The 63,704-nt window shown below is 41.0% G+C and overlaps 1 pseudogene across 1 annotated transcript; it reads left to right on the top strand.

Annotated features, from left to right (window-relative positions):
- The first annotated feature begins 16,577 nt into the window (after positions 1-16,577).
- On the top strand, positions 16,578-18,501 carry LOC143529747 (pyruvate kinase, cytosolic isozyme-like; annotated as a pseudogene). The gene is made up of 3 exons (XR_013134717.1): positions 16,578-16,829; positions 17,152-17,606; positions 17,689-18,501. The product of XR_013134717.1 is annotated as a pyruvate kinase, cytosolic isozyme-like (transcript).
- The last annotated feature ends 45,203 nt before the right edge of the window (positions 18,502-63,704 follow it).

Below are 63,704 nucleotides of genomic sequence, written 5' to 3'. Positions count from 1 at the left end.
TTTATTTGCCTTTTACTTTACTTTAAGTTTTCTCAATACATCCTACTAACTTAAGGATATTTTTAACCTAGGACTCGTACGTTAACTATTTGAGCTCATTTTTCCTCAAAGCTTTCGCTTGAACAAATTCGTCACCAAAGTCTTATATCCCAAGTGAGTAATCACACTTCTCCTTTTTACGCTTTTATACTTTTGGGGGTCGCATGCATACCATATTCAAACTTACTTGTTTTATGACCTCATTATTAAATCTAGAATTCAACATTATGTGTTTATACGAATATTTGCTCGATCTTTGTTTATGCCTCAAATTGATTATGTGCACGAGTGTTTATTTTAGTGTTGTTGTTGAGCCTCAATAAGTATGATCATACGCACCCCTAACTACTTTAGCCTTGTGCTAGTAGAATAGGGCCTCATTCTCCGGGTATATTGGTTGTTACCAAATCGAAAGGAGTCACAGTTATTTACTTTACATTTACAATGGTTGTTGCATTATTCTATTTACACCTGTGAATTATGATTTTTGCCTCATTATATACATAAATAAAAAACTAGTGTATTGCTCACCAACATTCGTGTTGATCAAATATATTTTATGTATGCTACATGTTTACTTTTAGGTTGCTTGTGAAGATTGAAGACTCGTCACTTATATTATTCCTTTAGGATATTTATAATGAATTTAGTGTTGATGCAATAGTTTGTATTTTATCTTGAACAAGTTGTATTTGTGATTATTGAATGAAATAAACGAGTTGAGTAAATATTGTCACTTTAATAGTGTCATAGTGTTCTTGAACAATCCATTATACCCCGACATGTTCCGCCGCCTTTGGTTGGGGTGTGACATATGGTTCCCTGTTTCATTTGTTCGTAATCTAAACTGGGTTATGAACCAGCACCCATTGGAGGAATAGGTGGCCAATATGGATTATCACGAACAACTTCTCACGTCTCCATGTGTGAGAACTGTCTTTTGCATGAATTATTTGTAGTCTGCACCTTGCTACTAACCCAGTTTATTTCAGATCATTGAAGGTAAATACCATTCCATTTCTTCATATTAAAATTAAGATCCTGCCACTTCGAATAGTATAGATTGAGAGTTCGCTCGTTGCTCCTGGGCTCCTCTTCAACATGAGCGGTAACCTTAAAATATAAAATATGCAAAAATAATTAAATAAATATAAACATTCTAACTAAAAAAATTTAAATTGTAAAACATATACATTTAAAACCGATAAGATGTTTGTTCGTTGTATAAGTCAGGTCTAATGAGTGGTGAATCTACGCTTCACTAGAGCCACCTCTAAGACATCAATAAACCTCCTCATCCTCCGACGGATTTTCTTGAGTTCCATATAACATGTCATCACTTGAATAGGGCACCTCATGAGTTTTAAATAAGGTAAAATCATTTAGTTCGATTCATTCTCAATTTTCGATTATTCTCTTTTGTAATATTATGTTCATCGATAACATTGAAATCATTTGGTTGTTTGTTCTTTATTGTTTCTTTCTATGATGTTTAATAACATAGACCAATATAAAACATCCATGATAGTAAACTTTTTACATGTAGTAAGTTGATTAATCTAAATGTCACTAATTGAAACAAACTGAAAAAAAAATAAAAATAAACGTGGGTGGGAAAAGAAAATAAGGAAATGCTAATCGCTAGTGTGATAGGGTAGAAAACGAGTCTCTATAACCCGCGCGTTGCTTCAGGTTTGAGCCTATAAAGGTGATCAAGTGATTAGTTGTTAAAGGCATTGTTCTTACGGATATATAATCAAAAAACAAACCCATCAACATCTGAAATGCTAATCGCTAGCTAAAATACAAATGAAAAGAGAAAATACGTGACCAAACTACAACAACATAAAACCCAAAGTCAGTAACCAAAAAGTCATAATTTAAATAATGCTTTTCAAGTAATACGAATCAGATTACTCTAGGCTCAAATCTATATCATAGCCACAACATAGGCTTTCAGGTCAAATAACGGAGTGTCATCATAGCATAGACTGAAGATTAAAGCGAGAAACCAACACAAGGCACCATGTTAATATCTCACAATTTGCAAAATCTCATGAGAACTCAATATCGGATGTTATCATGTTAGTGGTAACCAACCTTAGAAGCTTTGAGTACAACTCCAATATAAACATACAAAGAAAGAAATAGCGATTCTGCGTTACAAAAAAAGTTTATAAAATTAACATATTGATAACATGACAAGTTTTGTGGAAAGTACGACATGCAAAATGAGAAGTGGGTGACAAGTTGAAGTAGAAGGTGTAACACGTAAAATAAAGTGGGGGACATAAGTGGACAATGTAACAAGTAAATATTAAAGCGAGTCGGTTTATACAATTCTTATATTTTATTAAAAAAACAAAAAGAATATAAATATTTTATTAGAAAAAAGTAGAGGTGTCAATTCCTGACATAACCCGAAATCTGACACGAACTTGACAGAAAAAATATAGGATTTTGGTCGGCTGACACAACCCGTTTTCTTAAATAGGTCAACCTAAACCGTACATGTTTAAAAAACAGGTCAATCCGAACCCGACCCGTTAAAAAGTGGGTTGACCTGTTAACCCATTTAACAATTTAGACTAGTTACTATTTTTATTATAAAGTTTAAGTTGTTTTAAATTTTAAAGTTAAATACTTAGTTTATTAATTTTTCAAATATCAATTAACTTTTAAAAGTAAAACTAATTTCTTTTTACAATACTTTTATCTACTTTATACTTTTAATAATTTCATTATATTAGTTCTAACTGTATATTCTCTGTTATTTTATTCGTTTGTTCTTATCTTAAGTTAAATATATGAAACTAAGGTAGCGTTTATGCATGAATAACAGGGGGGATGAAATTATTCTCTAAGTGGGAATGAAATAAGTGGTGTATGGTTGCTCAATATAATAGAATCATCCATTATATATGGAATCTCATTCCATCAAAACCATTCATTCCCACCCCCCTTCTTTTTTTTTCATTTCGTTCCTCATTCAACTTACTTTCTGAACACCACCATCACCTAAGAACAGCAACCACCACCACCATAGCCACCACCACCACCACCATCACCGTCACCACCACCACCACCACCACCTTGCCGCCATCGTCGTCGTTGCCACCACCACCTCCGCCACCATCACCAGCGCTACCACCACGACCATCATTGCTATAACCACCGCAACCATTGTCATCGTCGCCACCTGACCATCAACGCCACCACCACTGTCGTTGCCTGACAACCACCACCATTGTCGCCACCCTACCATCGCCATCAATACTAATGCTACCATCGCTTGAGCACCACAACCACCGCCCCTGCCGCCTGGCCGCCACCACCACCACCGTCGCCACCATTTTCGTCTTCGGAGCTACCACCACCGTCGCCATTGTAGTTTTTTATTTATTTTGGTAAAAAAAATAAATTTTGAGATATAAGTGTTTTTATTATTTCTATTTTGTTGCTATAATTTTTTGGATACCAAACAACATAAGGTAATATTTCATTTTATTTCCATAGGTTAACCAAACAAGACAAAGGAATTGTAATGGTCCATTCCATTCCATTCCTTCTCCCATTCAATTCCTCCTTTAGGCCATTACTTTTAACTACTCATATTCGTATATGAACGTAAAATGGGTTGACCCGAAACACAACCCAAACTCGACACGAATTTAAATGGGTTGATACGAATAAAAATATGAGTTCGGTTAGGATTGAAGAATCTCAACATGCTAACCCATCAACCTGAAACCCATTAACCCGACACGATTGACGCTCCTAAGGAGAAAAAAAAAAAAGAAATGCTGTAGCTTATTGTTTGGTTTCCAAAATTATAAAGGCAAACGGCTTCAAACTTGAATAACACGTTTCAAGACAATCAATTCTAGTCTATGATTTTCTTACAAAAAAAAATTCCTTCTAGAACATTCTAAAAAAATGAAAAGGCAACTTGGAGAAAAAGAAAAACAATTTATGGCATAAATTCGCATATCCCATGCAACCAAAATTATTACCATTACTTTAGCTATAAATACACCATCAATCAACCCACCCTCATTCTCTCTCATACAACCTGAAGAGGTATGTACCCGCCTTAACATCGAGCGGAGCGGGTCAACCCACAAGATATAGACAAGAGGCTTGAAATCAAGATATCATGAAGGCACAAAGCCAAAACCTATGCGCACGGCGCATATCACATATGCTCACGCGTATCACATGTTCGCGCACCATATATGCTCATGCATATCACATCTGCGCGTGGCGCATCTGCGCGTGGCGCATATCGCATGCTCACGCATCATATATGCTCACGCATATCACATCTGCGCGTGGCGCATATTACATATGCTTGCGCATATCACATCTGCGCATGAAACATCTGCGCGTGAGAATAAAGAGAAGACTTCGCGCATCCTCAGGATAGGCGCATATCACACGTGCACATAATCAACCTCGTCCTTATCCAAATCAGGATAAGGACAACCTTGATTGTGCTCGTCAGACAACCTTCCAGAAGGTATCCTTTAAGGAATAAGAATATGCTGATGTTGACAGCTGCCAATGAAAGGTGGACAACTCAGCAAAACCCATGTGCTACCACGTGATTGCACATGGGTCAGGTAAAATGCCTGGGTCAGAGAATAATCAATGAAAAAGCACCAGGTGTCCTAAGGACACGTGGCGCAAAGCAATAGGAGGAGGCCAAAAAGGCCTTAATGGGATCTGAGCCCAATCATTGGAAACCCTAACACTATAAATACCACACCACCTCCACAAGGGGAGGTAAGCAAGAAAATACATTCCAATTCCTTACTCACTCTCAGATTATTATTATCTTCTCCTACAATCTCTTATTCTCACACCGGAGGGTTACCCCAAAAGAGGACCCCTCTGTCCCTTTCTGAGGGGTAAGTTCACGGTGCTGCTCGTTTTGTAGGTGGAAGAACTCATACTCCGGAGAACCATCGGTGAAATAGCATACTCATACCAGATGAAAGTTGATCGTCTACCAGTGAGCCGATCCACGTTTCTTCATTGGCGCCATCACCTGTTACAACGGCAACAAAATCTCATCAGTTCTCTCTGAAAAACTTCACCATGGTTTCTGGTGTTCGAAACAGCGATCAAGTTCTGGAGGATATTGAGCGTGAGGATGTTAATGAGGGACAGCAGTTTCTGAGGGTGCCGCGTGATTCTGCGCGCACCACCAGTAACCATCCCTTCATCACAACTCCTCATAGCCAGACTGAAACTCCTCCAGACGATCTCACGTTCCAAAATTTGACCGGCGCGAAACAAAAAGGACCAATGGGTCCAGAAGATGAAACAAATGACCCTAAAGAATGGCTCATAAACGAACAATGGCGTTTAATGGACAAATACAATGAGCTGGTCAAACATAAAAAGTTAGCCGACCTAACACAAAGGCTCGCGTTTGATAAGCAAATCATTCAAGAAACAACAAAAAGGGCGCGCGCGCCGGAAGATGGTCACTCTGTTCACACTGAACACGCTGATTTTAGTGATGAAGAAGTGCACAGCATGAGGAAGACGCGAGATACTCATGCAGGAGGCTCACAGCTCCGCGCGCACATGAACATGGCGCCTGGAGCCAAAGACGATCTGGATCTGTACACACCGTACAACCCACCAGCGAGAGGGCAAGTGGACGTAACCACACCGTACAGACCAGCCATCTTGGTGAAGCATTCAAAATTCACTGAGCGCATCGCGAAGGCTCCCATTCAACACAAAACCAAGATGCCAAGTGGGTTGGGCAAGTACGATGGCACAACAGATCCAGACGATTTCTTACAAGGTTTTTATAACACTGGAAACCTAGAAAGCTGGACGATGCCAACATGGTGTCACATGTTTGCTCGCTGCCTCACGGGCGCGGCGCGTGTCTGGTTCGAAAGCTTGCCGACTGGGCAAATCGATGGGTTCGAAGAGCTATTGGAGAAGTTCCAAGCTCACTTCGTACAGCAGCGCAGACACACGCGCGACCCTGATGACATCATGCACTGCGTGCGCAGGAATGATGAAACGATTGAAGACTACATAACTCGTTTCAATCAGGAATCTCTTGCAATTGGAGGTATCACTGAGCAACTCTTGCGCGTGGCCTTTATACAAGGTGCGCGCAGTGATCAACTCCGCAGAGCTCTCGTGAGCAGAGATGGCATGCCAACCACTTGGGCCAAGCTAATGGAAGCATCGCGAGTCTTCGCGCGAAATGAAAAACAAATTGCCCAAGATAGAGCAAGAGAAAGAGGGCACCAAGCAGAAGCACCGCGCAACAACGAAAGGAGGGGCAAACAAAACTCTGTATGGTCCAGGTTGCAACAAACCAGTTTTTCTCCCGCAGAAAAGCAGGCGCAACCAAGCTCACCCCAGCCCCAAAAAGACAGTCGTAATCGCGGAGAGGGTGACAAGAGGGAGGGGGGCAGAGAGCCTAACAGACCTCTACCAAGAATATGGACTCCCCTCACTAAAACGCCTTCACAAGTGTTAAGCACAGAGAATGTCCAGTTTAAAAGCCCCAAGCCACTACACTATAAGGGACCACCAAACAGTGGCAAGTATTGTGAGTTTCACAAGTCCACAGGGCACAACACCGATGCATGCCACCATTTGAAGGATGCAATTGAAAGAGATGTGAAATCAGGCAAGTTGGCTCACCTGGTGAAAAACCCAAGACCAGAGAATGAACAACCAGATGGAGCCTCAGCCAGCAAAAAGTTCAAAAGAATCTGTGTAGCCGAGGGAGGAAGGCAAGGGCAAAGATCGAGAAAGAGAAACGCGCAAGTCCAAGGAGATTGGCGCGAGCAACAAGTAATCTTCCCAAGAATCAGGGGAGGCCCTTCTATCATCAGTCCTCTAGTCATCACTACACACATTGCTCATTATGAAGTGTCAAAAGTCCTGGTGGACACTGGCAGTGAATCAGACATCATGTATGAGCAATGTTTCAGGAAGTTGGATCCAGCAGACCAAGCAAGGCTCGAAATTGTGAATGCACCAATCTCGGGTGTTTCAAATGAAATCATTCACCCCTTAGGTCAGATACAATTTGAACTAACTATGGGGGATGAGAAACACAAGCGAGCTGAAATTGTCAACTTCTTGGTCTTGCCCACCACTTCATGCCACAATATGATCTTGGGTAGAGGAACGATTGCCCAATTCAACGCCATACCGTCGCCAGCGCACGGCGCGTTGGGGTTCCCAACACCAACAGGCGTAACATTTGTATACCGAGATCATTTGTGCGCAGTGACAAGTATTCCGCGGGAAGGGAGAATGAAACTTCCAATGGCAAACAACGCGCCAGAGGAATGGATTCTTAACCCAAAATTCCCAGAGTAAACAATCACAATTGGAGCTACGATATCAGACGACACAAGGTTGAGAATGAAAAGATTGCTCACAACGTATATGTCGGTCTTCGCGTGGCAACATTCTGATATGACTGGGGTTCCGCGAGACCTGGCGCAACATTCTCTCAACACGTTCAAGTCCGTAGAGCCAATTGCTCAAAAGAAGAGAATCATGGGGGATGAGAAGGCAAAGGCCATGAATGAGCAAGTAGAGGATCTACTGCGCGCAAACATCATCCGCCCAATACGATACCAGACATGGGTAGCCAATCCTGTGATGGTAAAGAAGAGCAACGGGTCATGGAGGATGTGCATTGACTTCAAAGACCTCAACAAAGCATGTCTAAAAGATTGTTACCCCCTCCCAAACATTGACGCGAAGGTGGACTCCGTGGCGCCATTTAAGCTCAAATGTTTTCTGGATGCCTATAAGGGCTATCACCAAATTCAAATGGCACCACAAGACGAGGACAAGACTGCCTTCAGAACCGACAAGGGTGTTTTTTGTTACACAAAAATGCCCTTTGGTTTGAAGAATGCGGGAGCCACCTACCAAAGACTCATGGACGCGGTTTTCAACGAGCAAATTGGAAGAAACCTAGAAGTCTACGTGGATGATTTGGTGATCAAAAGCAGGGAGGAAAAACAAATGCTCAAAGACATCGAAGAAACCCTTTGGCGCCTAAAGGAAGTAAACATGAAGCTCAACCCGAGCAAATGCACATTTGGCGTAGAAGAAGGGAAATTTCTCGGTGTAATGGTCACCAAGGATGGTTTCAAGGTGAACCCAGAGAAGGTGGAGGCTATCCTTGACATGCCCTCACCATCCACCATGAAAGAGGTTCAAAAGTTGAATGGTAGATTGGTATCAATCAACAGGTTCCTAGCGAACCATGCAAGCAAATCTACCCCATTCGTTAACACATTGAGAAATTGCCTAAAGAAAAGCCAATTCAAGTGGACGCCTGAGGCCGAGCAAGCTTTCAGTGAGATAAAAGAATGTCTGATAAATCTGCCTGCGCTCACAGCTCCATTTCCTGGCGAAACTCTAACATTGTACCTGTCAGCAGGAGAGCGCGCCATCGGCGCAGTGTTGTTGGTGGATCGCAAGGGAATCCAAACACCAATCTATTATGTGAGTCGGGTGCTGACAGATCCTGAGACGCGCTACTCCATCATGGAAAAGTTAGTTTTGTCACTAACACACGCGTCGCGCAAGCTTCATAGATATTTCAATGGTCATCCTATTGAAGTTCTGACTGGTTACAACATCCAGCAAGTCTTGCGGCGTCCCGCGCTCTCAGGAAGGCTGACAAAATGAGCGATGGAATTAGGAGAGCACACGATCGCCTATAAGCCCCGTCCAGCAATAAAGGGACAAGTCTTAGCTGATTTCATCGCAGAAATCCCTGAAGGAAAAATTGAAGAGGCTCAGCGCGAGGTAGACCCTCCGCGAGCCAATAATGAAGAAAATGTTTGGAGATTATTCACTGATGGAGCTTCAAACAATGAAGGGTCCGGCGCAGGCCTCAAGCTGGTGGATCCAGAAAGTCATGAGTATACTTACGCAATCAGGTTGGATTTCAAGAGCACCAACAATGAAGCTGAGTATGAAGCCCTGCTGGCTGGTCTGCGCATCGCGCACAAGTTCGGAGTTAAAAAGCTAGAGGCCCATGTTGATTCATACTTGGTAGCAGCACAGGTCAATGGCCTTTATGATGCCAAGGAGAACACCATGCCTCTGTATCTAGGGCAGGCAAAAAAGCTCATCGAGCAATTTGACTTCTTCAGAATCATACATATTCCGCGCAGTGAAAACAAGTCTGCTGACGCGCTGAGTAAGATGGCATCAACCAGCTTCGATCACTTTGGCAAAGATGTCAGGGTAGAAGTAATGAGCAACCCGTCGGTGGTAGCGAAGTCTGTCCTTGTAATTCGTACAACCCCTTCATCATGGATAACTCCAATAATGGAATTCTTGAAGGAGGGAAAGGTACCGGACGATCGCGCACAGGCGAGGAAGATAAGACACAAGTCGCAGAACTATGAACTGCTTGATGGTACATTATATCGACGCTCTTATCTTGGACCGCTCATGAAATGCCTAGATGCTGAGGAAGCAAGCTATGTGATCAGAGAGATACACGAAGGAATCTGTGGAATACATGCTGGCCCGCGCATGGTGGTTGCCAAGGCAATGAGCGCAGGTTACTATTGGCCAGGCATGTACTTGGACGCGTTAAAAGAGATCCAAAAATGCAAAGCGTGTCAGAGCTATGCGCCAAACACCATGCGGCCAAAGAACAACTTGATTCCGGTGACCTCCGCATGGCCTTTCCACAAATGGGCAATCGATATTGTGGGTCCCCTACCGCAAGCGCAAGGGCGAGTAAAATTTTTGGTAGTGGCAGTAGACTATTTCACAAAATGGGTTGAAGCCAAGCCACTAGCAAAAATCACAGCCGAGGCGATGAAGCAATTTATCTGGAGCCACATCATATGCCATTTTGGCCTGCCCATGGAAATTGTGAGCGACAATGGCAAACAATTCACCGACAGGAAGATATCCAGCTGGCTCAAGGAATTGCGCATCAACCAAATCTTCACTTCAGTATACCACCCTCAGGGGAATGGCCAAGTGGAGCGCGCGAACCAAAGCTTGCTAAATGGGCTGAAGAAAAGGTTGGAGGGAGAATCCCATTCATGGGTCGAGGAGCTACCTAATGTCCTGTGGGCGCACAGGACATTAAGCAAAACCAGCAATGGCGAATCCCCGTTCAGCCTAACCTATGGAACGGAGGCTATGATTCCAGCATAAATTGGATGCTCATCCCATAGAGTGCTCATGATGAGTAAGATTGATAACGAGCGCGAAAGAAGGTTGGATCTCAACTTACTTGAAGGGCGCAGAGAAGCGGCTATCATCAGTGAAGCCAAATACAAGAAAAAACTTGAAAAGTATTACAATCAGCGCGTGGAAGAATGTCACTTCAAGAAGAATGATTTTGTCCTTCGAAACAATGAAGCTAGCCGCGCGATACCCCCGGGAAAGATGTCCCCCAATTGGGAGGGACCTTATCAAGTCTCAGAAGAATTGGGAAAAGGCGCATACGCTTTAAAAGATTTGAATGGAAAGAAGATCCCGCGCGCATGGAACGCAGCACAGCTTAGAAAATGTTTCATGTAAAAATTGTCAAATTTGTAATCAAGGCTTTTTAAGCCATTATGAATAATGATACGCGCTATCTTCTCTTAATGTGTGTTCTATTACCTTTTGCATACATGTTTCACACTTCCCTTTATTAATTTTGAGCAATATGACAACATTGTATTGACATCAAAACAAAAATAAAACGAAGTAAAACATACATGCGCGAGCTTCAAGCTCAAACGCGTTAACGAGTTTTAACTCTAAAACGTCAGGGCCTTAGCCCAATAATATGAGCCTTAGCTCAGGGCCTTAGCCCAATAATACGAGCCTTAGCTCAAATCACTCACAAGATCCATCCTACATGCTGCGCAGCTAGACTATAAAAATACCTAAGCACAACTAAGGCAAAGCACATGCCAAAACATAGTTGTTAAGGTCTCAGGTCGAGGTCGCGCATGGAATTGTAATGGATATCAGAGTAACACATACTGACACGTAAAGGCTAAAAAACTCATAATTCCCAATAATAAATGCGCGATAACGTCGCGCAAAAGAGGAATAATGAAACGCCAAGGCACGTGTCAACATAGTCAGGATATTGCAAAATCACTTAAATATGACAAGGATTAAGTAAAATAATTTCCTTACAACCTTGTTCTTATTTCAACGTGCAAGCATATCTTATATTCAACAAGCAAACATGCAATATAAAGAGATGAATGGGGAATGCGCAAGATGCGAATAAGGAAAAAACAAAATTTCATTCCAAAACATAGAAGGTTACAAATTTACAAAATGATGAGATACAAACTGCAAATAAAAAAAAAAAAACATGAAGGGCTTCTCAAGTCTCTATGTTGACGTCAGCCTCTTCATCGCCCTCATCATTACCTCCCTCAGCATCTGGCGCAGCCCGCTCCTCGTCATCTCCAAACTTGCCATAGTCAAGCTGTTCGTCTTGAATGGAGTCGTCTTCTATCACAATAGTGTCAGGAGCGGTCCTTTGGCCACGCCAGAGCCGCTAGCAGAGGCAGCATTGCCCGCGCCATCATCGCCGCCACCAGCCCCTTCACACTCGTCAAGTAATTTCTTTAGAGCGCCGAGATCGGGCTGATCAGCAAGCAAGGCTATCTGCAAAGCATAAGGAAAAGTGTGAGTACAAAAAGACTAGGAAAATAAGTCAAGGTAAACTCATTAAGGTTAAAATACCTGCTCAAGGATGGGAATGGGAGTATTCAAATACTTCTCCCCCACCTCGGCCATGTCCGCGCAGACAACGTCGAGCTGATAAGGGTAGTCGGATGGGTTCTTCTTCAGCATGCTATATTCACAGCCATCCTTAAACCCTTCAGCTCGACCCACCAAGCGTGAGGCAGCGTTGCAATCCATCACAAGGGTCTGAAACTCGTCTGAGTATTTCATCGCATAAGCGCAACGAGTCACCCTGTGAGACTAGCCATTGGCGATCCTGCGCAAGGGAAGAAACAGACGTCTCAAGAGCAGGAATCTGAGAGTTTAACAACTCAACAGTTTCCTTGGTCTTCTTCAGCTCCTCTCTGTCGGACGCTGCTGCCGCCAAGGCCTCTTTCCTTTCCGCTCGCGCAGCATCGAGCGCTTCTTGGCTAGACGCTGCCGTCGCCAGGGCTTCATCATTCTCTGCCCGCGCGGCCTCAAGCTCCTTCTTCAGGCGCGCAACCTCACTCTCTAATGAAGATTTGTCAGTGATAGACTGCACAAGCGCTTGGTCACGCGCCTCTGCATCCAGCTCCAAGTCGCGCACTCGCCGCGCATACTTGGCCGCGTCCGCCTCTGCTGCCTGCAGCTTCTCCCGCGCAGCCTGCAGCTCATGCCCGCGCTTCACGAAGGCAGCGTTGGCACTTGCTCGGTTCTCGCTGAGTTTTGCTTGGAGTTTCTCAGCTCTCTCTCGAGCGTCAGAAAGATTCCAAGCAGATACCTTAGCCTCTTGCTTGGCCTCCGCAAGAGCATCACGCACCTTTACATAATCATAGCGAAGCTCTTGGGAGGCAGCAAAGAACGCTGACCCAGCGAAAAGATGGTCGTTGAGCAAGTCCACGCGGGCGCGCTCCTCCTGAAACCTCCTTTCAGCTGGAGGCACGGAGTGAGCCCAGAAGTCTTCACACACCCCCATGGACTGAAATGAGCTATCCTCAGTAATATTCCATCTCGGGCGGTATATGTGATCGGCTTCCTGCAAACACAAAGCAACGTTCTAGTCATCTAAACACTAATATGGAAGTCCGCGCAGCGGAGCAAAACGAACTTATACCTGCGGGGAGCAAGCAGAAAAGTCAGCGCCAGCCCCATGAGAAGACTGCGCCACGAAATCTCGTGGCGCTACAGGGCTTGCGCGGCCGCCATCGGAGTCTTCAAAATGGGCCTCCTCATCTTCCTCTGTAACAGGCCTTTTCTCCTGCGACCTGGAAAAATCAAAACCAGTCTCGCGAGGAGGGCTGCGCGCAGGAGGAGGTGAGGGAGGTCTCGACGCCGCGAGATCAGCGCGTAAAATAGCCTCCTGCTCCTTAGTAATCCCAATGAGGGGAGATTCAGTGCTTGCAGGAGCAGGAGCAGAACCAACGGCGCTGGCGCCAGCGCCAGCAGTGCCGCCTGCAGCTTGTGTGCCAGCTATAATGCCTACGAAAAAACCAACAAAGAGAAATGATTCAAGACTTGATCTAAAAAGAAAAAAGTCAGAAAATAAAAGCGCAATATATACCTTGGCGCACCGCCGTTCGCGAGTTAAACATCGCCATGAAGTCCATTTTCCCCCTTTTTGAGGGCAAAACAGGGGACTTCAAAGCAACCTTCGCCGCAGCCTCGGTACCTTGTTGCGCCTGAGGTTGATCCTCCAAGGTCGCCGGCTCTACAAACATTTGAGTGAGCAAAGATTCATTAATAACTCTATCGGAATCACGCTCATAAAACCATAAAGTATAAACAAAGTATACCTGTTGAAGAGGAAACAGCAGGCGCAGCGCCGCTTCCCTTTTCCGCCGCGCGAAGAGAGGAGGTGGCGGCACCATACCTCGTGTGGACAGGAGGACTGCCCACACCTTGAGGCAAAGAAGACAAGGAAACCTTTGAGGTAAACCCCTTGGTTTTCTTAAGTCCCTTCGCCTGAGTAGGAGGATCCTGAGCAACAGGGGCATCATTTTTCTTCTGTTTTTTACTGGCCCCTGCGCCAGTTTTCCCTTTAGCTTTACGCTTGAGTTGTGGCACCTCAGCTTCCTCCTCCACCTCTTCTTCCGCGAGCTCCAGCTCATAGTTCTCAAGCGCATCTACAATACGTGCAACAGAAATGTTAACCAAATTTGGTATTCTAAAGGCATAAGCATAAGTACAAAGGCCTACCAGGCGCATCGCTGTCAAAGCAAAATCCCAAATCAACAGGGATGAACATATCAGCGAAGTGATCGGGGAAGCCAACTTCCCCAGCGCCCAGCGCGACAGAGCCACCCTCCATATGCTCATCATAGGCGGCGTGGACGTACTCCTTGCTTACTGCATAAAACAAGACAAATGATATCAGCAAAACGAATTATATTCACGCAGAAATAATGCAATGAGCTAATAACACACATAATCCATCAACTTGGATAACAGGCTCAGTCGCGCTGTCGGCCCACCTCCCGCTCATGCCAACCCCCACCAGCGCTTCCTCGCAAATATTCTTGGCGGGGGATGGTTCAGCAGTCAACTTATTAACCCATGCGCCAGTTGGGTTCTTAAGAACATTCACATCCGCGGGCGCAGAAGTGATCGCGCGCATGGTCATGCGGATGGGAATCACACCAGCCTTAATATAGAAAAATTTCTCAGACCAGTCATGAAGGCTCTTGAAGGAAACACTGCAGCACTTGACCTTCTGACTGCGAGGAACGAATGAGAACCAAGAATCTTGGATTTTTGGCTTATAAAAAAATTGAAAGCGCCGAGGGGTTGGCTCCTTGCGCTGAGCTTTGCACATGAACTCAAAATGAGTCATGCGCACAAGTCCAAAAGGATGGACTTGGGATATGTGAATCCCATGAAATTTAAGCAGCGCACCCATAAACCTTGTCATCGGGAGACGAAGGTTGCAGTGAGTGAAAAAATGTCAATATAAGGAGATATAGCCGGTGGGCGGATCTGCCGCCGTTTGCCCGGCCGCCGGAAGCATACAACCATATTCAGGGAGAAAACCCTGAGAGGCGATGAGACTGTCAAAATCAGACTGTCTCAATTTACAGGGAATCTCATCCCACCTCTTTACTGTCTTGCCCTTCCCCACCTCCTCCGACGAGGCCTCAGCAGCCCGTTTCCCCTTGCCGGTCTTCTTCAAAGTGGACATGACTAATGATTTTACACGGCGTTTGCTTGGGGAGATTGTGGTGTCTGGGTTATCAGACATACAACTGTGAAATCAAACAGAGGTTACTTCAAGAGCGGAAATCTGGAAGCAAAAGACAAGCTCTTAATCGGAATAAAAATGGAAGGAAAGAAAAAGCTCTGAAATAACAATGAAGATGAAGAATAACAACTCAAAAGGCTTGCTTTTATAGGCCCAGGAGAGAGAGAAACAGGTACTGATCAGAGCTCACGCGCCCCCACTCGCAGGTGCAGGCCAACGCGAGCGCGACACGTGTTTCTGACACTGTGTGAGGGGACATAAAAGGGAATGAAACAGGTACTGATCAGAGTTCACGCGCCCCCACTCGCAGGTGCAGGCCAACGCGAGCGCGACACGTGTTCCTGACACTGTGTGAGGGGACATGAAAGGCAACTGTAGCACCTCGAGCACACGAAAAGTCTGACACATGTCTCCATCTCTGACGCATGTCAGCACCAACCAACCACGTACATGGACGATTCATTTCAACCACAAGGATAAAATTTCGCGCAACGATGAGAAATAAAAAAGGAAAAGACAAAACCCTATTAAAAGAGAACTATTAAGTCTAATATCTATCTTACTTCGCTCGCGCGAGACAAGACACACATTAGACTGGGGGGGCTTGAAGAGGTATGTACCCGCCTTAACATCGAGCGGGGCGGGTCAACCCACAAGATATAGACAAGAGGCTTGAAATCAAGATATCATGAAGGCACAAAGCCAAAACCTATGCGCACGGCGCATATCACATATGCTCACGCGTATCACATGCTCGCGCACCATATATGCTCATGCATATCACATCTGCGCGTGGCGCATCTGCGCGTGGCGCATATCGCATGCTCACGCATCATATATGCTCACGCATATCACATCTGCGCGTGGCGCATATTACATATGCTTGCGCATATCACATCTGCGCATGAAACATCTGCGCGTGAGAATAAAGAGAAGACTTCGCGCATCCTCAGGATAGGCGCATATCACACGTGCACATAATCAACCTCGTCCTTATCCAAATCAGGATAAGTACAACCTTGATTGTGCTCGTCAGACAACCTTCCAAAAGGTATCCTTTAAGGAATAAGAATATGCTGATGTTGACAGCTGCCAATGAAAGGTGGACAACTCAGCAAAACCCATGTGCTACCACGTGATTGCACATGGGTCAGGTAAAATGCCTGGGTCAGAGAATAATCAATGAAAAAGCACCAGGTGTCCTAAGGACACGTGGCGCAAAGCAATAGGAGGAGGCCAAAAAGGCCCTAATGAGATCTGAGCCCAATCATTGGAAACCCTAACACTAAAAATACCACACCACCTCCACAAGGGGAGGTAAGCAAGAAAATACATTCCAATTCCTTACTCACTCTCAGATTATTATTATCTTCTCCTACAATCTCTTATTCTCACACCGGAGGGTTACCCCAAAGAGGACCCCTCTGTCCCTTTCTGAGGGGTAAGTTCACGGTGCTGCTCGTTTTGTAGGTGGAAGAACTCATACTCCGGAGAACCATCGGTGAAATAGCATACTCATACCCGAGGAAAGTTGATCGTCTACCAGTGAGCCGATCCACGTTTCTTCACAACCACCGTCCAATTGCTCAGAAATCTAATGGAGCACATGAAGCTTGATCTTAGCTTGCAACTCCACGGCATGAAGAGGCCGAAGACGAAAATCGTGTGCGCTTTGGGACCGGCTTCTAGGTCGGTTGAGATGGTTGAGAAGCTTTTGAAGGCGGGGATGAATGTTGCTCGGTTTAACTTCTCGCATGGGTCGTTCGAGTATCATCAGGAGACGCTTGATAATCTCCGGACCGCCATGGACAATACTGGAATTCTTTGTGCGGTTATGCTTGATACCAAAGTAAGTTTTTGTTCTCCGTTAGTTGAATTAGTTTTAATTGTTTGTTGCTTATTATAAATTGTTAGAAACATTAATGTTGTTTTATGCACTTTATAATAGTGAAGTAAAACCAGCCTGTAGGTTTTGTATCGAATTAGAATGATACAAACCATTATATCGAACCCATTCTCGATTATAGTTTTCTTACAACGATAAGGAATTTTGATCTTGTTTTACCGGTCTTAATTTAATGTGTTTGTTATTTTGTAATAAAAACTACTGGATTAAAGATGTACTATATTTTTATTTTGTGCTATTACTAATTTTGTTTGTTTTACTTTAGGGTCCCGAGATTCGAACCGGTTTTCTAAAAGATAACAAGCCGGTCCAACTAGTACAAGGTCAAGAAATCACCATCTCAACAGATTATAGTCTTAAACGTGACAACAAAACAATCTGCATGAGTTACAAGAAGTTAGCTTATGATGTAAAACCACAAAGTGTCATCCTATGTTCAGACGGGACCATCTCGTTCACTGTCTTGTCTTGTGACACTGAAAACGGGTTGGTTCGTTGTCGGTGCGATAACACTGCGGTTCTCGGTGAACGCAAAAACGTTAATCTCCCGGGAGTGGTTGTGGATCTCCCGACATTGACCGAAAAAGACAAAGAGGATATTATCAAGTGGGGTGTTCCTAATAAGATTGATATGATTGCTTTGTTAGAAAAGGCTCGGATCTTATTGAGGTTCGAAAGTTGTTGGGAGAACATGCCAAGAGCATCCTTCTCATGTCTAAGGTGTGTATTGGTGTTGAACATAAAAAGAAATTAATAAACTGCAACTTTATATTAATTCTAACTTATAATAAATATTGTACAGGTTGAGAATCAAGAAGAAGTAGCCAACTTTGATGAAATCCTGGCCAACTCAGACGCGTTCATGGTGGCTCGTGGTGACCTCGGTATGGAGATACCCATCGAGAAAATATTCTTAGCCCAAAAAGTCATGATCCACAAATGCAACCTACAAGGTAAACCGGTTGTGACCGCCACCCAAATGCTCGAGTCCATGATCAAGTCCCCTCGCCCCACCCGAGCCGAAGCCACTGATGTCGCAAACGCTGTCCTCGATGGCACCGACTGTGTCATGCTTAGTGGTGAAACCGCAGCCGGGGCCTACCCGGAGCTTGCCGTCCAAACCATGGCCAAAATATGCATTGAAGCCGAAAACTCTATCGACTACAAAACCGCATTTAAGCGTATAGCCGCAAATGTTCCCCTGCCAATGAGCCCGTTGGAGAGCCTAGCCTCTTCCGCGGTCCGTACCGCAATCTCATCCAAGGCGAGCATGATATTGGTTTTGACTCGTGGTGGGACCACCGCGAAACTTGTGGCTAAGTATCGACCCGGGATGCCGATATTGTCGGTGGTGGTCCCGGAAATAGAGACGGACTCATTTGATTGGTCGTGTAGTGATGAGTCACCGGCTCGGCATGGGTTGATACATAGGGGTTTGGTCCCGGTTCTGATTGCGGGTTCGACTCGAGCTTTGTGTGACGAGTTGACTGAAGAGGCGATCGAGTTTGCGTTGAAGCATGCTAAGGAGAAAGGGTTGTGTGAGATTGGTGATGCGGTTGTGGCTTTGCATCGTATTGGGACCGAATCTATAGTGAAGATTGTGACGGTTAAGTAAAGGTTTATGGGTTTTTACAGTATTGACATCGTTAGAAGGCAATTTTTTTTACTTATATTGACACTATTAATTAGAGAGGCGATTTTGTTTGAAGGCAGTTTAATTTGTTTTGATATTTTAGCTACTTTATAATGAATTTTAAGACATATGGCACTTCATTTTGTTTGGATATTTTACCTTCTTAGAAGTTTCATTTAGGACTTCGATTCGTTTGTTTTCGGGTTCCATTTTTGAACCATAGATGACGGCGTGTCGGATACCCTTGACATTTGGTTTTATATGGCAGTGGCCAAATTAAGACGGTGATGTTGTCTGCCATCTGAACTCAGATTAGATTACGACTGTTGCCGGCTTCCATTTTTGAAACCCTAGGCAGCGGCGGTTAGCACTTATGCCTTGTTCTTGAGTTTTTAATCAAGGAAAGAAAAGGAAAGGAGATGGAAGAATAAGAAAGGGAAGGGAAGGGAAGAATTTTTTTTTTAATTATGTGTGTTTTTGAGTTGGAAGGAAATTAGAGGAAAGGAAAGGATAACTATGTTATCCTTAGTAATCATCTCATTTTTGAGAGGATAATTTATTGGGAAAAGATATAAATTAAATCTCTTCTAACTTCTCCTACTCATTTCCTTTCCATCCTAAAAAAAACTCAAGAACACTCATTTTTTAACTATCCTTAGTTTTTCTTTCCTTTCCATCCTTTAAAAAAACTCAAAAACAGGGTGTTAGCGAATAGATACATGTTCTCTGATCTACCTAAGGGGCAATTTTATTTATGGCCTAAACCATCCATCAGTTTCAACAAAATGCGGACATGCAAATGTGGTTTTGTTCATCGGTGACAGTTTCAATCGTCACCAAGTAATTACTTTGGTAAGTTGATTTTTTTTTTCTAATGAAAATTCATTATTTCTTTAAACAAAAACAGATAAATGTGAGATGACCCGTTTTGATTGATGTTTTTTCTGTTTGAAACAAGTATTCACGTGGCTTTGGATATGGTTTGTAGTAAATGTGGTTTTGTCTGTTTCGCCTGATACATCGACAAGCAGTTTGTGAAATCATGGATCAAAGAGGGGGTCTGTGCAGGGCTTTGAATGTGGGTTCTATTAAATTTTGGATATTTACTTAAAATGCAGATTTATTGTGAAGGAGGTTTTGGGGCTTTCACTGTCATGGTATCTTACTTTGACCAAAATTCCAAGAAATGCATATCAGTCTCTTTGTTTATACCTCTAATCACTTAATTTTTTTTTATCATCAATTGTTTTTAGTACCTTTTCGTTTTATCATTTTTTTAACGCACTATGCAATCAATGATTTCTTGGCTCCATAATGTTCTGTTGAAGGAATCATGAATGCATGTAATCTTAATGGAAGGAATAGGAGTCGGGAATTCGGTTTGCATCTGGTTTAGGAATCATTAGCAAGTCGTCCCGCGCCAGTCACAATATGGATTTTGTACACCTGTGTTTATCATGTCCATGTGTGCTTTATTAAAATCCAACAAAACCCCACCTTCTAGTTTGTCACTTTGAGTGAGTTTGAATTTTGACCTGTTCATTTAATTCCGTTGTATCTTCTAAATTATTTTGCTGCTATTGTGGAGATGGTTATTTTGCAGGTTATGAACATGTTGAATTTGCCACCCTTGATACAGTTTAAAAGGTTTACAGATGGCCCATGGAGTCATGGTAGTTTGGTTCAAGTCTGGCACCTTTAACTTAAAAAGAGCTCGAACTCGGTGTGTTTAAAGTTCTATGGGGCTTTGCAGACAAACTAGGTGCGTTTTTTTTGTTTGATTATATGCTCATTTTACTGTTTGTTACTAGGTCATTTGGTGGCTACATGAGAGATATTCCTTAGTAGCAATGGAAATACCAAGTCATGTAACTAATCCCTATGGAGTTATGATAATCTTCGGCGGTTGCGGGATATTAGATTGGTAATCTTCATGAGTTCGGGTGATGATGGTGGTACTGGAACTTCAGCGAGAGAGTGAATGTAGAGGTCCCGGAGACTTCTTTTTTTATCCATTTATTCTTAAATTGAGGTCTAGGTATTGTAAATATTCAAGTCCCGTATCGATAATCAACACACAAACTAAACGAATAACTCGCGTTTATATTAATCAGAAAATATCACTATAAAAACTAATTACAAAACCCTCAAACCCTAACACGGTTTGACTCTTGATAAACCCTAACTCGGTTATACCAACTCACCTTATTCTAATGTCTAACCATAACTCGGTTTATATAGACTAACCCTAACTTGTTAGCCAAGACATTACCAGATATAATAAAGCCTATTTCTTGGGTCGGGCCTTACACTTGGGGCAAACAACAATTGACCCAACAATCACCCCCTCAATTGTTGTACCCGAGTCACCCGACTCACCCCCTAATTTCCTACTCGAAATTGGCGGGTCTTCAACTTCACGCTTGTCACTCTTCTCTTGATTCTCCCGAGGATTTTCATGATCTCTTGCAATGTTCTTTCGGCTCCACTTGGCTAGAAGACACACTTGCTTCGTTTGATCATCACACGCCTTCCCTTGGGCTTGAATCACTTTCTTGACCACGCGTTTAGTTTCTTGAACACTCTTCTTTGGACTTTGAATTTTGGAACTTGGATCTTTAACTGGAATCTGACTCGTAACCGGCTTGTCTTCTTTTAGTCCAATACTTTGAATATCCCTACCTGCAAAATTCTTCATTACAATGATAGCTCGTTTACCGGGACTTGTTATCTTGAGATTGATCTTGTACAATCGATTCTTGGTCCTTGTCACCTTCATCAAAAGCTTACCTGTATCATCTTTCATGGTTAGCAAATCATGCTTCATGTGAATCTCGCATCCACCTTCCGTTGCTTGACCAAGACTTATGATATTGCACTGTAGGCTCGGGATGTAGTAGACATCAGTCAACAAACGTTGCTCCCCCGTTTTTCCTTCAATTAAGACCGACCCTTTTTGTCGGACCGGTGCGGGACACGGTTTCCCAACGATTCACGGGGCAACGTGTTAGAGTGCGGAATCCTCTAACACGGCGATTCGGTGGTGATCAACAACGCGCGGTAACGATTCCTAAGACGGTTTGACACCTAGGGACGGAGGAAAGGACCGACACGTGAAGAACGGGCAGAGAGTATTTCAGCAGAGTGGTGGTTCGTGACTGTGTGTAGAATGTGTGCTCCGTTGTGAAATTTCCTAAGTTTCGTTTATATATCGAAAACTGGTTCGATCGAATGAGTCTCTCATTCGATCGAACGAGACCTGGTTCGATCGAATCAGTCACTGATTCGATCGAATCAGTTTCTTTTGACATTTTCAGTCCGTTAACTTAGTTTCACGATCGTTATCTTCATATCGAACCATCCTGATAGAACTGGGGACATACACATGACATTTCATGTCCTAACAAACTCCCCCTTGGAGCCAGTTCTATTTACTTACAATCAATCGAGTTCTCTTGCTCGATCGTAACTCCCCCTTGGAGTTATCTCACTCTCTCTTTTCTCAAAGCTAATGGTGCGCATGTTGCATCCACGAACTCCTTTCATCATGAAGTTCTCTCAGGATCAAATGGTCCAGTCAGTCAGACTTACCATAGGTTCCGCATATCCTGAGAAGCTGTCAATTGAAACTTTAGATAAACATTTACGCACAATCTATCACAATGTTCCAAAACAAATTACATTCAACTCAAAAACAATTACAACCAGAAGATTAAACCTTTCATTACAACAAGAAACAAAATAAACATGACAATTAAGCTTCAGTCTCTTGTGCATACTTCTTCTGTTGCTCTTTCCAATTTGATCCTGCATGTATGTCATAGGCAAAGCAGATCCTAATGACATTTCTATACGTTAAAGCTTGCTCCATGTCTTCGGGGGCGTAGAGAATCTCTGTCTTGTACAGCGTGTAGACGTCCTCCCGTGACAAGTTTGTGAGCCACATAGGATCAAAGATACGAATTGTGCTCCAATTTCCATTGTCGTTGAGCACGATGACTGCTTCATGCAGTCTTCCGTCATAGTACCAATGCCTGAACGCTTTGTAGAAGTCCTGCTTCATCTTTCTTAGAGGAATCTTCTTCATCGTGAGTGGTGGCATGTACTTCAAAACAATCTTTGGCCTGTTGGTGATCGGATCGATCTCCTTTTTACTTGTATAACGCTTTGGCCTTTGCGGTGTAATCAATCTCCATTTTGAGTTGTATTCCTTTCGTAATACACTCTGATAGTACGATGCGAATGGAGATGAGCTTGCGTATAGCATGTCCAGGAAATTAAGACGATTAAGATCGTAAGTTGGAAGAGTCTTCAAGTCTGTGATTCGTTGATAGTACTCAACCCCCTTTTCCCTTTTGACAGCTACGCAGTTCAGGTCTTTCAGACACGCCCAAGCTAGGATTTCTCCAGAGGTTCTCCGACCCTTAGTATCATATGACTTTGTGTGAGGAATGGTCGGTTTCGCTTGGCGTTTAGACCTGATCTTTTCAAGAATAGCATTGAACGCTTTCTTGCATTCTTCTGTTTTGTCTTTAAATTCGGCTTGATCGGCTTCAGACGGCTGTTTCATAGCATTTGACCTTTCGTCAGCCTTCTTCTGCACTTCCTCCTCGTTTACGTTTTGAAAGAAGCTTGATGAGTTGGGAATATCGTCAGTTTGCGACGTGTAGTACTCAGGATATTCTTCCCTTGTCAAGTCTTCTATTTCGACATCTTCGAAGTGAGGAGGATCGACTTGTGTCGGATCAGCGGCCGTCGGTGATGGTGAGTCGGTTGAAGCAGCTGCAGCAGATGTGGATTCTGTTGAAGGCAAGGCCAGAACTTTGCCTGTTTCTTCGTTTGAAAACTCGAACATTTGCTCTAGCTCTTCTTCCGTGAAGTTGTGCGAAATCTCACCTTCTTCCAAGTCTCCACTTGAGAAGATTTGCTGTTCATCTGGGTTGTCCAAGAGATACGTGAAAAACTCCGCTGCTGTTTTTGACTGCAGCGGTTGGACATTTGATGTATCAGCATCACCTGCTTGATTAATAATCACAACACAAAGTAACAACAAATTTAAGTAAACATATGTAATATCATAAACATTAAATACAATATCATTACATATGAAACTAGGTTTACAAACAAATCATTAATTGAAAAGATTTAACATTTAAGTCCTTACTACATTCACTCAAAATACTCTTAACTACCTTCACCTCCATCATCAGAAGAGTCCAGTTCGTCTGTGTCCACATCGACATTGGTTGGACCTTCCAGACGAAGAACATCACCCTTCAGCTCAGTCACTCTTGCTTCAAGGCGTAGATTTGACTCTCTCAGCTCGGTGATCAAAGAACCTTGTTCATTGATCGAAGATCCCTGTTCAGCGACAGTAGCATTTAACTGACTATTTTCAAGCCTGAGCATTTCGTTCTCAGCTTGAAGTTTAGCAATCTGCTCATCTCTGAGCCGATTCTGTTCTTCTTGCTCTGCCTTGAACAGTAACATCTTCATCATCGCCTTGTGCAAATCAGCAAGTTCGGATGCAACCTTTTGAGGTATGGCCATTTCAGGTTGAGCTTGAGGAATAGGTTGTTGAGCTGACTGCGGTGTTGGTGGCTGTGCTGGTTGAGCAGGAGGAGCAGCAGAAGTCCCGACGGATGGTAACATTGAGGGACGCGGTTGATCGGGAAATAAGCTTCGATACTTCCGAGTAACCTTCTTCTTTTGCCTCTTTGCAGGCCTTTCTTCTCCTACATCTATGTCGGCCGGATTTTCCACGGCTCTGACTTCCTCACCAGTTTCCAACTCTTCTTCATTTAGAAACGAATCAGCCTCCTTTTCAGCTTCGGTCCTTGTATCTTCAGGGACCGCCACCTCCTCAGTGTCAGAGTCGTCGCTTGATTCCTGCAAAGGTAAGTTTTCGACGTCTGAGTCACTGGTATCATTTCTCCATTTCCTTTTAGGAGGGGCCCTGTAAGACGGATTCACCAAATGCCCGAAGCATCTTTTGATTGGTGGCCTGGTTGGACGTTCCTTGTAAGATTTGAGACGGTTGAGAGTCTCATTTTTCATGTGGTCCAGTTTCACCACATCACCTTCGTTTTCTTTCAGTAACCCTGGTGCTTGAGTATCGACAATCATTTGCACGAACCGTGGGAACTGTAGAAACTTCTCACTTTTCCCTTGCTTCAACGTGATGTTCTCGACCATATGACCGAAAGTCATCTGAGAGAAGTTGTATGGTCGGTTCATCACCAAAGCAGCTACAGTGAACTGCATGCTTTCCCTCAGCTTGTCAAAGCTGGTTCGTTGAGGGCCCAAGCAGTGCATCACAACGTGTGCCAAATATTTGAACTCGGGGCACAAGTTGGCCTTATGAAGCAGACCGGCATTGAGGTCGCCGTCATACTTCATACGTGCGAAACATCCTCTTGTTGCAGCAGGATGTAGGGAGGTCGGGTCTGATTCATCATCTTCAAATCCACAGACTTCTCGAATGACCTGGGCAGATATAACAATTGCATGCCCTCTAACGGTGGAGCGAATAACCGACGGCACGACTGTTTTGTCGTGCGTGGCATTCCTCCAAAACTCTTGTTGGATAGACATGATAGGCTCAATAATCCTAGAGATGGGTCCAGAGATCCTCGACCTCTTCAGAAACTTTATCACCGTTGCAAAGTCTTTCCCGTGGCTCGACTTTTCGTCTAGAAAAGCCACGATGTTGTGCTTGATGGACGTTTTGTACGGGGCAACCACTACTGCAACTTCAGCCATTGAATCTGTAAACTTAAACGTGTTAGAACGAACAGATATTGAAACGACTGAATGCGTTTAAACTTTTCAAATTTTCTGGACTAGTTCGATCGAACGAGTAACACATTCGATCGGTTGAGCTATTCATTCGATCGAATGAGATCTGGTTCGATCACAGACAATCGAATGAGATAGATCTTATCGTTGACTTCTGATTCGATCGAACTAGTGGTCGAATAAGTCACATTCGATCGAATAAGAAACTCGTTCGATCGAATGGACTGGTTCGACTCATTCAAACAGAAACCCAGAAACGAAGAACACCGAACCCGGAAAACTTAAACGATCAAGAACTCGATCAAAACACGGTTAAAAACAAGTAAAACTTACATTTTCGTGATCTACGTGAAAAATCGAATAATATGATCGGATCAAAAAGAGGGTTTGAGGAAAATCAATTTGAGAGCAAAAATCCGTAAAATATTTCGAATAAAACTGATCGATCGAATGAGTTTGAATATTTATACTATTTTTGGACTTATTCGATCGAACGGACTTGTTCGTTTGGACCATTCGATCGAATGAGATTCTTATTCGGTCGAATGAGTCTCTTCGCAACTGTTTACATTCCTCAACCACTGATTAGATCGAATTTGTTCATTCGATCGAGTTATTCGTTCGAATAGCAACCTATTCGATCGAATGAGGGAAAACATTTGAAAAATAAATTTTTAAATTTCTTATTTCCCGTCCATCGATCGTGATGCCTTTGAACCTGCACGAAAACATAAACTTTTGACACTTGGTTAGTTTTCGTAGACATTTTCCAATCCTGAGAGCTTCGTTCCTACAGAACATATAGATCATAATACATTAGTAACAAATGGAAAAATATCAGGCTCAAACATCTTTGGGTTTTCTTGTCACTTCATTCTTTCTTTCATGCACAGCCTGTTGCACAGATGAACATTTAGCAACCTGCATGAAGTTTTCTTTCATTCCTACACACTGGATAAACATTTAGTAGGAACAGACAGGGATCAGACTACCTGTCACGATGATTTCTCATCGATTCTCAAACAAACAGAAATAGATAAAATGAGAAAGAAAAAAAAAATAAATAGAAATAAAATCTTTTTTGGTTTTTATCAAAATATTTACAGGGAGGGACAGGGATCAGACTACCTGTCACAATGATTTCTCATCGACATTAAAGCAGAATAAAATTAAAGAAAAATTAATTCAGAATAAAAATGTTTTTGAATTTTTGTCTTGTTTCTTTTTATAATATTCAAACTGAAATAAACATCTGTAAAAAAAAAATTTAAAACACATTATTTTTGGTTGAGAAGGATCTATAATAAGAAATCATACAGACGTATATGACTATCTACTGAGACTTTTTGAGATTTTTTTTTTTTTTTTTTTTTTTTTTTTTTTTTTTTTTAATATACGAAGTTGAACAAGACATAATGAATATTCTTTTTGTGAGAAAGATCCGAACAGGAATCATACTAATTAAGTGACTGTCACATAGATCCGTGTTGAGCTGTATTATGACATAAAGAAACAGGTTATGAGCATGAAAATAACTTAAAATGGTTTTCATCGTTTCTGTGATACGAGTTAGGTTCAATTATGTCTCAAAATTTAAGTGAATAACAACTCAGAGATTATGATGCCTCCTATCTATTCTCAAAGCGTATTTGGCTTTCCCCAAGTCACCCCGAATTGACTTTGACCCATAGTGTCTGATTAAGGTTGTAAGTGTCTTCATCTGCTTCCCGTTTTCTTTCTTACTCCATAATTGAGAAGTCTTGACATTATTAACTCTAGAATGTTTCAATAACTCATAAAGAATCATTTTTTTTTTTTTTTTTTTTTTTTTTTTTTTTTTTTTTTTTTTTTTTTTTTTTTTTTTTTTTTTTTTTTTTTTTTTTTTTTTTTTTTTTACATAGACTTCAGAGTAGTAAAACAATTGCAAGTCCCGAATCTGGATCACTGCAGTTTCTTCATGCACTATCTTTACGGGAATCAGAACACTTATGGGCTCGTGTATGACTGGGTAATCGCTTTTCTGCCTATCATTCGGAAAGATATATATGAAGACAAACAAAACTCTTAAGGAGTTTCCACGTAAAATCGAGTAGATTTAGTTTGTATCACATCTACTTTTACGCACCATAAAAAGCTACCATGACACACAATGACTGTTCTAAAGCCTTTTAAGCCTAATAACTTCACTAGTTAAGCACACAGAATCAGTGTATCTATCATTTTCCAAGGTTGGATCAATTTCTCATTTTCTGAATATAAATGAATGTCTTTAAAAAACGTTTAAATTATTTCGCCCCGATCAAGTCAAAGTCTTCAGGTAAACGGCTATCCTGAAGATCCAATGGATCAACTGGACCGACCACATACGAGTATGTGTCCTTCTAACTAAGTATAACCGACTATTTTTCAGCGAAAGAATAAAAACCATCAAAACCCGCCCCGATCACTTTCAGTCATCTGGTTAATGGCTATCCTCATAATCTACTAGTAGAAATAAGGACCAAAACACATCCGAAAATGTGTCCATCAAACTGAGGTAACCGACATAATTTTAAGCGATAGTGATGTATAAAAATTTAATATAAGAAAAATGAAAATAAGCTGTACAGAAATAGCAAATCTTTTTGATGTCTCAGTATGATAGCGTCTGTGTACTATCACCTTTCTTGTAACAAGATCAACTTCTCAAAATTTTGAAAATTTTTTTAATGTTTTTGGGTTTTTGTATTTTATATTGTTTTTGGTTTTTCTTGAACCTTTTCTCCCCCTAGAATTTATAAAAAACAAAATCTTTTTGGATTTTTTTTTTTTTTTTTTAAATTTTTAAGAAAAGAAAAATGAAAACAATTTAAATGATATCTTCAGGAACATCATCTGATATACGTTTAACGCCGTTGATCTCTAGTAAATATAAAAACCGTGGTTTATCAAATGCTTTAGTGAAGAGATCAGCGCGTTGTTCCTGAGTGGGGATTTTTATCACATCGATTAACTTCTTTTCGTAGCAGTCACGAAGGAAGTGATATCGAATTTCGATGTGCTTCGTTTTGCTAAAATGAACCGGATTTTTGGTAATTGAAATTGCAGCAGAATTATCAATATATATGGGAGTAGTAGAGCATTCAATACCGTAGTCACGCATTTGTTGCTGAATCCAAATAACTTGAGAACAGCAACTGGCAGCCGCAATATATTCCGCCTCAGCTGTTGAAGTGGAGACTGACGTCTGCTTTTTGCATTGCCACGTTACTAAACGACTTCCAAAGAACTGACATCCTGCTGTTGTTGATTTGTAATCGAGTTTACAACCACCATAGTCCGAATCACTATACGCATGTAGATCAAAGTTATCATCATAAGGATACCAAAGACCCCAATCAGGAGTACCCTTCAGATAACGCAAAATTCTTTTGACTGCAATCAGATGGGAGACCTTCGGCTTTGACTGGTAACGTGCACAGAGACACGTAGCAAACATTATGTCTGGCCGAGAAGCAGTCAGGTACATTAGAGATCCGATGATCCCTCTATAGTGAGTTGGATTGATCAATTCACCCTTCTCGTCAGGATTAATCCCGTGATTAACCTCTAAAGGAGTTCTCTGTGAAGAAGAACTCAACATCTCAAACCGTTTCAAGATGTCATTGACGTATTTTGTCTGGTGAATGAAGATACCGGAATCTTTTTGATCAACTTGAAGTCCTAAGAAGAACTTCATCTCACCCATGGAGCTCATTTCAAATTTTTCTTTCATCACTTGTTCGAACTCCTTACAAAGTGTTTTATTCGTGGACCCGAAGATGATGTCGTCCACGTACACTTGTACCATAATTAGATCTCCTTCTTTTTCTTTTGTGAATAACGTGCAGTCAATGGTTCCCCTTCGAAACCCGTTGTTGAGAAGGTGTTTGGATAGTTCTTTATACCAAGCTCTCGGGGCTTGGTGAAGACCGTACAAAGCCTTATTGAGCAGATAAGCTTTGTCCTTGTGATATGGGTCTTCAAAACCTGGAGGTTGTGCCACATATACGGTCTCTTCGATGTGACCGTACAAAAAGGCACTCTTGACGTCCATCTGATATACTTTGAATTTCTTGAAAGATGCATACGCCAAGAACATCCGAATTGCCTCCAAACGAGCAACCGGAGCATATACCTCATTGTAGTCTAGGCCTTCGATTTGCCTAAACCCTTGGACCACCAGGCGGGCTTTGTTGCGAACAATCACTCCACGATCATCACGTTTACATTTTAGTACCCACTTAGTGCCAATTTTCTTCTGTCCTTTGGGGAGATCCACCAGCTTCCACACACCAAGTCTTTTAAACTGCAATAATTCCTCTTGCATGGCTGTGACCCAGTTGGGATCTTTCAGCGCATCGGTGGTGCTGTGTGGTTCTTCTTGTGCTAAGAAGCATTCATGGGCATTAAGAGCAACTAATCCTGACTCCATCATTTCTGTGTAGAGACCAAAATTCAGCTGTCGACGAGTTTTGACACCCTGTTGAATGTCCCCTATAATGTTGTCTTGTGGATGATCACGTTCAGTCCTAACAACCGGATTGTCAGAAACGACAACATTTTGTTCCAAGTTAGTTAAGTTCGGCTCAGGAACTGGAGCGGATTGTGGTGCCTCTGAAGTAGACGTTAGAGGCTGATCTGCATTCGGCACTTCTTGATTTGACGATGAAGGTTGTGACGTAACCTGAGTTGGTGCCGATTGTACATCATCTGCTGGAGATTCATCTTCAGATTCAGATTCGGAAGATTCTTGAACTTGATCGCTAGACTCTGTGGAGGAAGATGATGACGGACCAGGATGAGTTGAAGATTGCAAAGATTCATCAGGAGGTGCATTTTGCGCCTCATACATCATTTGAATAGCAATCTCATACAGATTGAATGACTTGAACAGTTTGTCATAATCAAACAACCAGTCTTCTCCTGTCCCCTTGGCTGGTTCTGTGTAGCGTTGAACATCGACATGGTACCATTCTTCAACTAATTTTGTTGTTCTGTTGAAGACCCTTTTGAGAGGTATGCTGTAACCCAGAAAATAGCCGTTGATGATCTTCTCCTCGAACTTATTATCGACTTGCCTTTTAAGTAACGTGCAAAGAGCCCCGAATGGTTCCAGGTGCTCTAAGTTAGGCCTTCGTCGTTGAAGAAGCTCGAAACTTGTCTTGCCGTGGCGCTTGACGATGCCTACCCGATTTAATGTGAAACAGGCGTTGGCAATTGCCTCACTCCAAAACGTAACAGGTAACACTGAGTCGGCTAACATTGTTCTTGCTGTCTCGATTAACGTACGATTTTTCCTTTCAGCAACCCCGTTCATTTGAGGAACATATGGGGCACTGAACTCCTGAACGATCCCTTTTTCTTTGCAGAAATTTTCAACATTCGCATTTTTAAATTCTGTACCGTTATCTGACCGCATTCTTCGAACCTTCAGATTGTATTGAGACTCAATAGTTGTAACCAGCAGTTGTATACACCCAAACGTTTCTGATTTTACTTTCAAGAAAAACACCCAAGAGAATCTAGAATATTCATCAGTAACCACTAGACAGTATGAGTGCCCAGAGATACTTTTGACGCTTATTGGGCCAAAAAGATCCATATGAAGGAGTTCCAACGGAATATCAATTGAGTGGAAACTCTTAGACTTGTGGGACCTTTTTATCTGCTTTCCGGCTTTGCACTTCACACATGAATCAGGGAGACGAAAACTTCTCAGATTAACTCCCTCAACTAGTCTGCGGTGCACAAGCTTGTTCATGTTCCTGACATTTATGTGTCCCATCCGTCTATGCCATAAGACAGTATCACGTTCGGATGCCTTGGACACGAAACATGTCGCCGTTGGAGACGTTGACCCTGCCTTAGCCATATCCAGAATGTAAAGATCACTCTGGCGTGCAGCTGACATTAAAACCTTGTCTTCAGGAAAGTTGAAATCCTTAGGCAAGATGTGGCAATCTCGGTCGTCAAACATAACTTTGAAACCTTTGTCGCAGATTTGACTTATCGACAACAGGTTGTTCTCCAACTCTTTGATGAAATTTACTTTCTCAAACGAAATTCGCCCATTAGACACCATTCCTTGGGCCGTGATATAACCTCCTTGATTTCCTGCAAAGGAAACTGCACCTCCTTTTATTTGTCTGACACTTGAAAGGAGATTCATGTTTCCAGTCATGTGCCTGGAAGCTCCTGAGTCTATGATCCACATGTTGAATCTTGGATCATATAGAGCAACCTGCACACAAAAACAAAAGGTTTAAATATCATTGGAAACCCAAGCCCTTAAGGTCTTGGGTTTTCCATCTTCATCACGAATGAACAATTCAATCCATTTACCCTCATTAACACTGTTTTCAGATTTGACGTTGTTATCAACAGTGTTAGTTTTCTTAGGTTTCCAAAAGTCAGTCTTCTTCTCAGCATGTTTGAGATAGCTGGTTGAAGACTGAGTTTCACTTGTCGAAGTGGAAACACTTGGATCTGAGGGGTTTGGGGATTGGTGTGGTGAGGTTGGCTGAGGTTTCCGAGGAGAAACCGACCTCGGTGTGTGAAACCGTTCTTGACCTTGAATGTCAATGGTCGATCGCCTCCTAGGAGGTGACTTGACATACCTCGGATCCGGAGTCGATATGTACTGCTTAGGATCCGTGTACTTATAGCAAAATCTTGCTATATGCCCTACCTCTCCACACGAAAAACAGTAGTTTCTCCCCCTTTGACTTGGTGGAGAGAAATAACTCTGGTTTTGTCTGTTATCATAGTACCCCCTGGATTTGACATTTTGGGGTGGAGTTTGTCTAGGAGGGTGTTTTGGGAAATTATGTTTTTCATTAACGTTACCCTCCTTTACAAACTGGGTACTATGTTCCACATAGACTTTCTCAGATTTAGGATTAAACTTTTTCTTCTGAGAACTTCTTGTTGTTGTTGCCTTTGACTTAGATGGTGGTGGGCCCGATTTAGTTGTAGAACCTAAGTCTGTGGCATCAACATTTTGTTTGGACTCAGGAGCCGGGTCAATGACTTCTTTACCCTTAGACTTAGAAATTTGGTTTGTGTCCTCGGGTATATAATCATTTGATTCATCATCCGGCACAGCTCCTGGTGTGCTTGAAAATTGATTCAGGATCGGGGGTGGGACATTGTTGTATCCCACTCCTTTTTCCTTTTTGCCTCGGAACTCGGGAATAATGTGTTCTAATAAATAAGATGAATTTGAATAACTTTTTAATTTGAAATTTAATGATTCAAAATCAGCTTTCAAGTTTTCCAATTCTTTTTTCAAAACATTATTCTTATTTATGTGAAAATTGATAGAATCTTGTTGATTAAGAACACATATTTCAAGTTCCTTGTTCTGACGCTTAAGGCCATCAATCTTTTCTTTAAAAACAGACTCTTTCTGCTTCCAAGCCTTATTCTGTGCAAGCGCGTCAGTCAGTTCCATTAAAGATCTTGAGGCTGCTTGTTTGTAAGCCTCGAGATCTTCAATTCTCTCTTTTAGAGATTGAATTTCTTGTTCATACAACTCACATTTTATGCATTTAACATTTACAGATTTAGGAGTTGAAGGGTTAGAACTTACCTTGGCATTTGATGAAGTGTCTGCCATGAACGCGGAGCATAGTTTCCCCGCTCTACCCAAAAACGATGGAGAAGTTACTTTAATTTCTGCTTCTTTGACTTCTTCAACTTTAGCAGCCTCTGCGGGAATTGTCGAACATGGGGATGATTGAGGAACATTTGACTCTTTTTCGTGATCCTCCTTAATCTCCAAAGATACCACTTCAACCTCAGGTTCTCCTTCATGGACTTCAGCAGCTGGTTCATCGACAGTATATTCTTCATTGGTCGAGGAAACAACAGACTCTGTTTCAGAGTTTTCATCTACTACTGTGACATCAGCCATGTTGATGCTCAAGTTCCATGTCTCGCCTTCATCCCCTTGAACTGCAAGAGCAGTTTCGTTGTTGATGTCGACGTTGTTTGCTGCGGTTTGATTTTGAGGGACCAGTTGTCTCTCAAGGTTGACAGTTGCAGCTGCTGCAGCAGGAGTGGATGATGATGAAGTGGTTCGGAAGGGATATTGGTGACCTTCCCTTCTTGGCTTCGAGCACTCCTTGGCAAAGTGACCAAGTTCGCCACAGTTGTAGCATTTTACTTTGCTTTTATCAAAGCCGAACTTGGATTTGTTGTTTATTGAGAGGGCCTGACCTGTTTTCTTCGTCCACTTTCTGGCCCTTCGGAACGCACTGCCAAGAGCCCACATAATGTCTATGCGTTCCATATCATCTTCGTCAAGCTGTTCATAGTCATCGCTGTCCAGATGACTATTTCCTAGCTTACCCGCCACCATTAAACTGTAGGACTCAATTATCGTGCCTAGAGTTGCCATGTGTTCTTTGGCAACCTCCACTGTTACTGTTCCCAAGCCTTCAGTATTCAACGTTGCTTTCTCCGTTGACTTGGGTCCGGAGTTAGTACTTGAGTTTCCAGAAGTTGATAGTGGGACGGAAGATCTCGTTTCAGTCCCCTTTGATTGATTTGACGTTGAGGAGACAAAAGCAGTCTTCATCGGAGCATGATCAGTTGAATCTGACAAAGGAGGTTTTGACATGTAAAGTGATTTGTCAGAAGTTGATCTCGGTTTTCTGGAAGAGGCTCTTAGTTCAGCCTCTTCGTGTCTGATTTCTTTAATAAAATCAGACAGGAGAATCGTCTCCAGCTGATGACTTCTTCTCATTACTGTCAGGAAGGTGCTCCAGCTAGGTGGAAGTCCTTGTGCAAGACATCTAACTTTCTCAGTCCCTGTAGTTTTGACGTTATAGGACTTGAGTTCTGACATTAGATGGTAAAATCTCGACAGTAACGACTCAATATCTTCTCCCGACTCTGGACTAAACAGATCAAATTCACGCTTGAGCTCCCGTGCGTGAATTTCTCTAAGGGAATCAGATCCTTCACATCGGTCAACCAGTGCGTTCCAAAGAGTTGACGCTGTAGTAAACTGGTTAAACTGATGAAAAAGATCAGTGGAGAGTGCTTGTGATAGTAAGGAGAAGGCTTTCTTCTCAGCATCGAAGGCTATCTTCTGTTCTTCAGATAGCCTAAAGTAGCTCAACGACTCACCATCATCATTGGTCGGATGAACCCAAGCTGTTTGAACAGCTTCCCATAATCCAGGATTCACACCGGTTATATGAATTTGAAATCTTGTCTTCCAGGTTGTAAAGTCGTTTAATGTCATCAGCTTTGGTGGCTTGTTGTAGCTTCCCGATTCAGAATCGCTTTCGAGAATCGATTGGATCCTCTTGTTGGTACTCGAACTTGAAGCCATTTTTGATCCTTTGGTTAACTTTGAACTGTTGATCGAATGAGACTGGTTCGATCGGACGAGTGCCTTATTCGATCGAATATGTTCTGATTCGATCGAATGTCTCTCTGGAAAACCGAACTGATCTTCTGAAAGTTATTCGATCGATTGTGTAACTGGTTCGATCGAATGGGTTAACAGATTCGATCGATTGAGTGTATGGTTTGATCGAACGGGTTCTGACAGTCGAATAAGACAGTGATCGAATGGACGGATCGAATGTGTGACTTATTCGATCAACTGGAGACTGGTTCGATCGAATGAACGAATCTGGTTCGATCGAATGAACTTGGAGTATTTCTAGGCGGGAAAAACTGATTCGGTCCAAGTTCAAACTGGTTCGATCGAATAGGAGGGCTATTCGATCGAATGAGTTCCAAAAATAGACTGGTTCGATCGGAAAATCTGGAAATTCCAAAATTAGGAGATTTTGACGGATTTTCGAATTTTGAACCACAAACACGAATCTTAGAAGATCAAGGAGCAAAGTAAGATCAAAATGAGACTTTTAACACAAAAACAGATGAACACCAACCAAAAAACGGATCAAACACACCAAAAACACGAAGAACACGAAGAACGCGAAGAACGTTCTTGACGAAACTCGAACTTTTAACACACTTTTCCAAGATCAAAACACCAAAATATGACAATTTTAACAGTTTTTGACAAGAACACGACGAACACTAAGATCAAAAACACCAAAAATTCGGAATTTTCCGGCAAAAATAACGATTTTCGCGAGAAAAACACGAATTTCACCACGAATCTAACGTGAATCAAGAACCAAAGGCTCTGATGCCACTTTGTCGGACCGGTGCGGGACACGGTTTCCCAACGATTCACGGGGCAACGTGTTAGAGTGCGGAATCCTCTAACACGGCGATTCGGTGGTGATCAACAACGCGCGGTAACGATTCCTAAGACGGTTTGACACCTAGGGACGGAGGAAAGGACCGACACGTGAAGAACGGGCAGAGAGTATTTCAGCAGAGTGGTGGTTCGTGACTGTGTGTAGAATGTGTGCTCCGTTGTGAAATTTCCTAAGTTTCGTTTATATATCGAAAACTGGTTCGATCGAATGAGTCTCTCATTCGATCGAACGAGACCTGGTTCGATCGAATCAGTCACTGATTCGATCGAATCAGTTTCTTTTGACATTTTCAGTCCGTTAACTTAGTTTCACGATCGTTATCTTCATATCGAACCATCCTGATAGAACTGGGGACATACACATGACATTTCATGTCCTAACACTTTTCCCCGAATATCAATACAAGGTTCATCTCCGAACTTCACCGTTCCCGTGACTTGTTCATTCAATTCATAAAAATACGATTTATTACCCGTCATGTGATTCGATGCTCCGTTGTCGAGATACCAAACATCTTTCTCCATCAGCTCGGTTTCGAAACGCTTTGGAATCACACCATATTCATTCAGAAAAATCATTTTCTGATCACCGTTAATCATAAATAAACTTGGATCAAAATCATCAATTTTATTCAAATTAGATTCTTCCTTTTTCTTCATACGTTCCGGACACGTAGACGCAAAGTGACCGAACTCATCACAACGGAAACACTGAACCTGTGACATATCCTTTCTTCTCCATTGACGATCCTTTCTTTGACCCGTATACCTTGACCCATGATGTTGACCATCTCGGTTTTCACAACCATCTTGATCCTCATCCTCCCGGTCTTGACCTCCGGTTACGCGGCCTCTTCCATGTCCCTGTGAACTCGGCCAACCCTTACCTCGGCTACCGAACTGATCATACGACTTACCTTTGTAACTACTTTCCGACCGATTGAAAAGTAACCGACCTTGTGAATTTGAAGCGCGTTCTCTCCCTCGTAGACGTTCCTCAAACGCCTTAAGTCTTCCAACAACATCTTCAAACCTCATACTATCAAGATCAACCGTTTGCTCGATTGATGCTACCAAGTTGAAGTATTTGTCTGGAACCGCATCCAGTAACTTGTTCACCAAGACATCTTGCTCGAACACGTGACCAAGACCCGTTGCCTTTGAAACCATACCGGTTATTTTTCCGGCAAACTCGTCAACAGTCTCGTTTTCTACCATCTTGAGTTTCTCAAATTCACTTTTCAATGTTAGCAGTCGAGCCTTTTGGACTCGCTCGGCCCCAACAAACTGTGCCTTCAAAGCCGCCCATATTTCTCGAGCATTCTTGTATTGAGAAACCTGAAGAAGAATATTACCTTCCATAACTTGGAACAAAAACGACCTTGCCGTTTTATTCTTCTTCGCATCAATAGCCGCACCCTCATTCGGTTGAACAACTTCCCATAACTCTTGATCATCCAAGATCGCTTCCACCACAATCGCCCATGTGATGTAATTAGTTCCGTTCAACTTTGGAACCTGCAACGAAATCCCCCCACTCGCTTTGGGTTGGTTATCGGCTCTTCTTTGTCACCTGCCATTGACGTTTTTCGAACACCCTTGCTCCACTCCGTTGGAACAAATACAAACAACTTTTCAGAACCGAACCCGTTTGCTCATAAAATAACTCTGAATTGAACCGACTTGTTCAACCCAAATACGATACCCAACGAGAATAGTTAAACCAACTTATGAACCTTTTTTTATTTTTTTCTACGAATCCTTCCTGGCACCAAAATTCCTCTAAAATAATTATTGTTGACTTTTGTTACCAAAGAAGCTTCTCCTCTTCAATTTCTCAAAAATAATTGTAACAAAAGACACCAGAATGCTTCCTCCTCGTACAAGAATTCAACAAACACCTCCAGTGTTTTTGTCCGATCGTACCACGGGAACCCTTCACAGATCTGATTTCCAAATACCTGGACACTGCCGGAACTTACGGGAGTTAACTGTCACCGTCGTTAGCAGGTCCGACTTTCCTGCTGCGATTCGTAAACCTGCCCACTGGTTCTTCCGATTGTTACCAACGGAAAACAACAAGTCACCACCGAAGGTCAGATTCGGAAACCCAACTTGGTTCCGATATGCGACGATGATATCTTCTCCTCACGCCACCGCTCAACGCTACCGATTATCGATTTCTTGAACTTGGCTCTGATACCAATTCAAGTCCCGTATCGATAATCAACACACAAACTAAACGAATAACTCGCGTTTCTATTAATCAGAAAATATCACTCTAAAAACTAATTACAAAACCCTCAAACCCTAACACGTTTTGACTCTCGATGAACCCTAACTCGGTTACACCAACTCACCTTATTCTAATGTCTAACCATAACTCGGTTTATATAGACTAACCCTAACTTGTTAGCCAAGACATTACCAGATGTAATAAAGCCTATTTCTTGGGTCGGGCCTTACACTTGGGCCAAACAACAATTGACCCAACAAATATAACTCTGCATTTAATTTCAGGAGACTTTTGTGTGAATTTCTTGATTCATTTTGTTTAATGAAGTAAAAGTTTTGGTGCTAATATATTTACTATCATTTGGGATGACGGTTAGTTTTTGTTATATACGATTGCCGGATATTTCTGGGAACCTCTAAATTTCGGCTATGGTTTCACTACCCCCGCAACGAGGGGGGTCGAAATCCTAGTTAATTAATTAAATAAGAAAAAGGTTCTACTTGTTCTGAAACCGCTGTAAAGTATAACAAACAAATATTATATATTATAGGAAAATTGGTTTTTACTGGTCCCAATTATTGCCTTTTGGTCATCGCCGGTCCCAACTAACGAATTGGCTGCTGACGGTCCCAACTTTTAACGTATTTGTTCCTAACGGTCCGTAACTAATAGAATTCTAACGTCGTTAGTTTCAGGTCGCCGGAAAAACGTTTATGTATTTATTCCACCTCATAATTCCTATATTATAATATATTAAAGAAACCGTTCCAAACCTCACCCTCAAATTCAAAAATATGACTTTTATGTATTTATTCCACCTAATATTTGTAGTCTTCATTGTTTTCTTAATTTTCAAGTTCTCATCCTATTGATGTGTGAAGATATATATATATATATATATATATATATATATATATATATATAAATAAAACACGAACCGCAATTAAGCTTTAAAAACCAAACAACCTATCCTAGTTCACACAAACGGCAAGTTTACTTGTCGTGTATAGCAAAGACAAAGAAATTCCGGATATCGAACTCGAAGACACGTGAGAACGGCTCAGATTATAAACCCTAATCCAAGTCCTACCCTGAAAGATTTCTAATTGATTTTATTATTTTTTTTATTTTATTTTAATTAATTTAACTAACTTACTTAACTTAACGAAACTAACAAAAAAATTCACGGGACTTAACGAGGTTTTAACAAATATGGAGAAACGACTACCTAGGTAAGAATCCTACTAACAGTTCAACGGTTAATGAAATTAACTAATCACACGACACCGGGATCTTAAAATAATTAACTAAGGCTCATTAAAGTTCGCTAGATCACCTCTCAGTCTCACCAACTAACCCTCAAAAATCTAAAAAGATTGAATAAATGCACCGGGAAAAATATTACTAAGGTACCCTAATGACGCATCTCCTATCGGACTCAACGACACAAAACCCGCTAAAAATTGGTACAAAAAATTATAGGGATAAAGGGATAGCAATATCTAACCCAATCTAAGACACATATTTGCACACAAAACTAAACCGGATAAGACCAAAACTTGCTCTCGCACAATTCTAACCTAACCGAATAAAGATGAGAGACAAACTGACTCCCTATTACCTCTCGGTCGCAAGTAAGGTGAACCTATTGAATTTTAATAATTAATCATACTCAATATTCCTATGGTTGCGCTAACCACAAATAGATCAAAAACACCAAGTCTAAGACCTAAACATAGAACCCTAACCGAACGACACACAATCACTCAATCAAAGAAATACGCGGAATCACAAGAAATAATTATATAAAAACAGTATTTTAACACACCAAAGATCGAATTATATAAAGCCTTTCAATAATAATACGTCATGTAATAAATCAAAACCAAATAAACCGTTAAAACAAAATCAATGATCATCTCAACCTAGGTAGTGCTAACAAGTTTAGCCTAATATGATTTTTGGACAGCCGGTATAACTCTTAATAAACATCATAAAACTCAACCAATTCATAATCAAACTCATTCAACAATCAATATTAATCAAGCACAACTCAATCCTTAACTCAATTGCAAAAATAATGAACTTTAAAGATTAAAATCAATATATCTAAGAACATAAACAAGAAAGCAAATTTTATGAGTGTTATACTATCATATGGGGCTGAAATATGTGATGTAAACCGACCCCTAGCTGCTGTCCCGAGTCACCTTTTGCTTCCTTCTTCCTTCCTTAGCTCCAAAAACCTTCACAAAATAATTTTCTTCTTGTTGTTTGCTGTCCGATCGGGATTAGAGGGGGTGTTAGGTTTTGTTTTTAGTTATTTGTTTCTCAAAGTTTCACACCAACTTTGACCAGGAAAATCAAGTGTCCCCTCAAATCAAACAACCAAGAATATAATCACCTCCTTAGCCGACCACTTTTACCAAACAAACAAATATATGTAGTTTTATTTCTTGTGAGTGAAGATGGCCAACCGGGTTGTTGTATGAGTGTTAGGGTTTTTCTTATTTTTTCTATTATAATATATATTAACACATGTAAGGCTTCATATAAATGGGTCGGTCCGGGCTTTAAACATGGTTCTTCAAACTAGATCATACGAGCTTCTTTTGTCTTCAAAATCCCGAACCTTTTCTCTTGTAAAACTCATAACCTACAACAATTATTAATCTTTGTAAGACCGTGTAATAACAAGCCATAGCTATTATTTATTATACGATTAAGCACTTAAAACGTGACAAAACGTCCCTGAAAAAGAAATCTACACAGGATCATAACCAACTAAAAAACAACAAACTCCCAGATTATTTATCATTATTAAAGCACAAGAAACAACTCGATATATTGACCGCGATTGCCGGTATTGTTGTCCACTTAAACCCAACCACTAACCAATCAAGCCCCCAATTGCATTAAGCGTTTTAAGTCCAAAAATCAAGGCTACACCTACCCCATCTCAGAAAAAGAGAGCTAGAAGAACTAGAGTCGAAGCAAACTGGTTCGACAAATCACCATAAGCCAAGGACTCGTTGATGTTACTAAGTAGATGCACTCGGTGAAATTTGATGGATGAATGGTCATGTGGAGGTCGTACGAGCTATTCTTAAATATTATTGAACTTTGTCCTATACATTCCTAATTTGATATTTATTGACTAAGAACCTTCGAGCCCCAATAGTGTATCCTCAGAGTCAATATCCCCTTGGTAACACGTAAACTCTAAGTCCCGCCTAGTATGTGCATCTTTGGCCTCTTTTACTAACTTTGAGAGTGCTTCTTTGGCATTTTACAATACATAACTTTTCACATTCAATTGCTTTTTGGAACAACTTTTCGGAGTACACTTTCAAAATATACTTTTTTTTTCAATTTTTTGTTTAATCTTTTTTTTATATCACCCTAAAGTATATAACTATTTCTAAGCTCGTAAAAAGATGAAAATGTGGTGGTGTACTGGTTTGAGTGCATTTAAGTCTTACCATCTCAAAGTTTTTAGATTATGGTAATCCTCCCTAAGCATCGAAATTCGGTTTCACCGTTTTTTCAAATTATTATATATATAAAAACTACTAAAGGGGACTATCAAAGCTAGTTGGGCCTACCGACACATCCCAAATCATATATGCAAACAATCTCTTCATTTATTATTATATAATTTTCAAAAGTTCCGAGAGTTCTTTAACACAACGTTAATAATATCATTTCCTGCTTAACGTAGAAGAAAAACCATTTTCAAGGGACATTTTTTTTATTTTATTATATTTTTTAAAACTTTTTTTTTATTTTTTTTTCAAATTCAGTCGTCCCAGCCACTTTCAGTTTTCGGGTCAATGGCTATCCCATATGTCTACAAGTAGATAACAGGACCAAACATATACAAGTATATGTCCCTCAAACTTGAGTAACCGACATAATTTTCAGCGAAAGAGTGCAAAAATGTTATTATTAATTTTTTTTTAAATATTTTTTTCTACAACTAAGTAAAATAAACTCTCATCCCCACACTTAGAGTGAAATCGTCCTCGATTAGAATAAGGAAAAGAAATAAAATAAAATAAAAATTGAAACTTAAAGTATTCAAAATTAAAACAGAGAACGGGTTACTCCCTTGGTTTATATGCAGAATCTTCACCAGCTGTGTATGAATCGAACGACCGTATAGCATTTCATTCACGGCCGCGACCTCGGGAGAACCAATTCCAAAACGTCATCAGAGCTTCCATGCGCATAATAAGACCTGCAATAACTCAAACTCGCTCGCATGTAGCGGCGTACAAAACAGAAAACATAAGAAATAAACATATTTTTGTGTTTTTGTATTTTTTTAATTTTATCATTTTTTTATTTTCTTTAATTTTTAATTTTTTTTAATAATAAAATAAATAAAACATATAATAATGAAAATCATAATACACACTCTACAACTCGGTCCATCTCTCGAGTGATGCATCCAACTCGTCTACGCCTCGGTGAATAGGTCAAGGTAGAACACCTTGACTTTCTGATCAGCTACCGGCTCTCCTATGTAGTGCTTCAACCTCTAACCGTTCACCTTAAACTTCCCGCTTTTGTCTTCAATCTTAATTGTGCCATACGGGAATACCTTAGTAATGGTGAACGGGCCTGACCATCGGGAATTCAACTTTCCCGTAAATAACCGTAATCGGCAATTATATAGCAAAACCCGATCCCCACACTTGAACTGTTTATCACATCTCAACTTCCTATCATGCAACTCTTTGGTCTTCAGCTTATAATTATACGAGTGTGCATAAGCATGATCGCGAAGTTCCTCTAACTCATGTATCTGATGGAAACGGTGAACTCCAGCAGTCGAAAGATCAAGGTTAACCGTTTGAAGCGCCCAAGAAGCACGATGCTTCAACTAAACAGGCAGATGACAGGATTTCCCATAAATCACCCGAAACGGTGTGGAACCGGTCGGAGTTTTGTACATGTACGGAAAGCCCACAAAGCATCATCTAATTTGTCGGACCAATCCTTTCGGTTTAGCCCAACCGTTTTCTAAAAAATGCGTTTAATGCCCCAGTTACTCACCTCCACCTGTCCACTAGTTTGTGGGTGGTAGGCAGTCGCAAGCCGATGGGTGACCCCATAGTGTTGCAATGCCTTCTCCATCTGCGCGCTGCAGAAGTGAGTACCTCGATCGCTGATCAAGGCTTTCGGAAAACCAAAACGAGATAAAAGATTTTTCAGAAATCTCACTACAACTCGGGAGTCGTTAGTGGGCAAGGCTCTGGTCTCGACCCACTTGGAGACGTAATCAACTACCACAAGTATGTACTTATTCCCTCTTGACTATGGGAACGGGCCTATAAAATCAATACCCCAAATGTCAAAAACCTCGCAAACCTGAATAGCATTTTGGGGCATCTCATTTCGGGATGAGATGTTACCGACACGTTGGCATCGGTCACAGCTTTTGACGAACGTATGAGCATTTTTGAAAATCGAAGGCCAATAGAATCCTGAATAAAAGACCTTCTTAGCAAAAAGAACAGCACCATGATGACCTTCTTTCGGTCCCTCATGACAGTGGCTTAAAATCCGCCACCCTTCTTCAACATCCACACATCTCCTCACCAGCTGATCAGCACCTATATGAAAAAGAAACGGGCCGTCCCAGATGTAGAACTTTACGTCAGCAAAGAATTTCTTCTTTTGCTGGTGAGACATCCTCCTAGGGAGGGAACCATCGATGAGGAAGTTCGCTATATCGGCGAACCACGGGTAGCCGTCATCCTGTGCTCTGACAAATATGAGATTCTCTATCGGGAAATGGTCATTGATTATGACCCCAATATCTCCAATCTCGGCTCTCTCAAGACGTGACAAGTGATCGGCCGCTACATTCTCGGACCCCTTTTTATCACAGATTTAGATATCAAACTCCTGAAGCAGCAAGATCCATCGGATGAGACGAGGCTTAGCGTCCTGCTTGCTAAAAAGATAACGAATGGAAGCATGATCCGTGTAGACGACTGTTTTGGACAGAAAAAGATATGACCTAAACATATCAAATGCAAACACCACAGCTAACAACTCTTTCTCGGTGGTGGTGTAATTCTCCTGAGCACTATTTAGGGTTCGACTAGCATAGTAGATTGGGTGAAAGTGCTTCTCCTTCCGCTGTCCAAGCAGCGCTCCAACGGCATAGTCGCTCACATCGCACATCATTTCAAATGGCATAGACCAGTCGGAAGCAATCATGATCAAGGCGTTAACGAGTTTGTCTTTTAGAAGATCAAACGCCTCGATACACTGTTCAGAGAAGACAAATGGAGCGTCTTTCCCTAGTAGCTTGGTCATCGGTCTCAAAATTTTTGAGAAATCTATAATGAACCGGCGACAGAAACCTGCATGACCTAAGAAGCTACGGATGGATCTCACAGAAGTGGGCGGGGCAAGATTACAAATGGTTTCAATCATAGCTCGATCGACCTCGATCCACGCACTCGAGATCCTATGTCCTAAAACGATGCCCTCGTGTACCATGAATGACACTTCTCCCAGTTGAGTACTAGGTTGGTGTTGACGCAACGAGCCATCATCCTATCAAGGTTGGAGAGACAATGATCGAAAGAATTCCCGAAAAAAAAATCGTCCATGAAGACCTCCATGGAATCCTCGATCATGTCGTGAAAGATCGCCACCATACATCGCTGGAAAGTAGCTGGAGTGTTACAGAGTCCAAAGGGCATGCATTTATAGGAAAACGTGCCATAGGGGCAGGTGAATGTGGTTTTCTCCAGATCATCGGGAGATATCGGGATTTGGAAATACCCGGAGAAACCATCCAGAAAGTAGTAGTACTGCTGGCCCGCCAAACGCTCAAGCATCTGATCAATGAAGGGTAGAGGAAAGTGATCTTTCCTAGTGGCATCATTCACGAATCGCAGAACGAGGGATTAATCCCTTTGATATCGATAATCTTCCATGATATCGCCTTCTTTTGCGCTTTCAGCACCTTTAACAACTTCAACTTCTCGACCTCCGTCAAGGCAGATGAGATGATGACGGGTAGTTTCCTCTCTTCATCCAGAAATACATACTCTAGATGATCGGGTAGATGTGGAACACTAGATTCAATCACAATAACAATAACAGATCTCGGATCTGTGTTAATATGATTAATACCTTAATATAGATCTAGCTCATAATTACGTTTGATTAAGTGTTGTATATTTATATGTATTATCAGTATGTATATATTAGTAGTTGTATATATTAGGATGAAGATCGAGAGAGAGAGAGAGTTTGGACAGAGTTTCGTTAAATATCTCCCAAAACTTAAATTAAACGTGAACAGAGTTCACATATAAAAAGAAGACGAACCTAGTTCGTTAACATCCCCTAACGAACTAGAGTTCGCTTCGTTACATACATTTAAACGAAATAAACTAACGAATCACCCCCTGATTCGTTAACATCCCCTAACGAATCAGGAGGGAATAACCTTAAGGCTTAGTTCGCTAAACAACTTTAGCGAACTAGACAATACATATAACGAACTAGAGAATAACTTAATAGTTTATTACATTAAACATAAAACAAATACTTTAACGATAATTACAAAGACTCAAGACGCAAAACCGTGGACTAACAGACACCCCCTCGTCTTGAGCTCTTTGTCTTTAAGTTACTTGAAGCGCTTGGACTGCCAGTCTCTGCAACTATGAATTTTGTTTTCATAACACACACTTACAATGCGTTGGTATTGCATAGCCAGGTCGTAGTCTTCATTGCGCTCTATCAGAATTTGATTCTTGTGTAGCACGTCATTGTCGGTCTCGGTTAAAATCACCAACCACATTGGGTCGATAATCTTAACCAGCTCAGTCTTCAAACCTTTCCCAACACAATGACGGCCTCGCTGGTTTTGTTGTCATAGTACCAGCGGTTGAAAGATACCTTAAGTGTTGGTTCATCAATTTCACCGCCACACGCTTCATTGTTTTCGGCGGTTTTACTTTAAGTACCAACTTCTTCCAACCTGTCTTTGGGTCAATCTCATTTAGACGCTTGCGAATTGGAATATGTGGTTTGAAAATTTTTAACCCGTGGTTCACTTCAAACAGCAGGTGTTGGTGAAACCAACTTGCCTGCTTATTCCCACCCCGATTAATAAACGGACGATATGCCAAAGTGCGCACATCCCATCTTGGTAATGAGAGAAGGTCAGACATCCTTTCGTAATACTAGACGCCCTTCTCCCATTTCACAATGCATACTTTTAATTCAGAATCATAAAGCCAAGAAACGATGTCACCTTGTACTTTTGACACGGCTTTGAAAGTAGTCTTTTGATTGGCTTTGGCACGTGCAATGGCTTCTTGTAATTCTTTATCAACATACTTGTGAGTGTTGATAATCTTTCCAATCCTTTGGTCTTGACGAGTAAACCAACTATGAATGTCAGCCCAGGAATGATCAATCTTCGGGTCGAATCTTCTGTCAACAAAGTCATCAACTTGTTTACCCTTAGATATCTTCTCGAGATGATCTTCTGCTTCTTTTACCATATTCTCATTAAACACCGAAGCACCTTGATCAACATTTGTGTGTTGAAACAAGTCAGGATACTCCTTAGCAGTCACATCCTCCATCTCAACTTCCTCATCGTCATAAATAAAATTCGTATTCATTCCAATTGACGGATCATCTGTTATACCTTACTCATTCACCACCTCGATGTCAGGCTCTGTCTCTAACACGGTCAATTGTTAATCATTTAACCTAGCAGTATTGAAATCTGCTCCCGTGTCAGAGACCTATCAACAAACTCACCAACCTCGATCTCATCCCTGTTCACCACACTTCTAACCACCCCCAATCCATCTACAAATATCACAGTGTTGGCTTCAATCATTTCAATTGGCTTCACAGCAGTTGAATCTTGATACGCAACAATCTGTTTACTCAAATCATCACCGCCACTTGTACCAGTACCGGAAGATGAGCCGTGCGTTTGTTTAGGCTCACCTCCTGCACCAGACTCGTCAGGATCTTGATCATCATTCTTGAATTTCTTTAAAGCATTTTCTTTGCAAGTCAACTGCAAGATTAGATCTTATTGTTCCTTTATCTTCACCCCCTGAGACTCAACAATCGCACGCAGCTCTTTAGTCTCTTTTTGACAGAATGAAACATAACTCATCATTCGTCGCTGATTCTCCAATAAACGTTCTTGATTCTGACGGTTGGCAGACATTTGATTTTCATACAGATGAAGAAGATTTAACAACATATCTGTCTGACGGTTCGGTGGCATGTTGTACAGTGATGGATGAACTGGTTGGATTGGACCTTGAGGCCAAGTAATTCTCATAATAGAGATATCACCAGAAGGAGGAGGAGGAGGAGGCCTCATGGGTGATGTTTTCGGGACAGTAGACGATGTAGCAATAGGCCTTGGTATTTCAGATAACGCCATCTGCGGAATCAAACCAAGCATTTCATGAGACACCATTGTTGTTGTTAAAGTGAGCATCGGAGTGCTAGTAGTAGACGGCACTACCGGGCGTTGAGGTGTTGTTTGCCGAGGTTGAGGCACACCAATAATTACTCCAGCCCCAGCAGATACACGTCTCTTCTTTGATGGCTCACCAATTGCCACTTCCTTGCCTTTTCTCTTTCTTTCTCGTTGAGTTGCAATAGTGGCAGCTAATGCAGCTTCAACTGCGGCTTGTTGCTCTCTAAGAGCTGCATCACCATTACCACCATTTCCACCTTCATTACCACCATCATCTCCATCGTTCCCACCTTCTCCTTCCTCACGCTCGGAATCTGAATCATCATGAATCCAGCGATCCTCGGAAGGACATACATAATTCGGATTAATGATATGATCAATCAGTCGTTTATCCGCTGGGTTCTCCTTTCTATAAATCAAGATTCTATGAACGGTATCAGCTTTCATGTGTTCCATAGGAAGCACATCATTCACCTGAGTTTGATCAATAGCTAAATTGGGAAATAAGTCTTGAATGATCAGCTGTAGGAAGTGAGGATGCATTAAAAATTTCTTCTTTTGAAGTGTTTGCTGAACTTGTTCTTTCAGATGATCGTAAACTAGTTCAGAGTAGTTAAAAGGATTGTTGAGAATAAGAGCAACGAAAGCTGACTGTATACTACTTCTGCATTGATCAAAACCACCACGACGACCACTCATACAATGAATTAAAACATGGAGAAGATATTTGTATGGTGGACATAAGCCATTCTTGTTCAGCATAGATTCATCAATACCCCCACCATATCGCAGACGAGTAGACAAGCCCTTCATCAACTGCTTGTCAAAATCACTTGGATAGTTATCATTGTCATCAAAACGAAGCATACGGCGAACCACTTCCACATTAATTGTAATAATAGTTTGATTTATCGTGGCCCGAATGTGGTTTTCCACCTCATCATACTCAGCAGTATCCCAAAATGCCTAATAATACTCAGATACACTTTAGGTTGAGCAGTGATTGCATAACGTATCACCGAGCGTCTTAAGAATGCTAACGTGTCTCCGAACACATCAACGTCAGCAATATCTTGATCAATATAAGCACAGATATTGTGTTTTGGATCATAAGGTAATAAAACAACATCTTCCTGTTGTACTTGAGGTGGTTGCTCTTGTGGTGGTTGTTCTTGCTGCCCTTGATCAACAACCGGTGGATCTTGATTTACTTGATCAGCCATTATTACTGAATAGAGTTTAGAACAGGTATTAGTAATATAAATAAATAATACAATATGTCGTGTGTAATTAATGTATTTACGCGTTTAGACGGTTGAAATAATTTATTGAATTAAAAAGGTAATTTAAATTTAATTAAATAATTAAAAATAAATGTCATTCGTGTAATTATCACTCTGATTCGTTACTATCCAGTAACGAATCAAGTGATTCGCTATCATGTAAATAGATTAAAGAAGTAGACCTAACGAATTACTATTTAAAAGGACGAAGTAGAATCTAGTTCGTTATAATATGACGAATCCACATCTGATTCTTTAACTAACTTATTCGCTTAATCTAATTCGTTTGAATTCTTAACGAATTGGACACTATAAAGTTCCAATTCGCTAAAGTTCACGAATGGTCAGTAATTTAGACTTGATCTTTGACTCACACAGTCAAAGTCAAAATTAATATGAACATCGAAAGTCAACAACACAAACCCAGCTTCAATTAATCCATAACCATCTTTGGATAATCGAAACATTATGTGTAGTGATCTCGGAAACCTATTATTGAACACATGATGTTGAGATTAAGGCTCAAGACCAAGAACTAACTTAGGTGAACCAGAGTATAAAAACTCCGAAACTATAAACACTCAATCGACTCAACAAACAAGAATCATACTTCGATTAAAGTCTACCAAGGGTATCGGAATCGCATTCCGATCACAAATGATTATACATCAACTACATAAACACCATATATCATAAATAAATCAGGGTTTTGAACTCGGAAACCCTTAAAACAGAAATATACATAATTAGTCTATTCAAATAACACCATTTTTGACGAAAATGACATAGATATGATCGTCTATACCTTAGCAACACAAAGATATTCGTAAAAGATCGAAATTCTAAAGTCGAAAATCAGAGAAAAATTTGAAAAAGGTGACTTTAGGTGTAAGGAAGGAGATGAATAGTGAAAGGACGGTTCGTGTTTCTGTCTTATATGGCCTTACACGCTACCCAATGTACCCTATGTACGAATCAAGCAATTCGTTTGAATTTTGAAGTAACGAATCAGGCAATTCGTTAATCCAATTCGTTATATCAGAATAGCGAACAAGACATGTTTTGTATTTTGATTCGTTAAATATGTATAACGAAGTAGAAGTGATTCGTTACAGAGTGCGGAAGCGAATTAGGTGAGCGAACTAGAAATTAGTTCGCTAAAGAATCACCCAGTTCGTTATCCATACTTAACAAATTAACTTTTAACGAATTAAAAATTTTATTTAATTTTAACTTAAACAAATAAAGAATAAATTTAACTTAAAGGAATTACCGAGACCTTGTATCCCGATAATTAAATACTTTAAAAATTGTTTCACGTTTTGAAACCGATAAATAAAATTATTAAATAATATGTATATAAAAAAAATATTTTTGGTATTTTGTAATATTTTAAGAATGTATTTACCTTAAAAGAATCCGAAATAAGAAGTATAAAATGTTTTTTTGTGTTTTATATATGTTTTTCAAAAACAGTACATATTTTTGTATTTTTGTTGAGTTTGAGCAGAGAATCATATTGACCAAATTGCCCTTCCATCACAGTTTTATATTTCAGCGATATTATGACTGGCGTTAAGTCAGTCATTGGTATTTTTTTCCACTTAAATCTAATAACAAACTTTCAAGTGTTTTTGTGATATGATTAACTGTTCAATTAAAACACAAAATATCAGAAACTATCAGCCTCTAATCTTGGTTTAAGCTTAATTTGATTTTTGCCATATCACCCCAACTTGACTTAAACCATTATATTGTTGATCAAAATTTATTTTAAAGAAATTTATGAGCAATGCATTGATTTTCTACAACTGTGAGTGAATATGCACGAGTCCATCTGTCGGCTTACATACATTATATCCCCTGGGGTCCGTTTCTTAATGGTATTAAGACGCTCGCAAGGGAGGAACCATGTATGACTAACAACGGATTTTGATCAAGTCAGTAATTTGGAAATTTGTACGAAGTACAGCTGTGATCAAGTTTAATGACTTTGGGTTTGCTCTAGAAGCTAAGGAAATATTCATGCGTTTGACTACCCAAATGATTAAGCCGCATAAAGACTCACAGTGTTCAGAACCTCAAAGCATGTTATTTGCTTTATTTTAATTTTGGTTGATCAAACAAGTATAAGGCTTGAGTATGACAGGTTATTACATTTCTGCCATCCTCACCGTGACTTTTCTAGAGACTAACACCTCTTTCAATTTGGTGTTTCTTTATGTTTATATCACATAACTTACTCTACTTGTTTGTTTTAAGACCTACCAATGCACCAATGCAATTAAGCACACAGTCTTTTAAGCTTACTTCTTTGTCACACCCTCAAAATCCACTAACGGAGTTTTACCGTCAGAGGGTGTGAACTAACAGGATCGGAATCATTAGTTATAATCAAACACCATAAATAAAGTTTTCAAACCACGAAAACTTTTAAGTTTAAATGAGTGCGGAAGCATAAATTCATAAACCAAGTGTTGCGTCACGCGGGACGACTTAAAACCCAATTAATAACAGTTTAAAAACAAGTTTGCAAAAACGTTAGAGTTCAATGGGATGCATGTTCCTATACCGCGCGCCCGCCTCGGCTACCTGAGAATAACATACTAAAAGTGTCAACACAGGGTTGGTGAGTTCACATATATAAATAAAGAAAAATGTTTGCGTTTAAGTGTTTGCGTTTAAGTGTTTGCGTTTTGTGTTTGCGTTACCAGATAATGTTATGTCAATTATATATCAATAGGTAGCTAGCCTATAAAACAAGTATTACTAAGTGTTCGACACCGAAGCTGACTGTTTATCAATTGCCTTGCCACCATGTCTACCACGACCAGGGAAAATGTGTTAGCCAAAATTACACCCACTCGACCTCTAGTCGAGTTTAGAGTTGGGTGGGGTTTGTCAAACCTAGTAGTACTACTCAACAGTGACTCGCTATTATACAAATACTAAACGGTTCGATGTTATGAAGGACTTTATTTGGTTCGTTTGCCACTTAGCCTTACAAGTGATATATAACTAATAACAAAATCTAAAGCGTTTTGGAGTATGTATTCTCCCCCAAGTAAAAGCGTTTAAAAGAGTAAAAGGGGAACGTGAAACTCACTGTTTGCGAAGAATTCAAAAACAAGTCAACCGAGAGATGCGCGTCACAGAAAATCCTCACTAGCGTTCTAAAACAAGAATGAGATTTTCTAAGTGTTGGAACTATTATTGAGTCTCTAGACTCGGCACATAATACCTATGCATGAGATGCGTTTCGTGTTTCGTTTGTGAATTATGTGTGACTCGACAAACACATTGGTGACACGTTTCATGTGTAAGCAACTACATAAGTATTAAGTACTAACATTGTACATTACTAGCAATCTTTCGCCACAAGGGCAATTTAGTCAAAAACATAGCAATTATCTAGCAAACAAGCACGTTTCATGTATTTTCACATAGTTCAGCAGCTAGTTTTATCAAGACAGATTTCTACTTGAAAGATTACACTATTCAACAGATCATAACATATCAATTAATTCACCAAAAATCGTCGCATACATGAGTTAGGTTTCCAGAACTATTTTTATTGTATTTTTATTCCACATAGTTTTCTCACAAAGGCCAAAACATTACAGTAACTCACAGCAGTCAAAATCATGCGCAACAGAATGATATTTGTTATTCCTGTTAAATGGTAATTTCAATTAATGCAAGACAAATTGGGTTAGATTCTTAACTCAATATTTTAGCTTCCAGAAGTGGAACTAACCCATTTGGTCTTGTAGTTTATGAGATATGATAATTACAAAACAGCCTAACAGCAGACCTCACAATTCAGACTTGCACTTCTGTTTTGTAAAATAATAAAAGTTAACTTTTACACGTCCAAAAATTACAAACTTGGACTTTATAGAAACTAGACTCAACCTAGTACACTGTAGTGCTAATAATTTCGACCAATTACCACATTAACATTCAGTTACATTCATCTAAACATAACTTAACAATCTGTCCAGTACCAGTTTTGACATTTGATCACATTTAAATCGTTTGAGCAACCAAAACACCTCCAAATCAGGCGTGGTTGGGTTTTCTGAAAACTAGACTCAAGGTACGACCTTTTAGACTCATAAATAGTCCAGTTTGGTTTCATATTTAACAAGTTACACCTCGTTCAAGTTTAACTATCTCTGCTGTCAAAAATCAGCAAGCACACACAATCGTCTAGCATGCATCCTAAGCATACGACATATCCCCAAACATGCAATAAACATAATTATCCATAAAAATCAGTAGTAAACCCTCTAGGGTTTACGAACAATCAATAATCTAACAATCTTTCACCGTTCAAAAGCACACATGATCATTTAAATCAATAACCGAAGCATAATCAAGCATCATCTAATCAAAACAAAGCATATGAACACTTAACACATGATATTCGAAAATTAGGGTTTATGTTTATACCTTAAAAACTCAGAAAAAATCAAGAGGAAGGTGAGGGATGACTAGAAACAAGTGCGGGATGCTCCGATTATGAAAAACGAGGTCAAAACGGAAGTGATATGGTGGTGGTGGCGGCTGCCGTCGCTGTTGGTGCATAAATGTCAGTAGTTCATATGTCTAGTGTCTGTAATCGAGTCTGTAATATTGTTTATGTATTTGTTTGTTTTAAGCGAAGTTGTTGACAAGTTCGCCTAGGCGAACTTGTTAACCAAGCGAAGTTATGGACAACTTCGCCTGAGGCGAAGTTGTCGTGTATTTATATAGGTTACGGTTTATCGTTTTAGAAGTTCAAGTTGTTCGTGTGAGTCAAGTGACGTGAGGTCGAGAGTCTGTAACTGTGATTATATCACGTGTTGAGTTATTAATATAACGTGTGTTTGTTCGTATCGTATTCGTGTGTTCGTGTTCTACGTCCGTAACGATCTACACAGGGATTCCGCACCTGTGTATATCGGGATATCTCGTGTGATCCGTCCAGGGAACCTACAATTGGTATCAGAGCATTTGCACGATTGTGTGGTTTGGGATATTCACGCGGGTGTAGAATTCGTCCCGTTTCGACTATTCACGGGACGAGTTTTTGGTGTTTTTTGCTCATTCTTGCCTCCTACCAGTGTGTTCAAGCCTTTAAACCGTCAAAAACCTCGTTAAAATCCGATTTTCAGATCTGCAGAAAGTTTGAGTTCGTCAGGCGAAGTTGCTGTTCATCAGGCGAAGTTGCCGTCAGGATACGTAGGGTTTCGACGAAGATATAAGGAGAAGCGAAGTTATTTACAACTTCGCCTACCTCCTCAACTTCGCCTAACTCAGCGAAGTTCTCATCAAGTTCGCCTAGCTCAGCGAATTTTTCTTCAAGTTCGCCTACTTTCTAAGTTCGCTTACCCTAAGCGAAGTTATTCTCAACTTCGCCCAGTCACGCGAATTTAAGAAAGATCCAGCGAAGTTATTACTTAAGCGAAGTTATCCTTAACTTCGCCTACAGTACTGTTCAGAGGAAATTTTTTAACTTCGCCTATTCAGAATTTTTCGGGTTTCTTAGTCTTCAAGAAGGATGTCGTCGATCAACATTTCGGAGCTTGTAAAGATGGAAGTTGAAGCGGGGTCAGCTACAAAGGCCCCAAGGTTGCTGAAGGGAACCGACTTTGTCGCGTGGAAGGATCGGTTCATACAATACGTTAAGTACCAGGATGCGAAAATGTGGGTATGCATCCAAGATGGATATATTCCACCAGTCATGGAGTATGAGGGTCGAGACCAAATCAAGAAATACAGTAAAATGGAAGAGGAGGAGAAAAAGATGTATGAAGCCGAAAGCAAGGCTCATGCTGCAATCACAATGGCTCTTCCACAGGAGATCCTCCATACGTTCAGAAAGTATACATCAGCTAGAGAGCTTTGGGAAGCTCTTGAGAACAGATTTGAAGGGAATGTAGGTATTCGGGCTTCAAAGATAAAGTTGCTCAAAACTCAATTTTCAGTCTTTAAGTACTTGAAGAACGAATCTCTTGATGATATTATCACTCGATATTATCATCTAATGACTGAATTGAGTAACTACTCCATTTCTTACCGAGAAGAAGAGATTGTGGAAAAGCTTCTCGATGCCCTCCCACCAAAATGGGAGATGTATACTGTGCTGATGAGGGAAGACAAGGACTTCCCTACTTATGATCTTGAAACCACTGTCAACAATCTCAGAACTTTTGAGCTTAATATGGTCAGAAAAGAGACATCTATGGATCAGGTTCAAGATCCAGGCATGTACGGTGCTAAAGTAAACTCCAATTCAAGTTCAAAGACTGATTCTGCCGCCTACTACACGAAGGGCGAGTTGGGTGCCAAGTCTTCACAGGAGGGGCATGTGTCAGTAAACTCAAATGGGGATGTTTGCTTTGTAGCCGGTGGATCAAGTGGTACTAAACAGACAGCAAGCCAGAGTAGTGGATCTTCAAGTTCCTCAAGCAATAATTACTCTAAGATGCCAATGAGCGTCAAAACTGCTGAAGAGCAGTTTGGCCTCTATGCTTCGTTTATTGCTTCATATGAAAACTATATTCAAGGAAAGGTTGTTGATCCAGCGATGCTGGATGAAGACTATGACCAGATCGATGCTGATGATCTGGAGGAAATGGATTTACAATGGCAGATGGCCATGATAGTGAGGAGAGTGAAGAAGTTTATGAGAAAGACGGGGAGAAAGTTTGTTGGTGGCAGGCCAGGGTTCGACAAGTCTAAGGTGAGGTGCTATAACTGTCAACAAAACGGGCACTTTGCCAAAGAGTGCAGAAACGAGCGAGTTGAACATGGTCTAGGCCGGTCTGCACAGCACACTGGGAGTAGTAAAGAAGTCAATGCCATGATGTCCAGAGAAGCAGGTGAATACAACTGGAACTTGCATTCGAATGAAACTAGTGAGCATGCAAATATGGCTAAGGTTGAGAATGAAGAATATGAGAAGATTACCGGAGAAGAGAAAGCTACTGGTAAGGAAAAAGCTTTCATGGCAGATAACAAGGATCAACTCTCCGAGGTAAGTTCTAAACCTATTTGTACTAAATGTGAGAATTTGTCTGAGCAACTTGCTACCATAACTGATCAGTATGTTCGTTTAGATGCTGAATTTAAAACTCTTAAAGAAGATCATCACTTTATGAAAGCAAGAGAAAACAGTTACAAAGTTAAAATAAAAGCGTGTGAAAAAGATGTTAAAAGCTTAAAAACAAAACTTGCTGAAAAAATTGAAGTAATTGATCTAAGTTATGAGGTTTTAGAAGAAAAGACTAAACTGATTGCTGAACGAGAAAAGCAGATTGCTGACCACCAGGTGAAAGTGGTGGAACTGAACCGAAAACTTGAGCAGTTCAGAAATTCCTCAGCTATTCTTGATCACCTTGTTAGTGATCAAGGTACCTCTGCGAAGAGGGGAGGAATTGGTTATCACGAGGTTCCACCACCTTATAACCAAAATTATACTTATAACCCTAGTGTTCAGAAATCTGTTGATTTTGAAGTTCCTCAGACAGTTCCAATCAAGGTTATGAGTAAAGAACCAAGTGTTAGTAGTGGCGAAACGAGTTCGCCTGTTTCAAGTGTGAAATTTTCTGTTACGAGTCCAGTCTCATCAGATTCGGATAAGTTGTCCGAATCGGGTAAGACAAAAGAGAAGGTAGTGTTACCCACTGGTGGAGAAAAAGATAAAACTTATAAAAAGAGTACTCCACTCAACCCGTACGTCCCACCTTATGTGAGACGAACGGCCGGTAACACAGCCTCGACATCCAAAACAACCTTTGAAAAGAAAATGGAGCATAGGTGTTGTTTTAGGTGTAATAAGTTAGGACATCTTGTTGCAGATTGCCCTCTGACGCCGAAATTCAGAGGTGTGAGGCCTATTAAAACTGAGCATAAGCCTAATGGTAATTTTAATACTGCTAAAAATGAAAACCCTTCAAAGTTCCGAAATGTAACTAATTCAGGTTTTCACAGAAACAAACCTCAGTTTAACAATGCTAATAACCAAACCGCAAGATATAATACTTTCAATACACATAGGTTTGGAAGGCCTCACACTCAATTTCCAAGGAGATTTCCTAATAGGAGTGACAGGAATTATCCAGATGCTAACTTTGGAAAGCCGAAGTACGGAATGTATAGATCCAAGACCAATTGGTCTTGGGTCCCTAGATTCTAATCCTTTGCTTTATTGTGCAGGAACAGTTGAACAGGGCTGCCCACAGTCTTTGGATTGTAGATAGCGGCTGTTCCTGGCACATGACGGGTAACAAATACTTGTTGCATGACTTAAAACCTGTTCAAGGAGCGAGAGTTAGCTTTGCAGGTGAAAGTGGAGGCAAAATTACTGGAAGAGGAACGGTGTCCAATGGAAAAATGACTTTTGAGAATGTGAACTTTGTAGAAGAGTTGAAGCACAATCTGCTGAGTGTGTCGCAGATTTGTGATAAGGAGTACACTGTTCATTTCATGAAGAATGAGGCGATCGTGTTGAAGCCTGGTTTTCAGATACCAGACGAGTGGATAGTGATGAAAGCTCCACGTGATACAAATACTTATGTGATGGATATGAGGTCTACTGAAATGGCCACGGAAGAATCATGTTTAATGACGAAAGCAAGCGAATCGGAATCCGAACTGTGGCACAGGAGGATGGGGCACATTCATCTTCGGAAGATGAACCACATTGTCAGGAATGGACTTGTGATGGGCGTTCCCTTGAAAAGTTTTAACTTTGAAGACAAATGTATAGCATGCAAGAAGGGAAAGCAACACAAGAAATCCCATCTCACCAAGAAGGTCAACTCTATTGCCAGTACTCTAGAATTGCTTCACATGGATCTCTTCGGTCCCGTATATGCAAAAAGTCTAGGAGGTACTTCTTACTGCTTGGTGATTACTGATGACTACTCGCGATATTCGTGGGTATATTTTCTGAAATCGAAAGATGAGACGGCTCAAATGGTGAAGAATTTGATTACCAAAGTTGAGAACGTCATGGGTAAAACAGTTAAATTCATCAGGAGTGACAATGGAACGGAGTTCAAGAATTTTGAGATGGAGATCTTCTGTCTTCAGAAAGGAATTGAACACCAATACAGCGCTCCGTATACACCGCAACAAAATGGAGTGGCTGAAAGGAAGAACCGAACTTTAATTGAAGGAGCCAGAACTATGCTGGCAGATTCGAAGCTTCCTGTGGTGTTCTGGGCTGAAGCTGTTGCTACAGCCTGTTATGTCCTGAACAGAGTCTTAACGGTTAAGAGGCTTAATAAAACGTGTTACGAGCTTATGCATGGGAGAAAGCCCAATTTGAGTGGTCTTGAACCATTCGGGTCCCCTTGTTCGATTTTGAAGACAAATTCTAAATTTGGTGAAGTAGTCGATGAAGGAATCTTAGTCGGTTATGTTGTTGGGACTCCTAACAGACGTGTCTTCAATACTTTGACCTGCAAGGTGGAGGTGGTGTGTAACACCGACATCACAAGTTACCAACCGCCAAAACCAAGCAATGGACCTGCTGAGCTTTTCGACTATGTTAAACTTTTTAAGTCTTTTAAAGTACCGTCTTTGGATGTTGCAGAAGAGGAAGAGAGAGTTGCGACGAAGATGATACTTGATGAGGAAGAAAATCTATTGCAAAGACAGCTGATTGATAAATGTCAACCTTCCTCATCAAACTCTATCGATACCCCTGCTGCCTCAACTGAAGAAGAATTTATCAATCCTTTTCACTCTCAGCATGAAACAACCATTGACGAGCTCTCTTCTAACTTGGAAGACAATTTGCATACCAATACAGCGATCCGTATACACCGCAACAAAATGGAGTGGCTGAAAGGAAGAACCGAACTTTAATTGAAGGAGCCAGAACTATGCTGGCAGTTTCGAAGCTTCCTGTGGTGTTCTGGGCTGAAGCTGTTGCTACAGCCTGTTATGTCCTGAACAGAGTCTTAACGGTTATGAGGCTTAATAAAACGTGTTACGAGCTTATGCATGGGAGAAAGGAGAAAGCCCAATTTGAGTGGTCTTGAACCATTCGGGTCCCCTTGTTCGATTTTGAAGACAAATTCTAAATTTGGTGAAGTAGCCGATGAAGGAATCTTAGTCGGTTATGTTGTTGGGACTCCTAACAGACGTGTCTTCAATACTTCGACCTGCAAGGTGGAGGTGGTGTGTAACACCGACATCACAAGTTACCAACCGCCAAAACCAAGCAATGGACCTGCTGAGCTTTTCGACTATGTTAAACTTTTTAAGTCTTTTAAAGTACCGTTTTTGGATGTTGCAGAAGAGGAAGAGAGAGTTGCGACAAAGATGATACTTGATGAGGAAGAAAATCTATTGCAAAGACAGCTGATTGATAAATGTCAACCTTCCTCATCAAACTCTATCGATACCCCTGCTGCCTCAACTGAAGAAGAATTTATCAATCCTTTTCACTCTCAGCATGAAACAACCATTGACGAGCTCTCTTCTAACTTGGAAGACAATTTGCATGTCGGTTCTGTACCAACCACGAGAATTCATAAAGATCACCCTTTGGAGAATGTGATTGGTGATGTGTCCTCTGGTGTACAAACTAGAAGTAGCTTGAATGAGCACACCTGTGTTTATACAAGCATTAAGGAGACAAGAATAATCAATGAATGCCTGTACACCTGCTTTATAAGCCAGATTGAACCGTAGAATTATCAAATGGCTTTAAAGGACAGCTCGTGGGTCGAAGCCATGCAAGAAGAGTTGGCTCAATTCGAGAAGATGGAAGTTTGGACTTTGGATGAAAAACCAAAGAATGTGCATGCGATAGGCACAAAATGGGTGTTTAAGTGCAAGAGAGATGATAAGGGGATTATTATAAGAAACAAGGCGAGGCTAGTCGTTAAAGGTTTTAATCAACAAGAGGGGATTGATTATAACGAAGTGTTCGCTCCTGTCGCCAGGTTGGAAGCCATAAGATTGTTTTTGGCGTTTGCTGCTTATGAAAAGATGAATGTGTTTCAGCTAGATGTGAAGAGTGCATTTTTGAATGGGAAAGTTGATGAGGTTGTGTATGTTGAGCAACCTCCAGGTTTTCCTGACCCAGACTTTCCAGATCACGTGTACAGGTTGAGCAAGGCGTTGTATGGATTACATCAGGCACTTCGTGCCTGGTATTCAACTTTATCGGATTACTTGCTCGAGAATGGTTTTGAAAGAGGGAAAATTGATAGCACGTTGTTCTTCAAAAGAGATGGAAGCGACTTCCTGCTGGTACAACTCTACGTGGATGACATTATATTTGCTGCGTCAAAAGTCTCCATGTGTCAGGAGTTTGAAGCCGTCATGAAGAAAAGGTTTGAAATGAGTGCTATGGGTGAACTAACTTTCTTTCTAGGATTGCAGGTTGATCAGAAGAAGGACGGGATGTTCATTCATCAGACGAAGTATGTTCATGACGTGCTCAAGCGCTTCAAGATGGAAGACAGTTCTCCATATGATACTCCAATCTGCGTCAATCACAAATTGGGTGCTGAATTAGACGGTGATGCAGATGTGGACCCAACTCAATATCGGGCAATAATAGGTTCTTTAATGTACTTAACTGCATCTAGGCCTGATATAATGTTTGCTGTTTGTCTTTGTGCACGTTTTCAGGCAAATCCAAAAGAATCTCATTTGAAAGGTGCAAAGAGGATACTGCGGTATCTCAAGGGCAAGCCGAAGCTGGGGTTGTGGTACCCGAGAGGAGGAGACTTGGAGCTGGTCGCTTACACAGATTCTGATTATGGAGGGTGCAATCAGAGTCGGAAGTCAACAACTGGAGGATGTCAGTTTCTTGGTGGCAGATTGGTGTCGTGGCAATGCAAGAAGCAGACTTCAGTCGCAATTTCAACCTGTGAGGCAGAATACATGGCAGCATCCAACTGCTGCTCTCAGGTTCTTTGGATTCAACAACAGTTGCGCGACTATGGTCTGAATTTCTTACTTACTCCTATTTGCATTGATAACACAGCTGCTATCTCAGTAACTAACAATCTCGTGAAACATAGTAAAACTAAACATATTGACATACGTCATCATTTCATACGGGATTGTGCTGAGAAGAAACTGATAGTGCTTGAAAAGGTGGATACGCTTGATAATTTCGCTGATCTATACTAAAGCGTTTGACAAAACGAGATTTCAAAACCTTATTGAGCTGAATGGGATGATCAATCCCGAGTAACCATGTTTTTTTCAAGTTATTTAAAAAAAAAATAAAAAAAGGTCACTATCGCTTAAAAATATGTCGGTTACATCAGTTTGATGGACTTGTCTTCGGATATGTTTTGGTCCTCATTTTCTACTTGTAAATTTTGAGGATAACCATTAACCAGATTACTGATTGTGACCGGGGCGGTTTATGATGAGTTTTCATTCTTTCGCTTAAAATTAGTCGATCATACTTAGTTATAAGGACACATACTAGTATGTGGTCGGTCCAGCTGATCCATTGGATCTTCGGGATAGCCGTTTACCTGAAGACTTTGTTTTGGTCGGGGCGATTAATGTTAAAATTTTGAAAAAAAAGGGAAATGAAATTATTTTTCAAGTCTGTTACTTCGTAAGAAGTTCGTTAGCTATGTTTAACAGAAAATTGATCCAACCTTGGAAAATGATAGATATACTAATTCTGTGTGCTTAACTAGTGAAGTTATTAGGCTTAAAAGGCTTTAGGACAGTCATTGTATGTCATGGTAACTTTTTATGGTGCGTAAAAGTAGACGGATACAAACTAAATCTAATTGATTTTACGTGGAAACTCCTTAAGAGTTTTGCATGTCTTCATATATATCTTTCCGAATGATAGGCAGAAAAGCGATTACCCAGTCATACACGAGCCCATGTGTGTTCTGATTCCCGTGAAGATAGCGTTTCAAGAAACTGTAGTGATCCAGATTCGGGACTTGCAGTTGGTTTACTACTCTGAAGTCTATGTAAATTTGTTCGAAAAAAAAAAAAAAAATTTTTGAGTTATTGAAACATTCTATAGCTGAAAGTGTCAAGACTTCTCAATCTTAGAGTAAGAAGAAGAACGGGAACCAGATGAAGAGTACTTACAACTTAATCAGACACTATGGGTCGAGGTCAATTCGGGGTGACTTGGGGAAAGCCAAATACGCTATGAGGAGAGATAGGAGGCATCAATATTTCTGAGTTGTTGCCCACTTAAATTTTGAGGCACAATTGAACCTAACTCGTATCACAGAAACGATGAAAACCATCTTAAGTATATTACCTGCTTACAACCTGTTTCCTTATGTCATAATACAGCTAAACACGGATCTATGTGACAGTCACATACTTAGTATGATTCCTGTTCGGATCTTTTCTAAAACGTAGTAGTCCCTATCGAGACTGAAATTTGATCCCTTGTACTTTAATTCTTTAAATTTTTAAAGTTTTTGTACTTAGATAGTTTTATGATATTTTAACTGGTTACTTAGAATTGATCATGTCATTTATTTCTTAAAGGGAAGTTTTAAAGAGTTAATTGAAAAATGTTCAAATTATAAGGTTTGATTTTGTAAATATAGGCGATGTTGTTAAACAGGTGAAGTTGTGAATAACTTCGCCTAGGCGAAGTTGTCCGTAACTTCGCCTGTATAACTCCACCCCTATATAAAGGATTTTAAGGGTCAACAGTGTTTATATTTTTCAATTCAGCGAACTTATACCCAGCGAACTTATCCGGAATTTTTCATCCGATTATCCTTTTGTTTCCGATTTCATTCATTGTTCAAGGTGTGTTCGGGTTCTATATGTTATACTCGATGTTCGATGTCGTCATTCCTAGGTTGTTTCGACACCTGGTTAACGACCTCGGACGTTCGAAACCTATACCCGATTTTCAAAAACTTGTTTTTACGTGTTAAGAACCACTTTGATCGTCTAGATAACCTTAACATCATGTTTTCCGGATTCCTTAATCACGAAATCATCAACTGCACGTTGTTAGATTAACCTTACTGTCGCCGATTCAGATTCAGGCGAACTTAAGGTTTAGGCGAAGTTATCCGTAAATTCGCCTGAGGCTTATCTTCGCCTGAGGCGATGTTGTCATTAACTTCGCCTGAGGCGATGTTGTGATGAGGCGAAGTTAACATTAACTTCGCCTAGATCATTTTTACTTAATATTAATTAGACGAACTTAAAGCTGAAGCGAAGTTGTTCCCAACTTCGCCTCATCATTAACTTCGCCTATACAGAGTTTATCACAACTTCGCACATGGTAACCAGCGAACTTGTGTTATTCATTAACGTTTATCTAACTTGGATCGTTTGTTGCAGATATGGCTGCAGTAGCTGGTGCTGGAGGTGCAGGAGGAGACGATGGTGACAATCAGAGGCAATTTTTCCCAGGTCACAATATGTACATCACCCTTGACCCGGAAGCGAGCGGCGTTGAGGATTACCGCGAGATTATTACTTTCCTCATACGCTCGAGGATTTTTCATGCTATCACGACGACTCTGCCGATATCCTTACCAAATATCGAAGACTTTTGGCAGACGGTAGAATACGATTGTCGTGTTGAGCCCCCGGTCATGCGAGCGACTGTGAACAGTCAAGAGGTTCGGTTCAATTCTGAACAGATCCGAGTGGTGTTACGGTTTGGATAAGAGACGAGGGACGACCCAACTGAGTTTGTGGCTCCGTTTCGTGATGGAGCGTTTCTCCGAATGGGCTATTCTGGTCCATTAGGCGATACACAGAGACGGAAGGGTTTTCTACTTGATCAGTGGCGCTTCCTTATGCACGTCATGATAGTTTGCATGTCAGGAAGGAAGGCGGGCACTGACGGTATGGGTGCGACCATGCAGTCCGCAATGACTGCACTGACTTACAATAAACGCTATAGTTTTAGTCAGATGGTCTTTTACGAGATTGACAGACAGAGGAGGGCGATGGCTCGTGAGCGATTCATTATGTATCCACGTTTCATCCAGATGATATTGAACCATGTGGCTCTAAATCTACCTCAGAGACGACCAATCAGATACGTGGAGTCTGTGAGCAAACGTATCTTTGCTCAATGCCGTACTTCGAGTGCGAGGAGCAAGCCTGAAC

The sequence above is a fragment of the Bidens hawaiensis genome, unplaced genomic scaffold, assembly GCF_021521415.1.
Source record: "Bidens hawaiensis isolate Kalapana, Puna unplaced genomic scaffold, B.hawaiensis_p1.1 tig00008656_1, whole genome shotgun sequence".
NCBI classification, from domain to species: domain Eukaryota; kingdom Viridiplantae; phylum Streptophyta; class Magnoliopsida; order Asterales; family Asteraceae; genus Bidens; species Bidens hawaiensis.
This window is presented reverse-complemented; position numbering and strand designations above follow the sequence as displayed.